The following is a 72,089-nucleotide window of genomic DNA, read 5'->3' as shown; positions in this document are numbered from 1 at the left end:
GGACTGTACTGCTATACGTGCATGCCGTTTGGGTTGCGCAACACAGGCGCGACCTTTCAGCGGCTGACGCACATCACCTTAGGCCGGCAGCTCGAGACGAACGCTGAATCTTACGTCGATGACATTGTGGTGAAGTCTTGTGAGGCAAGAACCCTGATACAGGACCTGGAAGAAACCTTTGCAAGCCTCAACAAAGTGGACCTACGGCTCAACCCGGAGAAGTGCGTGTTTGGAGTCCCCTCGGGCAAGCTCCTGGGTTTCCTCATATCCCACAGGGGCATCGAGGCCAACCCGGAGAAGGTCAAGGCAGTCGAAGACATGAGCCCGCCGAGGACCCTCAGAGAAATGCAGAAGCTCACCGGGCGTGTGACTGCGCTGGGGCGCTTCATCTCCAAGCTGGGGGAACGATCGCTGCCCTTCTTCAAGCTGATGAAGAAAAAGGGGCCCTCCGAATGGACTGAAGAGGCCGACAAGGCATTCCGAGACCTCAAGAGGTACCTTACCAGTCCACCAGTGATGGTAGCTTCGCGTCCTCGGGAGCCCCTGGTGTTCTACCTTGCGGCCAGCCCCTACTCCGCTAGCGCAGCCCTGGTGGCGGTTAGGGAGGAGCGTTGTGCCAAGGCCGCATCGACCGTCCGAACTGAAGCAAAGCAGAGCCAGGAGGGCCTGGCGAAGGCCGCAACCGCAGCCGGAAAGGAACTGCCGCAGCAGGAGAACGCACCCGGAGCAAGAGAGGCCTCTTCAGGCGACCAAGCACTGGGAGCTCCGTCGTCTCAAGAGATGCCTCGACCTCTGGAGGACGCAAGTTGTGCCAGCACCCTCAACCTCGTCGAGCATCCCGTGTACTTTGTCAGCACGGTGCTATGGGACGCAAGGGCACGGTATCCCATGCCTCAAAAACTCCTCCTCGCGCTACTAGTGGCCTTGCGCAAGCTACGCCACTACTTCCAAGGACATCCCATCAAAGTCGTCTCAGCATACCCCTTGGAAAAAAGAGTGCTCAGGAGCCCCAACTCAGCTGGAAGGGTTGCTGAATGGAACATTGAGCTATAGGCATTTCAGCTAGAATTTAGTAGGACCAGAGTCATCAAGGGAGCCGCACTTGCGGATTTCATGGAAGAATGGGCAGAAGCGCTGGGTCTCGAGGCAGGCGAAGAACGATCACTTCCCCCAGGAAGTGAAGCACCGGATGGCTGGGTCATGTACTTTGATGGGGCGTTCTCTCAACACGATGCGGGAGCTGGCGCAGTGCTCGTATCCCCTACCCAGGACAAACTCTACTACGCCGTGCAACTTTGCTTCCAGCATGGAGAAAAGGTCTCCAACAACATAGCGGAGTACGAAGGCCTAATAGAAGGCTTGAAGGCCGCAATTGCCTTAGGGGTGAAGCACCTCATCATCAAGGGCGATTCGCAGCTCCTCGTCAACTTCTCCAGCAAGATATACGAGCCAAAGGACGAGCACATGGAAGCCTACCTCGCTGAGGTTCGCAAGATGGAGAAATAGTTCTAGGGACTGGAGTTGCAGCATGTGCCTCGTGGCACCAATCGGGAGGCTGATGACATTGCCAAGAGGGAATCCAGGCGGCTGCCTCATGAGCCTGGCGTCTTCGAGGAGCAGCTCTTCAAACCCTCAGCGGTGCCATCACTGTCGAGCACGGCACAACCAAGGGAGGAGCTCCCTCAGCCGCCTGCCTCAGGAGCCCCGGTCTGCGGCCCAGCCTCGGGGGCACGCCTACTCCTGACGTTAGAGCCTCAGGAAGGGTGTTGGATCCCAGAGCTCAAGAACTACCTGATGCAAGGGACTCTACCGGAGAATGAGGAGGAAGCGGAGCGTGTGGCGCGGCAGGCCACGACTTATTGCATCAGGGATGGAGAGCTCTACAGGAAGCGACCAAATGACGTGTCCCCACATTGCATCTCCCGAGAGCAAGGGAAGGAGCTACTAGCGGACATACACGGCGGACACTGCGGGCACCACTCGTCGTCACAGACCCTCGTCGGCAAGGCGTTCCGTAGTGGATTCTATTGGCCTACAGCGCTCAACGACGTCGTTGAGCTTGTGAAGGCTTGCAAGGCCTGCCGGTTTCATGCTAAGAAGATCCATCAGCCTGCGGGGGGTCTACAAACTATACCCCTCTCATGGCCGTTCGCAGTTTGGGGGCTAGACATTCCGGGCCCGTTTCCTCGGGCACCAGGGGGCTATCACTACCTCTACGTCGCTGTGGACAAATTCACCAAGTGGGCTGAGGTGGAAGCCGTCCGCACAATCCCGGCAGGCTCAGCGGTCAAATTCATCAAGGGCCTCGTGAGCCGATTTGGGGTGCCCAACGGCATCATCACCGACAACGGTTCGCAATTCACCAGTAATCTCTTCAAAACATACTGTGCTAACCTTGGAACGCAGATATGCTATGCTTTGGTAGCACACCCCCGGAGCAACGGCCAGGCCGAGCGGGCCAATGCGGAGTCCTGAGGGGCCTCAAAGCCAGGACCTTCAAGAAGAAGCTGGAAGCCTGCTGCAGGGGCTGGTACGATGAGCTCCAGTTCGTGCTGTGGTCAATCCGCACAACTGCGACCAAGCCGACTGGTGAGACCCCGTTCTTCCTCGTCTACGGAGCAGAGGCTGTTCTCCCCCACGAGGTCAGGCGTCACTCCGCACGGGTCCTGGTGTTCGATGAGATGCAGCAGGACACCATGCGGGGGGCGGATCTCGTGCTGGGGGAGGAACGCCGTCGAGAAGCCGCGCTGCGAGCGGCAAGGTATCAACAGGCACTGCGACGATACCACTGCCGCAACATCCGCCCCAGAACTCTTGAGGTAGGGGATCTCGTGCTCAGACGGGTTCTCTCCAGGGAGGGATTGCACAAGCTCTCTCCCATGTGGGAGGGCCCATTCAAGGTTGTTCATGTTTCCAGGCCTGGCTCCGAGCGCTTGGAGACCCCGGAGGGGGTACCCGTCCAGAATGCGTGGAACATTCAACATCTCCGGAGGTTCTATCCCTGAGCGAGGCCTAGCGCCTAGGAAAGGCCCAGTGCCTGTGAAGAAGGCGAATGCCTGTGAAGCTGCTGCGTTTTGGGAAACACCCGGTGCCTGTGAAGAAGGCGAATTCCTGTGAAGCTGCTGTGTTTTGGGAAAGGACCGAAGCCTGTGAAGAAGGCAAATGCCTGTGAAGCTCGCCGCCCGTGACACTCTCACGTAATAATGAGTGGGGCTGTACACGCCCCGGAGTCTTCGGAGTGCTTCCCTCGGGCCTCGGGGGCTCCCGCCCACGCCCAGTGGCAGCACTTAGCTCCGCTCTAGTGAGAAGACGTCGAAGACTAGAATAGGTGCCAGACGCGGCTTTCCCATTTGCTTTCTGAAGTTGGCTTGTTTATTCCCGTTTGAAGTTTTATTGGAGTTGTTGATGTTCCTGGCTTGTGACTCTTTATCTTTCTTGCTCGCTTGCCTCATTTTCTCTCACACAAGTCTTGCGAGGGAGGTGCGCGGGCGCCCTCGCGAGTGTTTTCTGCCCCGATCGTTTGGAGCTTTCCTATCCGAGTCCTCTGCGGGAGCACCCCTCCCAGTCCGTGCCCCACAGGCATCATAACATGAGCGCAGGACCTGGGCCGATCACCCCCACAACCAAGACCGTAAGTTACCCCTCCTACTGATCCTTTCAGGGCACGAAGCACACGACGAGGCCACGACCTCGGGAGGCGAGGACCGTGCCAAGCCCCACCGAGCTAAAATAGTTCCCGCACATGGGTGCGCGGCGCGGAAACACAGCGCAGAAATAGCGGAAACAGCGCGATGGTTAAACAGCAGCAGTTCTAACACACCCCCGCGGGGCCCTACATTACTTTCTATTTCTGCACAGGGTAAGAAAGAAAACAAAACGGGCGCGATTCGTCCTGCGCCAACCCACAGCGAAGGCTCGAGCTGCTACTGGGGCTCAGGCGGATCCCTCCTCTCACTTCACCGGGGCACAATGGCGGGCTGACCCGCTACCTTCACCCAGGCGGGCGCAACGGTGCGGGGGCTGGTCGCGGCCACCGCTGGAGGAGCTGCTGCCTGAGAGGGGGTCGCCGAAGCTCAGTGAATCCCGAGCACCGCCGCCTGTATGCCAGTCGCCATTGTCATCCTGGTCAGTGTCAGGGATGGGCAGGCGGCCGCGGTCGTCGTCTTCAGGGTAGCACCCGGTGCGGCGACCATCTTCCCCGAACACCCTCATGTAGAGGGTGGCGTCGCCATCAAACTTGAAGTACAGGGTGCACCACCGGCCCAGGCCACGCGTGCGGGCAAACATTTGCCAGCCGTGTGTCAGAGCCCCATTCCCAGAAACGGAGACCTCCAGCGAAGCCCAGGAGGCCCTGCTGCAGCAGCCGTCTGCCTGGAGCCAGAAGCCGCACTGAGCGTTGGCCGGCAGTTCGTCTATGAAGAAACAGGGGAGCTAGAGCCGGGTGCTGGATGGGTCCACCGACCACACGACGAACTCCGGCAGCACCTCCGCAGAGCGAAGGCGTGGCCTAGGGAGGCGCACACCCATGGCGTGCCCCCCGTCGGCAACCGGGCGCTCACCACCACGCAGGGAACCGCCTCCATGGCCGCGGGAGGCCACCACGGGGACCGTGGTATACTTGTGAGGGCGGCCTCGGCCGCGCTTGGTCGGGGGGGGGGGAGTCAGGCCCTACCTGGGGGCCTTTCCTTTCTCCGCGGCCGAGAATCTCTTTGGGGCCATGGGGACGGCGAGTAGCCAAGAAGAAGAAAAGGAGCAGCAAGAAGGGACTGATACGTCTCCAACGTATCTATAATTTTTGATTGCTCCATGCTATATTATCTACTATTTTGGACTATATTGGGCTTTATTTTCCACTTTTATATTATTTTTGGGACTAACCTATTAACCGGAGGCCCAGCCCATAATTGCTGTTTTTTGCCTATTTCAGTGTTTCGGATAAACAGAATATCAAACGGAGTCCAAACGGAATAAAATCTTCGGAAATGTGATTTTCTCACCGAACGTGATCCAGGAGACTTGGACCCTACTGCAAGGGATCAAAGAGGTGGTCACGAGGGTGGGGGGCGCCCCCCCCCTAGGGCGCGCCCCCTGCCTCGTGGGCCCCTCGGTGCTCCACCGACGTACTCCTTCCTCCTATATATACACACATACCCCCAAACGATCAGAACATGAGTCAAAAACCTAATTCCACCGCCGCAACTTTCTGTATCCACGAGATCCCATCTTGGGGCCTGTTCCGGAGCTCCGCCGGAAGAGGGCCGTCATCACAGAGGGCTTCTACATCATCATAGCCCCTCCGATGAAGTGTGAGTAGTTTACCTCAGACCTTCGGGTCCATAGTTAGTAGCTAGATGGCTTCTTCTCTCTCTTTGAATCTCAATACAAAGTTCTCCCCCTCTCTTGTGGAGATCTATTCGATGTAATCTTCTTTTGCGGTGTGTTTGTTGAGACCGATGAATTGTGGGTTTATGATCAAGTCTATCTATGAATAATATTTGAATCTTCTCTGAATTCTTTTATGCATGATTGGTTATCTTTGCAAGTGTCTTCGAATTATCCGTTTGGTTTGGCCAACTAGATTGGTAGTTCTTGCCATGGGAGAAGTGCTTAGCTTTGGGTTCGATCTTGCGGTGTCCTTACCCAGTGACAGAAGGGGCAGCAAGGCACGTATTGTATCATTGCCATCGAGGATAACAAGATGGGCTTTATTTCATATTGCATGAATTTATCTCTCTACATCATGTCATCTTGGTTAAGGCGTTACTCTGTTTTTAACTTAATACTCTAGATGCATGCTGGATAGCGGTCGATGAGTGGAGTAATAGTAGTAGATGCAGAATCGTTTCGGTCTACTTGTCACGAACGTGATGCCTATATTCATGATCATGCCTAGATATTCTCATAATTATGCTCAATTCTACCAATTGCTCAACAGTAATTTGTTCACCCACCGTAGAATACTTATGCTCTTGAGAGAAGCCACTAGTGAAACCTATGGCCCCTGGGTCTATTCTCATCATATCAATCTCCATCAATTTTATATTGTTTTGCTATTTACTTTGCTTTTACTTTTTACTTTGCATCTTTATATCAAAAATACCAAAAATATTCTATCTATCAGATCTCACTCTCGTAAGTGACCGTGAAGGGCTTGGCAACCCCTAATCGCGTTGGTTGCGAGTAGCTATCGCTTTGTGCGGGTACGAGGGACTTGAGCGTGGGCTCCTACTGGATTGATACCTTGGTTCTCAAAAACTGATGGAAATACTTATGCTACTCTGCTGCATCATCCCTTCCTCTTCAGGGAAAACCAACGCAAGCTCAAGACATAGCAAGAAGGATTTCTGGCGCCGTTGCCGGGGAGTCTACGTAAAAAGTCAATATACCAAGTACCCATCACAATCCATATCTCTCGCATTACATTATTTGCCATTTGCCTCTCGTTTTCCTCTCCCCCCAATTCACCCTTGCTATTTTATTCGCCCTCTCTCTCTATCCTCCCTCTCGGTTTGCCCCTTTTGTCCGCTTGCTTTTTCTTTGCTTGTGTGTTAGATTGCTTGTTTGTCGCGATGGCTCAAGATACTACCAAATTGTGTGACTTCACCAATACCAATAATAATGATTTCCTTAGCACTCCGATTGCTCCTCTTACCGATGCTGAATCTTGTGAAATTAATACTGCTTTGCTGAATCTTGTTATGAAAGATCAATTCGCCGGCCTTCCTAGTGAAGATGCCGCTACTCATCTGAATAGCTTCGTTGATATATGTGATATGCAAAAGAAAAAAGATGTCAATAATGATGTCGTTAAATTGAAGCTATTTCCTTTTTCGCTTAGAGATCATGCTAAAGCTTGGTTTTCGTCTTTGCCTAAGAATAGTATTGATTCATGGAACAAATGCAAAGATGCTTTTATCTCTAAGTATTTTCCTCCCGCTAAGATCATCTCTCTTTGAAACGATATAATGAACTTTAAACAACTTGATCATGAACATGTTGCACAAGCTTGGGAGAGAATGAAATTAATGATACGTAATTGCCCTACTCATGGTTTGAATTTGTGGATGATTATACAAAAAATTTATGCCGGATTGAATTTTGCTTCTAGAAATCTTTTAGATTCGGCCGCGGGAAGCACTTTTATGGAAATCACTTTAGGAGATGCTACTAAACTCCTAGATAATATTATGGTTAATTATTCTCAATGGCATACTGAAAGAACTTCTAATAAAAAAGTGCCTGCGATAGAAGAAATTAATGTTGAGTGAAAAGATGGATGAACTTCTGAAATTATTTGCTACTAAGAGTGTTTCTTATGATCCTAATGATATGCCTTTGTCTACTTTGATTGAGAATAATAATGAATCTATGGATGTGAATTTTGTTGGTAGGAATAATTTTGGTAACAACGCTTATAGAGGGAATTTTAATCCTAGGCCATATCCTAGTAATCCTTCTAATAATTATGGGAATTCCTACAACAACTCTTATGGAAATTATAATAAGATGCTCTCTGATTTTGAATCTAATATTAAAGAATTTATTTCTTTGCAAAATAATTTTAATGCTATGACTGAAGAAAAATTGCTTAAGATTGATGTAAAGAAAGAACCGCTAGGATGCGTGCTTCCAAAGATGCCTTTATTAAAGCGTGTTCTTCCAATTCCTATGAAAATCAAGATGAAGATCTAAAAGTTATTGATGTGTCTCCAATTAAATCTTTATTTTGCAATATGAATCTTTATGAAACTGAATATGATCTTCCTTTACCTAGAAGGCGTTCTAAAAATTCGGAGTGTTTAGATCTTAATGATGAAATTGATGAAAGTGGGATTGAAAGAAATAAAAATCTAGATGTTGCTAAACCCACTATATTGGATTTCAAGGAATTTAATTATGAAAATTGCTCTTTGACTGATTGGATTTCCTTGTTGCAATCCGTGCTAAATTCTCCACATGCTTATAGTCGAAATAAAGCCTTCACCGAACATATTGTTGATGCCTTGATGCAATCTTATGAAGAAAAACTTGAGTTGAAAGTTTCTATCCCTAGAAAACTTTATGATGAGTGGGAACCAACTATTAAAATTAAAATTAAAGATCATGAGTTTTATGCTTTGTGTGATTTGGGTGCTAGTGTCTCTACTATTCCCAAGACTTTGTGTGATTTTCTAGATTTCCGTAATTTTGATGATTGCTCTCTAAACTTGCATCTTGCGGATTCCGCTATTAAGAAACCTATGGGAAGAATTAATGATGTTCTTATTGTTACAAATAGGAATTATGTTCCCGTAGATTTCATTGTTCTTGATATAGATTGCAATCCTTCTTGCCCTATTATTCTTGGTAGACCTTTCCTTAGAACGGTTGGTGCGATTATTGATATGAAGGAAGGGAATATTAGATTTCAATTTCCATTGAAAAAGGGCATGGAACACTTTCCAAGAAAGAAAATAAAATTACCATATGAAACTATCATGAGAGCTACTTATGGATTGCCTACCAAAGATGGCAATACCTAGATCTATTCTTGCTCGTTATGCCTAGCTAGGGGCGTTAAACGATAGCGCTTGTTGGGAGGCAACCCAATTTTATTTTAATCCTTGCTTTTTGCTCCTGTTTAGTAATAAATAAATTATGTAGCCTCTGTTTTGGTTGTGTTTTTTGTGTTTAATTAGTGTTTGTGCCAAGTAGAACCGTTGGGAAGACTTGGGGAAAGTCTTGTTGAACTTGCTATAAAAAACAGAAACTTTAGCGCTCACGAGAACTGCTGCCATTTTTACTTGGAGAGTGATATTTAGTTAATTATTTTTGCATATGATTAATAGATAAATTCCTCATGTCCAGAAATTTATTTTATAATTTTTGGGGTTCCAGATATTGCGCTAGCTACAGATTACTACAGACTGTTCTGTTTTTGACAGATTCTGTTTTTCGTGTGTTGTTTGCTTATTTTGATGAATCTATGGCTAGTAAAATAGTTTATAATCCATAGAGAAGTTGGAATACAGTAGGTTTAACACCAATATAAATAAAGAATGAGTTCATTACAGTACCTTGAAGTGGTCTTTTGTTTTCTTTCGCTAACGGAGCTCACGAGTTTTCTATTTTGAGTTTTGTGTTGTGAAGTTTTCAAGTTTTGGGTGAATTCTTTTGATGGATCATGGAACAAGGAGTGGCAAGATCCTAAGCTTGGGGATGCCCATGGAACCCCCAATATAATCCAAGGACACCAAAAAGTTAAAGCTTGGGGATGCCCCGGAAGGCACCCCCTCTTTCGTCCACTTCCATCGGTAATTTACTTGGAGCTATATTTTTATTCACCAACATGATATGTGTTTTGCTTGGAGCGTCTTGTATTATTTGTGTCTTTGTTCGTTAGTATGCCACAATCATCCTTGCTGTACCCACCTTTTGAGAGAGCCATACACGAATTAAAATTTGATAGGATACTCTATGTGCTTCACTTATATCTTTTGAGCTAGATAATTTTTCTCTATGTGCTTCACTTATATCTTTTGAGCTAGATAATTTTGCTCTATGTGCTTCACTTATATCTTTTGAGCTAGATAATTTTGCTCTATGTGCTTCACTTAGATCTTTTGAGCTAGATAATTTTGCTCTATGTGCTTCACTTAGATCCTTTAGAGCACGATGGTGGATTCATTTTAAAGAAACTATTGATCTCGCATGCTTCACTTAAATTAATTTGAGAGTGTCTTAATAGCATGGTAATTTGCCTAATAATAATATGCTTGGTATTCAAGATTTGTGAAACTTTCTTTTGAGTGTGTTGAATACTAAGAAAAGATTGAAGCATGATAATTGTTTTGAGATATGGAGGTGATAATATTAAAGTCATGCTAGTTGAGTAGTTGTGAATTTAAATAATACTTGTGTTGAAGTTTGTGATTCCCGTAGCATGCACGTATGGTGAACCGTTATGTGATGAAGTCGGAGCATGATTTATTTATTGATTGTCTTCCTTATGAGTGGCGGCCGGGGACGAGCGATGGTCTTTTCCTACCAATCTATCCCCCTAGGAGCATGCGCGTAATACTTTGCTTTGATAACTTCTAAATTTTTCAATAATTATATGAGTTATTTATGACTAATGTTGATTCCATGGATTATACGCACTCTCACCCTTCCACCTTTGCTAGCCTCTCTCATATCGCCCAACTTTCGCCGGTATCATACACCTACCATATACCTTCCTCAAAACAGCCACCATACCTACCTATTATGGCATTTCCATAGCCATTCCGAGATATATTGCCATGCAACTTTCCACCATCTAGTTCATCATGACACATCCATCATTGTCATATTACTTAGCATGATCATGTAGTTGACATAGTATTTGTGGCAAAGCCACCGTTCATAATTCTTTCATACTTGTCACTCGTGATTCATTGCATATCCCGGTACACCGCCGGAGGCACTCATATAGAGTCATACTTTGTTTTAGTATCGAGTTGTAATCATTGAGTTGTAAATAAATAGAAGTGTGATGATCATCATTCAATAGAGCATTATCCCAAAAAAAGAGAGAAGAGAAAGGCCAAAAAAAAAGAAGGCCCAAAAAAATAAGGGGCAATGCTACTATCCTTTTTTTCCACACTTGTGCTTCAAAGTAGCACCATGATATAGCAAGTCTCATATATTGTGCTTCAAAGTTGCACCATGTTCTTCATATAGAGAGTCTCATATGTTGTCACTTTCATATACTTGTGGGAATTTTACGTTATAGAACTTGGCTTGTATATTCCAATGATGGGCTTCCTCAAATTGCCCTAGGTCTTCGTGAGCAAGCAAGTTGGATGCACACCCACTAGTTTCTTTTGTTGAGCTTTCATACATTTATAGCTCTAGTGCATCCATTGCATTGCAATCCCTACTCACTCACATTGATATCTATTGATGGGCATCTTCGTAGCCCGTTGATGCGCCTAGTCGATGTGAGACTATCTTCTCCTTTTGTCTTCTCCACAACCACCATTCTATTCCACCTATAGTGCTATATCCATGGCTCACGCTCATGTATTGCATGAAGATTGAAAAAGTTTTGAGAAAGTTAGAGTATGAAACAATTGCTTGGCTTGTGATCGGGGTTGTGCATGATTTAAATACTTTGTGTGGGGAAGATGGAGCATAGCCGGACTATATGATTTTGTAGGGATAAATTTCTTTGGCCATGTTATTTTGAGAAGACATAATTGCTTTGTTAGTATGCTTGAAGTATTATTATTTTCTATGTCAATATAAACTTTTGTCTTGAATCTTTCTAATCTGAATATTCATACCACAATTAAGAAGATTTGCATTGAAATTATGCCAAGTAGCACTCCGCATCAAAAATTCTCTTTTTATCATTTACCTACTCGAGGACGAGCAGGAATTAAGCTTGGGGATGCCAGATACGTCTCCAATGTATCTATAATTTTTGATTGCTCCATGCTATATTATCTACTGTTTTGGACTATATTGGGCTTTATTTTCCACTTCTATATTATTTTTGGGACTAACCTATTAACCGGAGGCCCAGCCCAGAATTGTTGTTTTTGCCTATTTCAGTGTTTCGGATAAACAGAATATCAAACGGAGTCCAAACGGAATAAAATCTTCGGAAACGTGATTTTCTCACCGAACGTGATCCAGGAGACTTGGACCCTACTGCAAGGGATCAAAGAGGTGGTCACGACGGTGGGGGCGCCCCCCCCCCTAGGGCGCGCCCCCTGCCTCGTGGGCCCCTCGGTGCTCCACCGACGTACTCCTTCCTCCTATATATACACACGTACCCCCAAACGATCAGAACAGGAGCCAAAAACCTAATTCCACCACCGCAACTTTCTGTATCCACGAGATCCCATCTTGGGGCCTGTTCCGGAGCTCCGCCAGAAGAGGGCCGTCATCACGGAGGGCTTCTACATCATCATAGCCCCTCCGATGAAGTGTGAGTAGTTTACCTCAGACCTTCGGGTCCATAGTTAGTAGCTAGATGGCTTCTTCTCTCTCTTTGAATCTCAATACAAAGTTCTCCCCCTCACTTGTGGAGATCTATTCGATGTAATCTTCTTTTTGCGGTGTGTTTGTTGAGACCGATGAATTGTGGGTTTATGATCAAGTCTATCTATGAATAATATTTGAATCTTCTCTGAATTCTTTTATGCATGATTGGTTATCTTTGCAAGTCTCTTCGAATTATCTGTTTGGTTTGGCCAACTAGATTGGTAGTTCTTGCCATGGGAGAAGTGCTTAGCTTTGGGTTCGATCTTGCGGTGTCCTTACCCAGTGACAGAAGGGGCAGCAAGGCATGTATTGTATCGTTGCCATCGAGGATAACAAGATGGCGTTTATTTCATATTGCATGAATTTATCTCTCTACATCATGTCATCTTGCTTAACGTTACTCTGTTTTTAACTTAATACTCTAGATGCATGCTGGATAGCGGTCGATGATTGGAGTAATAGTAGTAGATGCAGAATTGTTTCGGTCTACTTGTCACGGACGTGATGCCTATATTCGTTATCATGCCTAGATATTCTCATAATTATGCTCAATTCTATCAATTGATCAACAGTAATTTGTTCACCCACCGTAGAATACTTATGCTCTTGAGAGAAGCCACTAGTGAAACCTATGGTCCCCGGGTCTATTCTCATCATATCAATCTCCATCACCTTTATATTGTTTTGCTATTTACTTTGCTTTTACTTTTTACTTTGCATCTTTATATCAAAAATACCAAAAATATTCTATCTATCAGATCTCACTCTCGTAAGTGACCGTGAAGGGCTTGATAACCCCTAATCGCGTTGGTTGCGAGTAGCTATCGCTTTGTGCAGGTACGAGGGACTTGAGAGTGGGCTCCTACTAGATTGATACCTTGGTTCTCAAAAACTGAGGGAAATACTTACGCTACTCTGCTGCATCATCCCTTCCTCTTCGGGGAAAACCAATGCAAGCTCAAGACATAGCAGGGACGGGCTGAAGGGGCTCACGCAGCCCCGTACTTATAGCCGGAGTAGACCAACCACCGAGCACCACGATCGCAGGTAATCATGACTGGTCTCTCTGCATGCAGGGACTTGTCAAGTCGTGCGGCCGCCGAGGCGTCATGGGGAAGCACAGACGCCCACATCCAGTCAACCGCCACGTGGCGCCCAAGGCCGCAGGCTATTGGGGCCCGTGGCGCGTCGCGCTTACCCCTTCGCTTCCCCGCCAGGCCATGCCCGGGCGCGCCTTGGGCCCGGGGGCTACTGTCGGTGTTCTGGGAACGGGGGTCCCCAGACTTGCCTGCCTGCGGCCTGCGGTGTGGCTCAAGTGGGGGCCCAGTGCAGCCCATCTTCATCAGCTCAAGCTCAAGACCCTCGTGAGGGGCCAAGCCTCGTGGGCCGGGCGACAGAAAGCTTCCTCAGAGGTAGCCTCATCAGGCAGGCTCGCAAGGAGGCGGAGAGACCAAGGAAGGGGTACCTCGCGAGGAACCTGTGACGCAAGCGATGACGATCGAGACCAGGCGGGCGCCGGCCTGCGCAGTGTCCTTGTTTCCCCTTTGGTGCAAAGGGGGCAAGCGCAGGCCAAGGTATCGGGCAAAGGTTGCCATTCCGGTGCAACGAGACCAAGACCAGCAGAGCGGAAGGACGGAGGTCACCGTGGATCCCAAGACGGCGTCATCACCAGTACTTTTGGCAGCCGAAGACCACCTTTGGTCAGGATAACTTGTACTAGATGTTCCCCTTCAAAATGGCCAATTGTTGGCGCCCTTCCCGCTCATTATTTGGGGAGAGGCCCAGGGCCTCTATAAGTAGAACTAGTCACACAGAGTAGAGGGACATCTAGAAATCTGGCAGAGCCCTAGCAGAGAGAGAGAGGCGAATGAACTCACCCTAGTAGTTCATCGCACCAGCTCAAGAACACCTCTCGCGAGGTTGTTCTTCCCTTGTACTATTCATCATCAGCCCCTGAGGCAATCCACCACACCACACACTGGAGTAGGATATTACACCACAACGGTGGCCCTAACCAGTATAAACCTTGTGTCCCTTGTGTTGTTCGTTGTTTCCAGCTCAAATCACGCGAGGAGATTGGACGCGGATTGGTAGGGGAGAGATCTCCGCGCGCACCCCACTGTTTGAACCTCAAGGGTCTGCCGGAACCCAAAATCCGACAGCACCAATCGTTCTAAGGAAAGGTCTACCAAGAATAACAGGACATGAAGGATTGCAATCTATGTCAAGAACAATAAATCCACGGGCATATAATTCCTATTTGCAATAATAAGAACATCATTAATTCTTCCCATATTTTTCTTAATAGTGGAGACCGCAAGGTGCAAGTTTAAAGAGCAATCATCAAAATCACGGAAACCTAGCAAATCACACAAAATCTTTGGAATCGTGGAAACACTAGCACCCAAATCACACTAATCATAGCATTCATGATCTTTAATCTTAATTTTAATAGTAGGTTCCCACTCATCATAAAGTTTTCTAGGGATAGAAACTTCCAACTTAAGTTTTTCTTCATAAGATTGCATCAAAGCATCAACGATATGTTTGGTAAAGGCTTTATTTTGACTATAAGCATGAGGAGAATTTAGCACGGATTGCAACAAGGAAATCCAATCAGTCAAAGAGGCATTATCATAATTAAATTCCTTTAAATCCAAATTAGTGGGTTCATTAATATTTAAAGATTTGACTTCTTCAATCCCACTTTTAACAATTTTAGCATCAAGATCTAAAGACTCTAAATTTTTGGAACGTCTTCTAGGTAAAGGTGGATCATATTTAGTCCCATCATTATCAAGATACATATTGCAGAACAAAGATTTAATAGGGGACACATCAATAACTTTTATATCTTCATCTTTATTATCATGGAAATTAGAAGAACACGCTTTTATAAAGCAATCTTTCTTAGCACGCATCCTAGCGGTTCTTTCTTTGCACTCACTAATGGAAATTCTCATGGCTTTGAGAGACTCAATGATATCATGCTTAGGAGGAATAGATCTAAGTTTCAAAGAATGAACATCAGGAGAAATTCTATCAACGTTCCTAGCCAACTCATCAATCTTAAGCAATTTTTCTTCAATCAAAGCATTGAAATTCTTTTGCAAGGTAATAAATTCTTTAATATTAGATTCAAATCAGAGGGTATCTTATTAAAATTTCCATAAGAATTGTTGTAGGAATTACCATAATTATTAGAGGAATTACTAGGATACGGCCTAGGATTAAAGTTTCCTCTATACGCGTTGTGACCAAAATTATTCCTACCAACAAAATTCACATCCAAAGATTCATTATTATTATCAATCAAAGTAGACAAAGGCATATCATTAGGATCAGAAGAAGAACTTTTATTAGCAAATAATTTCATAAGTTCATCCATCTTACCACTCAAAACATTAATTTCTTCTATCGCATGCACTTTCTTATTAGCAGATCTTTCAGTGTGCCATTGAGAATAATTAACCATAATATTATCTAGGAGTTTAGTAGCTTCTCCTAAAGTGATTTCCATAAAAGTGCCTCCCGCGGCCGAATCTAAAAGATTTCTAGAAGCAAAATTTAATCCAGCATAAAAAAATTGTGTAATCATCCACAAATTCAAACCATGTGTAGGGCAATTACGTATCATTAATTTCATCCTCTCCCAAGCTTGTGCAACATGTTCATGATCAAGTTGCTTAAAATTCATAATATCATTTCTAAGAGAGATGATCTTAGCGGGAGGAAAATACTTAGAGATAAAAGCATCTTTGCACTTATTCCATGAATCAATACTATTTTTAGGCAAAGACGAAAACCAAGCTTTAGCACGATCTCTAAGCGAAAAAGGAAATAGCTTCAATTTAACAATATCATTGTCGACATCTTTCTTCTTTTGCATATCACACGGATCAACAAAGTTCTTTAGATGGGTAGCGGCATCTTCACTAGGAAGGCCGGAAAACGGATCTTTCATGACAAGATTCAGCAAAGCAACATTTATTTCACAAGATTCAGCATCGGTAAGAGGAGCAATCGGAGTGCTAATAAAATCATTGTTGTTGGTATTGGTAAACTCACACAATTTGGTATTATCTTGAGCCATCGTGACAACCAAGCAATCTGACACACAAGCAAACAAGAAATAGGCAAAAAGAGGCGAATAGAGAAAGAGAGGGAGGATGGAGAGAGAGAGGGCGAATAAAACGGCAAGGGTGAATTGGGGGAGAGGAAAACGAGAGGCAAATGACAAATAATGTAATGCGGGAGATAAGGGTTTGTGATGGGTACTTGGTTTGTTGACTTTTGCGTAGACTCCCCGGCAACGGCGCTAGAAATCCTTCTTGCTACGTCTTGAGCTTGCGTTGGTTTTCCCTTGAAGAGGAAAGGGTGATGGAGCAGAGCAGCGTAAGTATTTCCCTTAGTTTTTGAGAACCAAGGTATCAATCCAGTAGGAGGCCATGCACGAGTCCCTCGCACCTACACAAACAAATAAACTCCTCGCAACCAACGCGATAAAGGGGTTGTCAATCCCTTCACGGTCACCTACGAGAGTGAGATCTGATAGATATGATAAGATAATATTTTTGGTATTTTTATGATAAAGAGAAATAAAATAAATGGCAAATGAAATAACTAAGTATTGGAAGATTAATATGATGGAAAATAGACCCGGGGGCCATAGGTTTCACTAGAGGCTTCTCTCGAGAGCATAAGTATTACGATGGGTGAACAAATTACTGTTGAGCAATTGACAGAATTGAGCATCGTCATGAGAATATCTAGGTATTATCATGTATATAGGCATCACGTCCGAGACAAGTAAACCGACTCCTGCCTGCATCTACTACTATTACTCCACACATCGACCGCTATCCAACATGAATCTAGAGTACTAAGTTCAAGAGAACAAAGTAACGCTTTAAGCAAGATGACATGATGTAGAGGGATAAACTCATGCAATATGATATAAACCCCATCTTGTTATCCTCGATGGCAACAATACAATACGTGCCTTGCTGCCCCTACTGTCACTGGGAAAGGACACCGCAAGATTGAACCCAAAGCTGAGCACTTCTCCCATTGCAAGAAAGATCAATCTAGTAGGCCAAACCAAACTGATAATTCAAAGAGACTTGCAAAGATAACCAATCATACATAAAATAATTCAGAGAAGATTCAAATATTGTTCATAGATAAATTTGATCATAAACCCACAATTCATCGATCTCAACAAACACACCGTAAAAGAAGATTACATCGAATAGATCTCCACAAGAGAGGGGGAGAACTTTGTATTGAGATCCAAAAGGAGAGAATAAGACATCTAGCTAATAACTATGGACCCGTAGGTCTGAAGTAAACTACTCGCACTTCATCGGAGGGGCTATGGTGTTGATGTAGAAGCCCTCCGTGATCGATACCCCCTCCGACGGAGCTCCGGAAAAGGCCCCAAGATGGGATCTCGTGGATACAAAAAGTTACGGCGGTGGAATTAGGGTTTTGGCTCTGTATCTGGTAGTTTGGGGGTACGTATGTATATATAGGAGGAAGGAGTACGTCGGTGGAGCAACATGGGCCCCACGAGGGTGGAGGGCGCGCCTGGGGGGGTAGGCGTGCCCCCCTACCTCGTGCCTTCCTGGCTGATGTCTTGACGTAGGGTCCAAGTCCTCTGGATCACGTTCGTTCCAAAAATCACGTTCCCGAAGGTTTCATTCCGTTTGGACTCCGTTTGATATTCTTTTTCTGTGAAACTCTGAAATAGGCAAAAAAACAGCAATTCTGGGCTGGGCCTCCGGTTAATAGGTTAGTCCCAAAAATAATATAAAAGTGTATAATAAAGCCCAATAATGTCCAAAACAGGATATAATATAGCATGGAACAATCAAAAGTTATAGATACGTTGGAGACGTATCAGGAGACTGAAGGAAATATGCCCTAGAGCAATAATAAAGTTGTTACTTATATTTCCTTGTATCATGATAAATGTTTATTATTCATGCTATAATTGTATTAGCCGGAAACTTAGTACATGTGTGAATACATAGACAAACAGAGTTTCCCTACTATGCCTCTACTAGACTAGCTCGTTAATCAAAGATGGTTAAGTTTCCTGACCATAGACATGTGTTGTCATTTGATAAACGGGATCACATCATTAGAGAATGATGTGATGGACAAGACCCATCCGTTAGCTTAGCATAATGATCATTTAGTTTTATTGCTATTGCTTTCTTCATGACTTATACACGTTCCCCTGACTATGAGATTATGGAACTCCCAAATACCAGAGGACCACCTTGCGTGCTATCAAACATCACAATGTAATTGGGTGATTATAAATATGCTCTACAGGTGTCTCTGATGGTGTTTGTTGAGTTGGCATAGATCGAGATTAGGATTTGTCACTCGGTGTATCGGAGAGGTATCTCTAGGCCCTCTTGGTAATACACATCACTATGAGCCTTGCAAGCAATATGACTAATGAGTTAGTCACGGGATGATGCATTACAGAACGAGTAAAGAGACTTGTCGGTAATGAGATTGAACTAGGTATGGTGATACCGACGATCGAATCTCGGGCAAGTAACATATCGATGACAAAGGGAACAACGTGTGTTGTTATGCGGTTTGATCGATAAAGATCTTTGTAGAATATGTAGGAGCCAATATGAGCATCCAGGTTCTGCTATTGGTTATTGACCAGAGATGTGTCTCGGTCATGTCTACATAGTTCTCGAACCCGTATGGTCCGCACGCTTAACGTTCGATGATGATTTATATTATGAGTTATGTGTCGTAGTGCTTAGGCGAAGCCCTGCGCCGGTAATTTCATCATCACCGTCACCATGCCGTCGTGCTGACGGAACTCTCCCTCGTCCTCAACTGGATCAAGAGATCGAGGGACGTCATCGAGCTGAATGTGTGCTGAACGCGGAGGTGTCGTATGTTCGGCGCTTGGATCGGTTGGATCGCGAAGACGTTCGACTACATCAACCGCGCTACTAAACGCTTCCGCTTTCGGTCTACAAGGGTACGTGGACACACTCTCCCCTCTCATTTCTATGCATCTCCTAGATAGATCTTGTGTGATCGTAGGATTTTTTTGAAATATTGCGTTCCCCAACAGGTAGGTGCAGGCTTAATAGGCATGTGTGCTAGCTAGATTTGGCGGTCATCTTGGCTATGGACTTACCAGAGTTGTCTGCAGTCCTAGCACGCTATGGCGTGGTGATGGTTTTTTGTCCTGATGCGAATCTCTATTGTGTGAGGTTCTGTGATCGATTTTTTCTTCTCTTGATTTATCAAGATTTCAATCTTTGCTACGTGAAGTTACAAGGAGGACCATTGGGAGCAATTCAGCGGCTCCTGTCGAGTGAGACTGCTGAGAGCTCGGCGGCCTCTGACCAGGCTGGCCGGGTGCAATAACGATATTAAGCTGGAATTATCGTGGCCTGCAACAAGCCACATCGGTTAAAGCTCTTATGCATGTCCAGAGATGTAGTAGTTAGGACATGATGTTCTTAATGGAGACCCATCTAGATGACTATCATGCTGAATGTCTACGTCGAAAACTCAAGATGGATCACAAATATGTTGTCCGGAGTGATGGCCGAAGCGGTGGTCTAATTCTATATTGGAAAAAAGAAGTGACATTCACTTTAAGAGATAAGAATGACAATTACATTGATGTATTTGTTGGTAATGGGGTGGAAAACTTCTGGAGGTTTACCGGGATGTATGGAGAACCCAAATGGGCAGATAAACATCAGACTTGGCAGTGGTTGTGAGACCTTCATTCTATTTGCATTATGCATTGGATGGTCACTGGGGATCTGAATGACATTATGTATTCATTTGAAAAGGAGGGAGGTAAACCCATGCCGAGCCATTTCATGTCATCGTTCAAAGATGCACTGGATGATTGCAACTTATCAGATTTGGGTTACTATGGGGACAAGTTCACTTGGCATAGAGGACTAACAAGAGAATGCTTGGACCGAGCTGGGAAATTTTGGGTGATGCTTTGAAAGTGGAAGTACTTAATTCTATCAATACAAAGGTAATTCCAGAGGGATGGAATGATACAATCATCGTCCGTATTCCAATGGTATATGAACCAGAGAGAATTACCCAATATAGGCCAATCTCACTTTGTAATGTTCTTTATAAGGTGATATCCAAGATGATTGCTTTATGGCTAAAATGTTTGCTTGATGATATTATATCGCCATTACAAAGTGCCTTTGTCCATGGTAGGATTATCACATATAATATTTTGTTAGCATATGAGACTCTACATACCAAAGAATAAGAAGAAAGCAAAAGTTGGTTACTATGCGGTTAAGCTAGACATGCATAAAGCCTCTGACCGGGTTGAGTGAAAAAATTTGGAGTGTATGATGATTCATTTGGGTTTTCACACTGAGGTGGTCCAATTTCTTATGGCTTCTGTTAGCTCTGTCAAGTACAAAGTGACATACAATGATCAAGAGACTACGGGTTTCACTCATACTAAGGGCCTCCGTCAGGGACAACCCTTATCTCCGTATTTGTTTTTGATTTGTGCGGAGGGTTTATCGAGTGCTTTGGGTCAAAAGAGAAGGTTCATGACACACATTGAAGGTGTTCGGGTGTGCAGAAATGTACCATCAATTTCTAATTTACTATGTTGATTGCCTTATCCTTATGAGAGCGGATTTGATTAATGCAACCTCATTGAGACAGGTGTTAGATGAATATTGTGCAAGTTCTGGACAGATGGTGAGTTATGGGAAGAATAGTGTTTATTTTAGTCCTAATGTTGATGTTGATGTGAAAGCTTAGATATGCATGAACTAAACATAATGACATAAGCTATTTCAGATAAGTACTTGGGCCTTCCTGCTATGATAGGTCTTGATGAAAGTGAAAGTTTTGAGTATTTGGATGGAAGGATTCTTAATCGCTGAAAGGATGGAAAGAAAAATTATTGTCATTGGGTGGTAAGGAAATACTATTGAAGACAATAATCCAGTCTATCCCGGTGTTTGCCATGGAGGTATTTAAGATCCCCAAAAAGGTATGCGAGGAAATTACTGATGGAACGGTAGCTTTTTGGTGGGGAGATTCTAAGGAGCAACAAAAGATGCATTGGTTTGCATGGTGGTGAATGTGTCTGCCAAGTGTAAGGGAGGCATGGGTTTTAGAGATTTACATGCTTTTATTCTTGCTATGCTTGCTAAAAAGAGTTGGATATTAATTACACATCCTGATACTTTGGGTGACGGGTATTACGAGCCAAATACTACCCACATGGAAATGTTCTGAAAGCTAGGTCAAAGAAAGGCTCGTCCTTCACATGGCAAAGTATTGCTATTGGACTCCATACCTCTAAAAGGGGCCATATTTGGAGGGTTGGAACATGCACACATATAAGTATTTGGGACGATCATTGGGTACCTAAAAATCCTTCGAGGGAAGTTATAACGCAAAGAGGTAATGCTTTGCTGACTACTATTGACGAGTTGATCGATCCATTAACATGATACTGGGATGAAATATTATTAAGACAAGTTTTTGTGCCTTTGGATACAAAGAGGTCCTCAAAATTTATTTTCAGAATATCTCACCGAGGATTTCATATCTGGGCACAAAACGAAAACACATCAATTTTTTGTGAGGTCGGCATACTATTTAGAATAGGAGCATCAGTTTGGTATAAAGTTGAGAAGAGATCTAGGTGAAACATCTACCACTAATCCGGTCTGGGAGATTCTATGGAAACTACAAATCCCAAGAAAAATAAAAATATTTGCATGGCGTGTATCGTGGAATTGTCACCGCGGATGTCCTTAGTGTCAGGACTTAGTCACGAGGCCAACACATCTATGTGGTAGCTTGAGAGGGGTTGAACGGGACGAGAGACGCGAGGTTTTACCCAGGTTCGGCCCCTCACGGTGGAGGTAAAAGCCCACGTCCTGCTTCATTGATATTGATGATGATGATCACGATTACAAGGGAGCTCTATCTCGAGAGCTATTGATTTGTCTGTCTAAACCTAACTTGTCAAAAACCTCTCCTCTTGGGGTGCCCTGCCCCTCCTTATATAAGTTAGAGGGGCAGGTTACATGTGGAGTCCTATTAGGATTAGGACTAGTCTACCTTCTAATACAAACCGGATACAAGTCCGGGTCTTAACTCCTTGTAAGGTAAATATTCCTCGCGCCTTTCCTCTTAAACCGGCCCACCATTAACATAAACCGGCCTTCTGGGTCTTGGTCCTTGTCATCCGTCTGCCCCACCTGCCAGGTTACCAGTGAGTCATAATGTTCAGGCAGGTTGCTTGTAAACCGTCTGGTCAGGGCGGGTCGCCAGTGAATCGCCAAGTGTAAACTGGGTCTCAAGTAAACCGCCAAGTCCGGCCGGGTCATATTTCTGGCCAGGTCATACCGCGGGGTATATCCCCGACATTAGCCCCCAGTTTAGCTTGGATTTATCCATGATAAACTTATGCTGCAAAATAAACACAAGAACAAATTTGACAGGTTGTGCCCCGGGTTAAAAAATTCTTGTAAACCGGCACCTGAACATCCTTAAGTCCTTGTCATTTCCTTCTTCTAGAAAATCCGGGTTAATAGACCAGCTTCATAATCAACTTGCTTGCATAAGAAATATTGTAAATCAAGAATCCATTTGAGTCGGCCTTCAATGCTCTAACTTGACAAAAATATTGGTCTTTGAAATATTCAACTGATATCCGGCCGGCTTGAAGATGTAGAACTTGCCGGTTTATGATTACCACCGTTGCCGGGTTATAAAAACTGATAATTCTGGGTCATGACTGTTATAGACACCGGGTCATGATTGTTACCAACACCGGGTCACACAATTAATCTTCCTGCTTTGCTCAAAACTAAGAATTTGAAGATGTTCCTCCTTTATATGCATATTACCTGTAGCCCCCAAGTCTTAAGAGGAGAACATAGTGATAGCTTAAGAGTTGCTTCAATATAAATGTTGCAACCTTTTAAGAAGTCCAGATCGTTCATCTCAGTCACTAGTCAAAACTGAATATTCCACATATGTAGCCCCCAAGTGTCGGGTTGTCATGCTTGCAGCAGCCTGGGACTTATAATTGCCTTTATGCTCATAAAAACTTCAACCAGTGTAGCCCCCAAGGGCCGGGTCATTATGCAATAATGAGCAGGGACTTTATAAATATGATCATGTAGACCTTAAATTTTTGACAGGAGCAATTGGTAGCCCCCAAGGGTCGGCTCATTTAGAATGTGATGAGTCGGGTCTTCAAAATGTTGAGCAAAAAATGACTTTGCATTAGCCCCCAAGTGCCATGGTGCATGCTGGCAGTGACATGGGACTTGCATATTCGATGTAATCTCAATTTGAATAATGTAGCCCCCAAGTGTCGGATCGTAAGCCTGCAGTGACTCGGGACTATTCCTTCCATTGTAGAATAAATTATATCCATTGATAAAATAATAGCCATTGCGCTGAAGTGACTTTGAAAACCTCCACCATAATACTGGTTATTGATAACCATAATAATAATCCAACCGTGTTGGCTATTCAAGACTTGAATAATATAATCCGGTATGAAAACCTCAATCATTCAATATCATCATGACAAACCAGCCAAGTTTAGCTATTAAAGATTTGGATACCTTATCGGTTGACCAGTAAATCTGGAGTTTAAATACTCAGTGGCTCTTGGACGATAGCGACTTAATATGCATCCATTGTAATCCGTGATGTTTGTAACCCGGCGGCTTATAGACTTTGTGAAAATCAATAATTGATAACCCTTTTGAGACACCCATTTTAATTTTTGATGATGGGCTTGAACTTAATCATTTATGTAAGTCATAGCTCTGCAAATCCCGCATAGAGTTTAAACAACATATGCCCTGGCGACTTAACGTCAAAAGCCAGGGTGGGTAACAACCCAAATATAATATAGTCTTATGCAATTATGGAAAAGACTAGCATTAAGTCCATTCAAGCCTAAACATGCTCGCAACTTTGAAGTTAAAAATCCGGGCGGGTTATCCAACCTCACATATTCATATAACCAGGAAAACATACCTGTAAGATTGATTTATACTGCTGGCTTACATTGCCATCCCAGTGAAGGTAATAATCCAATGATTTATAAGCGCATGATTCCAATGGTGCAATCCAAAAAATACCGGCGACTTAACATCAAAACTAGGGCGGGTTAATAAACACTGGATAATTTATCATCATATTGGCGACTTATAGTCGAAAGACATGCCCGGTTAATAAATGCCGGTTGTCGGTGGATCTAGGGTAGGGGGTCCCGAACTGTGCGTCTAAGGCGGATGGTAACAGGAGGCAGGGAACACGATGTTTTACCCAGGTTTGGGCCCTCTTGATGGAGGTAAAACCCTACGTCCTGCTTGATTTATTCTTGATGATATGGGTATTACAAGAGTTGATCTACCACGAGATCGGAGAGGCTAAACCCTAGAAGCTAGCCTATGGTATGATTGTATGTTGTCCTACGGACTAAAACCCTCCGGTTTATATAGACACCGGAGGGGGCTAGGGTTACACAAGGTCGGTTACAAAGGAGGAGATATACATATCTGTATTGCCTAGCTTGCCTTCCACGCCAAGTAGAGTCCCATCCGGACACGAGAAGAAGTCTTCAATCTTGTATCTACATAGTCCAACAGTCCGGCCAAAGGATATAGTCCGACTGTCCGGAGACCCCCTAATCCAGGACTCCCTCAGTAGCCCCTGAACCAGGCTTCAATGATGATGAGTCTGGCGTGTAGTGTTGTCTTCGGCATTGCAAGGCAGGTTCTTCCTCCAAATACATCACGGAAGAATTTGAATACAAGGATAGTGTCTGACCCTGCAAAATAAGTTCCACATACCACCGTAGAGAGAATAATATTTCCACAAATCTAATTTGCTGACTTGTTTTGGCAACAGGACATTATGTCATGGCCCGGTGATTATTTGAACCGTTTCCTTTAACTAGCCCCGCACATAACGCGAGGCAGTTTTTTGACACGTCTTGTCAAAGCAAAGATTGTGTGCCCTTATCACGGGATTCTCATCAATACGGGCGTGGGTAACCCAACCGCACCATCGATTACAGCGCTTGGGGGATAAGCGAGTTTTACCAGGCTAGTGGGGACGCATAGTTTCGTCCGCCCATATAAAGGGATAAGGATTCACCTTTTCATCCACGCCTTCTTCCTCCTTTGCACATCCATTTTCGCACACTCGAGCTCCAGCGCCCAAGTCCGCATCTCCCACCTCAACCTTCTCCAACCATGTCCGGAGCAGGAGGCAGGTGGATGGTCTCCTCCGTCACGGAGGGACATATCAAGAAGCTGAGGAGAGCTGGATACCTGCCCGACGACATCGCGCACCGGCTCCCAGATGAGGGGCAGCTCATCCCCACCCCCAGGCCCCATGAGAGGGTAGTGTTCCTTACCCATTTCCTCCACGGACTGGGATTCCCTCTCCACCCATTCGTCCGGGGGCTCATGTTCTACTACGGCCTGGATTTCCACGATCTGGCCCCGAACTTCATCCTCAACATCTCGGCGTTTATCGTCGTGTGCGAGGCCTTCCTCCGCATCAAGACCCACTTCGGCTTATGGATGAAGACCGTCAATGTCAAGCCGAAGGTAGTGAGCGGCCGCCAGGCAGAGTGCGGAGGCGCCATGGTGGGCAAGATGCCCAACGTCACATGGCTCGAGGGCTCCTTTGTGGAGACCGTAAAGGGGTGGCAATCGGGGTGGTTCTACATCACCGAGCCACGTGACCCTAAATGGGCAGCAGCCCCCGAGTTCTGATCTGGCATCCCCACGCAGCTCACCTCCTAGCAAGAGAAGGGCCTGTCCTGGGGTAGCTCGGGAGAGCTGACCGGACTCCAAACATGTATTCAAAACATGGTGAACAAGAAGCTTAAACTCGTCAATGTAGTCCAGGTCATGCTCATCCGTCGGATCCTTCCATGCCAACAATGGGCTTTCAACTTGTGGGAGTTCGACGCGGCCCAGCACCGAAATTTAAACAGGCTCTTCGACACAACTCACGAGGATGCCTGGAAGGTGCTATTCAAGGGTGCCAAGGTTCCCCCTCCCACTACCGAGGATCGCGGATTCTGCACGAAGCGCCATGCCAGCGCGGTAAGCTATTTTACCTCTCACAGGATACTTGTTTTTCCATAGTTTGACTCTATGCGGGATCTAAGCTCCCGTACCTTTGACAGGACTGGCAGGAGATGGCTGGACAGATCGACTGTCCGGCTCCTTTGCCCGAAGGCCCAGCAGACGCTCTCCTGACGAAGATGTTGACTCCGGCTCCTTACAAGGTGCCGGAGAAGACCAAGAAGGCCAAGGGAACCCGAAAGAGTTCCCGACGCCAGGCGTCATCGGACTCATTGTCCGATAACTCCGCGACACACTCCTCCCCCGAAGACGAGGAGGAAGAAGAAGATGCTCCCCCTTCAGATGGGGGAGACAAGAAAAGGAAGGCCGCCCCAACTGGGGAGGCCGAAGGGTCCAAGAAGGGAAGGACTCTCCTTCCGGACAGTTCCACCACCGCCGCCGAAGGCGAAGACGACTGGCTGCTTAGGGCCAAGCCCCTGGCGAAGTCGTAAGTATTCGGATACCAGAGTAACTCATAGTATTCCTTTGTCGCACTGCTTCCCCTAACGCCGAATATGATTATGCAGGCTTCCACGAGCCCGTATTGATGTGTCGTCGGACGGCTCCCTGGGCTCGTCGGATATGGATAGCGATCCACTTCCGACCTCCACCTCCCATTGCCCTGCGGACGACACCGAGGTATTGTCTCAAGAGGCACCGGGTCGAGGGGAGACAGTCCTGGAGGCACCTCAAGGCGACCTTCCGGACTCCGGGAGCAGAGGGAACAAGGCCCCTGAGGGCTTCGAGTTCGGCCCTCAGACGAACACCGTGCCGGAACCTCCAGTGGTTCCGGACTCGGGCAGGCGGCCTCCTTCCAAGAGGGGCAAGACGCCTGCGCCGGTGACCTTTGTCCATCCAGAGGCGCCGGACAATCTGCTGGGAGCGCTTCGCAGCGCTTCCATCGACGAGGAGCACCGTACTATTATGAGTGCGGTGGTCCAGAAGGTTCAGTCCACCAAAAGCAGATTGACCGAAGCCTGTGCCAACCTTCTAATAGGCTTTGAGGTAAGTGTTTTAAAATATAGGAAAAATATTACCGCATAGACAGTAGCCCTTGATGCTCTGTTCAGTGTTCACAAACAAAAGCCGAACAAAGGATCAAACAATATCGCCGGAGTCTAATATAAGTATGTCAATTATGCGTATGCAGGCTTCACTGCTGGCATCTTCCGCACTGACTGTGTAGGTCGCCGCACTGAAGCAGGACCTTAAAGGGTCCAAGGACGAGCTCAGCCTTGCCAAGAGGCAGCTTGAGGAGAACAAAGGTAAGTAGTACCTAGTCTATGGATATGTATAAAAAGAATGCGATTGCAAAATGACAGGATCATCATGAATTTGCCAGGGGCCATGACCGAAGTGGCGACCCTAAAGCAAGTGTTGTCCGAGGCCAAAGATAAAGCGGCCAAGGAGCGCACCGAGCGGGAAAGTCAAGAGGCTCGGGTGGGCGAGGTGCAGCAAGAGCTCCAGGCTCTCGTGACGAAGCACGAGGCGTTGGAGCTTGACTCGAAGACACGAGAGTCTGAGCTTGCCGCGGCCCTCGAGAGCGCAAAGAGTGCCAAGGCCGAAGCCCAAAAGGCCCTTCAGGAGATTGACGCGATGAAGAAAATAGCGGCGGGTAAGGCATTCTATATGCAAAGCAAGCATGTGAAAGTAAATTACCTATTACTTACCCGAATCCGGAGCTCTCTAGGAGCATTCGCAGATTTGCCCCGCAGCGTGTCGGATGCCGCACGGTTTTACCAGGCCGAGGAGGGAAGCTCAACGGAGAAGCTGTTCTGGTCTTAGTATACTGGGACCGAACACCCGGTGCCTATGAGCGACCAGCTGAAGCAGCTGGTCGAGCTACACAAGGTGGCCGAACAGGCCATGAAGGGCTTTATAGTCCGGCTGTGGCCTGGCAACGCCCTTCTGAACAGCTACTTTGGCCTGGTGAGGCGGCTTGTAGATGCCTGCCCACGGCTGGAAGTCGTCAAGCGGTCCGTCTGCATCGAAGGTGCACGCCGGGCTTTCGCCCGTGTGAAGGTGCAATGGGCCAAGCTAGACGCCGTGAAGCTGATCAAGGAAGGACCGCCGCAGGGCAAGGAGCATCGCACCCCTGAAATTTATTATGAGGGTGTCCTGAAGGGTGCCCGTCTTGTAGCGAACAAGTGTACGAAAGATGTAATATTTGAATGAATTTGCTCGTGTGATGTTGTATGCTGAAAACCTGTTTCATAGGCGCTATGCAACGCTTGTTTGAATTTAAAATATTACCTTCTGTTCGTCCGTTTATAAAATCTGAGAGATGGCTAGTCCTCGGCTTCTGCCCCCATGCCGCTAGTGCTGGGGTGTTCGGGATAAACCTGAGCACTCTTGTTCCCATTTTTGGGTCCTTCGAGGGAGGTGCTCAGCACAACGAACAAGGCAACCGGACTAATAATGCTTTAGCACTCTCACTTAGCCACAGAATTCTATAATTTTAAATTTTGGCGAAGCCCCTGGTATTCGGAAGGCTGAATTCGGGGCGCAATACACGCCTGTAAATCGGACAGGACTGGTTCCTCGCTCTAAGCGGCATAGGTCTTTAGGGACTCGAAACCTCACCGAACAGCAACCAGTCTCTCGCCTTATCATGACAGTCAGTTTTAGCTTTCTCTACTGAGGTGCTTAGCCCAGCAGAACCGGGGCACAATCGCAGTAGTTCTCCTAGCGCTACCTTAGCCGATAGAGCGAAACGTAAGGTACCAAAACATAGGAGCCGGGCAAACCCAACATTTGACCAAAGACATGATTTGGAGCTGATGCATATAATGCTATAAGTTCGGGGTGCCGCACTTGTGAAAGTGTTCGGACTTCTCACACCATAATGTGGGGTACTGAAGCCCCTGGTGTATTGGCCATACCAAAGTTTACGGTTGCAAGGCGTCATTAATGAACACATATATATAAAACAAGAATGCAATGATAGTCGTAATGTTATGCATTGTTTATTCAAAAAGGTGCGTTAAAGCAGAATGATACAGATAGTGCGATAAGCAAAAAGTAGGACTATGTCCCTTCCAAGGGCAAGCTGCGGAATAGTATTAAAGCAAATATTTCACTCGTTATTGTAATCCACCTGGGAGTTCCGTGGTGTGACGTAGCTTTCTGCCTCCTTGGTTGCTGCATCATGTGTTCGGCAATCATGCTGCCGGACAGGGTTTCCAGAGATTAAAGTCCTGAAAGAGAAAAATAACAAAGCGGGAAGCCCGCGGTTTAAGCCGCGTATTGGGGCGTGCCGTAGTTGTGCCCCCCTCCCCGCCTGTGCCCATGGTATTTTTAATGCATAATTATGTACGTGCGGCATGAATTTCGTCGTTTGGCTGGGACTGGGGTGGGGGCCGCATTACTACGCGAGCTCAGGTCGTGCCAGGCGGTCTAGTTGCCGATTACTCCAAGCGCGCTTGAAGGTGTCCAGGTCTTGAAACGCCGAAATGGTGGATTGCCTTGAGAGGCTGCTTTGCGCTTCTGCTGCGAGCGCCGCAGTGTGCTCCTCCGTGCGGAGAGAGCGCTCTGTGTTTCGATTAACTGTGATGACCCCCCGAGGTCCTGGCATCTTGAGCTTGAGGTATGCATAATGCGGTACCGCATTGAATCTCACAAATGCAGTTCGCCCGAGCAGTGCATGATAGCCACTGCGGAACGGGACTATATCGAAGATTAATTCTTCGCTTCCGAAGTTATCCGGGGATCCGAAGACCACTTCCAGTGTAATTGAGCCTGTGCAATGGGCCTCTACACCTGGAATGACACCTTTAAAGGTCGTTTTTGTGGATTTGATCCTTGAGGGGTCTATACCCATTTTGCGCATTGTGTCCTGATAAAGCAGGTTTGGGCTGCTGCCTCCATCCATAAGGACTCGAGTGAGGTGAAATCCGTCAATGATTGGGTCTAGGACTAGTGCAGCAAATCCTCCATGACGGATACTAGTGGGGTGGTCCCTGCGATCGAAGGTAATCGGACAGGAGGATCATGGGTTGAACTTTGGGTGACTGGCTCCAACGCATATACGTCCCTGAGCCCACGCTTCCACTCCCTCTTGGGGATGTGGGTTGCGTATATCAGTTCACCGTCCGCACTTGTGGGGGGAACCTCTTCTGTCCTCCGGTGTTCGGCTGCCGGGGCTCTTCCTCGTCATCGCTATGTGACCCCTTATCTTTGTTTTCGGCAATTAACTTGTCGGCCTGCTTGAATACCCAACAATCCCTATTGGTGTGGTTGGCTGGATTGTCGGGGGTGCCGTGTATTTGGCACGAGCGATCGATTATGCGGTCCAAACTGGACGGGCCCGGAGTGCTTCTTTTAAATGGCTTTTTCCGCTGACCGGGTTTAGAGCCCTTGAATCCGGCATTGACTACCGTGTCCTCGGTATTGTCGCTGTTAATGCGGCGCTTATGTTTGTTGCGACGTGACCTGCTATTGTCGTCCTTGGTGTCCGAAGTACCATGGTTCTTTGATATGTTATTACTGCGAGCCAGCCAGCTGTCTTCTCCCGCACAAAAGCAGGTCATGAGTGTAGTGAGGGCTGCCATAGATTTCGGCTTCTCCTGACCAAGGTGTCGGGCTAGCCACTCGTCGCGGATGTTGTGTTTGAAAGCTGCTAGGGCCTCTGCATCCGGACAGTCGATGATTTGATTTTTCTTTGTTAGGAACCGAGTCCAGAATTGCCTGGCCGATTCTTCTGGCTGCTGAATTGTGTGGCTCAAGTGATCGGCATCTGGTGGTCGCACATAAGTGCCCTAAAAATTGTCGAGGAATGCGGCCTCCAGATCTTCCCAACAGCTAATGGACTCTGCTGGCAAGCTGTTAAGCCAATGCCGCGCTGGTCCTTTGAGCTTTAGTGGGAGGTATTTGATGGTGTGTAAGTCATCACCGCGGGCCATGTGGATGTGGAGGAGGAAATCCTCAATCCATACCGCAGGATCTGTTGTGCCATCGTATGATTCAATATTTACGGGTTTGAAACCCTCTGGGATTTGATGATCCATTAATTTGTCTGTGAAGCATAGGGGGTGTGCGGCGCCTCTGTATTGGGCTATATCACGACGCAGCTCGAATGGGTCTTGCCCGCTGTGTTCGGCCCGGCCGGATTTACTTTTACTGTATCCGGCGTGACGTTTATCATCTTGCATAGTGGCGCGCCCTCGTGATCCGTAGATCGATCTTGCATGCTTTGCTTTGTCCTCCAATACGTCTCGCAGGTCTGGCGTATTTCCCCATGCCTTTTTATTTGAATGATGTCGGGGTGCAGGCTGAGGTTTTGGCTTGAATGCCTCTCTATCACGGCCACGAGGTGGCCGATCAGCCGCGTCATACGCTTCTTCCTCCAGTCGAGGTAGCAACCTGCATTTTGGGTAACTCTTGGAGGGGCATTCGAGTTTATATTCCTCGGCCGCGAGGACTTCAGTCCATCTGTCAGCTAGCAGATCTTGATCAGCTTGAAGCTGCTGCTGCTTTTTCTTAAGGCTATTTGCCGTGGCTATAAGCCGGCGCTTGAAGTGCTCTTGTTCGACGGGATCCTCTGGCACGGCGAATTCGTCATCTCCGAGGCTTGCCTCGTCTTCGGAGGGGGGCATGTAATTATCATCCTCCGCCTCTCCATCCGCCGCTCTCTCAGGAGGGCTGGCTCTCCATCTTCCTGCTCTAAATCTTGCTGGAGGGGATTGTTGTTGTCTTCGGCACTATCCGGAGTGTTATTATCTCTTGTGCTGGTATCACCACTTTTGCTTTGGTGGGACTTAGAGCGGCGCCGCTGACGTCGGTGCTTGGGTTGCTTCTTGGAGTGGTCATCCTCCGCTGTCTCGTCGCCATTGCCTTCTTTGGGTGTGTCCACCATGTATATATCGTATGATGAGGTGGCTGTCCAGTGCCCTGTGGGCAGTGGTTCCTCTTCATCTCCCACATCGTCGTCCATACCGTCGATGTCTTCGGAGTCGAAGTCGAGCATGTCGGTTAAGTCATCGACAGTGGCTACTAAGTGGGTGGTGGGTGGGCCGCGAATTTCTTCGTCGTCCGCATCCCAATCCTGCCAGACATAGTTCAGCCAGGATCCTCCTGACAAGGAGAGAGACCTTAATGAGTTCAGTATGTCGCCAAAGGGCGAGTGCTGAAAAATATCCGCGAAGGTAAACTCCATGATCGGCGCCCAATCGGATTCGCTAGGAACGGGCGCAGGCGGTTCGGAGTCCGTGGCCGGAGAAGGATCCGGCAGTCTGACAACACGGCTCTCGTGCTGGGTAAGGTCGATGTTCGGCTCGATCGCCGCTAAGGGTAAGGCCTCCGTGGCGGGGTCCATTCACCCGTCCATGGATGGCACAACGGGCTCCAAATTGAGGGTCGGAGCGGCTGCTGGTGCGATCTCCTGAACACTGTCCGATGGTAGAGCTAAATCGTGCTCATCGTGATCGTGTGACGCACAAGGCAAGGGCTCGAATCCGTCGAAGATCAAGTCTCCGCGGATATCGGCCACGTAGTTTAAGCTTCCAAACCTGACCTGGTGGCCAGGGGCGTAACTTTCGATCTGCTCCAGATGGCCAAGCGAATTGGCCCGCAGTGCAAAGCCGCCGAATACAAAAATCTGTCCGGGGAGAAAAGTCTAACCCTGGACTACATCGCTATCGATGATCGTAGGAGCCATCAAGCCTAACGGCGACGACACAGAGGAACTCTCAACGAAAGCACCAATGTCGGTGTCAAAACCGGCGGATCTCGGGTAGGGGGTCCCGAACTGTGCATCTAAGGCGGATGGTAACAGGAGGCAGGGAACACGATGTTTTACCCCGGTTCGGGACCTCTTGATGGAGGTAAAACCCTACGTCCTGCTTGATTTATTCTTGATGATATGGTTATTACAAGAGTTGATCTACCATGAGATCGGAGAGGCTAAACCCTAGAAGCTAGCCTATGGTATGATTGTATGTTTTCCTACGGACTAAAACCCTCTGGTTTATATAGACACCAGAGGGGGCTAGGGTTACACAAGGTCGGTTACAAAGGAGGACATATACATATCCGTATTGCCTAGCTTGCCTTCCACGCCAAGTAGAGTCCCACCCGGACATGGGACGAAGTCTTCAATCTTGTATCTTCATAGTCCAACAGTCCGGCCAAAGGATATAGTCCGGCTGTCCGGAGACCCCCTAATCCAGGACTCCCTCACCGGTGATTTATAACCATGCTTTATTCAACCTGTTTCTGCATACAACAAGTTTAAAGTGTCCTTTGACATTGAATCACATCATTGGTTTACCAACCTTTTGTAGTAAGGGTGATAACCGAAATTTTGAGTACTCATAACTCCTACCATGTCTTGCCGGTTTATAGTAAAACCGTACCGGGTTGTAATAAACACTGGATTATCCATATATAATAATGGTGACTTGTAGTTGAAACCATACCGGGTCAATAAGCACCGGATTATAACTGATCATGTACTGACAACTTGTAGTAGAAAGCCAAGCCGGGTCAATAAACGCCGGTTTATCATAAGATAATATGAACCTCATCAAAGGAGAAAAAACTTGGCAAATAAAAACATAAAAAGAATATGTGAGGCTTTTCATGGGCTGCCAGGCCCAAATCGAGGCTTTTCATGGGCTGCCAGGCCACTGAGTTAAACCATTTTACAAAGCCTTTTAAGATGGACCTCACATTAACCAATCGTCGTTTTAACTTTGACAAGTTCAGGGTCTATGAGATTGACTTGTCAAACGTTCGGCGGGTCATATCAGGATTACCTGGACGAAGTGGCTTACTTAAAAAGGCAGGATAACCCAGGGTTTTAGGTGAATACACCTGGCTTCCAAGCCTGGCTTGATAGCCTATTACAAGGGTGTAGACTATTTGTTCTTTGAGAAGCAAAGAGCCCCCGAGCAATATTTTGAGCTGTGCACGGTGGGTGCCTATGTTTGAGTTGTGCTTTTGCAACACCTCTTTGGCCCCCAAGTGATTTCCCTGGTGGCCTTACACCGATCAAGAGGTGTAGCTATGGTTCGAATACGACCAAGCCCCCAAGTGATTTCCCTGGTGGCCTTACGCCGATCAAGAGGTGTAGCTACGGTTCGAATACGACCAAGCCCCCAAGTGATTTTTATGAGAACTCGAACTTTGCGAGAGATATTTCTTCTTGAACCGGATGTTAAACCGGATCTTGAGAGCTTCAAAGCTTTGTGGGACACATCTTTCCCTTGAACCGGTTTTTAAAACGGAATCTTCATTTTCAGCAGGAAATTTTCTGATGGCCTTTAAACTCGAACTTGCGAGAAATTAACTCTTTTGGAACCAGAAATTCTTAAACCGGAATTGATAGCTTTAGAGCCTTGTGGGAGAACAAATTTCCCTTGAACCGGATTTTAAACCGACATTCTTCATTTTGAACCGGAAATTTTTTGACGGCCTTTAAATTTTCATCAATATGGTAGTAGCCTCTGGGACCGGGTTATCTTTCCCTCCAACATCTTGGGGTTCTTAAACTATTTTGAAAACCGGCAACGTTTGTTGAGTCATATCATTGTAGCCCCCAGGTCTCAAGGTGACTCGAGGAGTTGGCTTGAGATTCTCCATATTTGACCGTGATATAAATTGGCATAAGTTGTATATCATTGGTGTTGATAGCACGATGTGAATCCACAGAAGGTTGAGGTGACTGCGGTGGGTTATAAATGATCCCATATGAGCCGTGTCAGCAACTCGGCCAATGGTTCCTTCGAACTGGCTATTTGAAGTTAACCAAACTGTAATGGCGGCGACTTGTGCGCCTGCCCATTGGGCCACCCAGTGCAGACGGCGGTTGATAGTATATGATTATTTGCCTCCATTTTGTTGAAAGAAAACCGGGCTACTCAAGCTGTGACTTGCTCATACTCAATAAACAGCTCATGCAGACAGGTGCGGCCCGGTATGTTGATGTAGACCAGGCCGCGAGAGACCGACGACAAAGACGACCGCGGCATCAGAGGCGGCTCAGACAGATAAGTCGGTCGCGGCATTGTAAGCCGGTGCGCACGGGAGAGTCGGCCGTAGCATTGTAAACCGACATGGACGGGTGAGTTGGCCACAGGGATGGTCCCGGTAAGTTGAAGTAGTCCGGGCCGCAAGGGCGGCGTCTTGTGCACATATTCTTTGATCATTATGGCACGGTCATATGCTAGCACATGACAATAATTGTGCGATTTATATATCCATGATCTGTCCATCGTCTTTGCAGTGACCAATTGCCCTGCATATAAAATACAAAGACCGAAGTAATTGTTCTTTGACAAAAACAATATATGCTAATAAGATAAATTTAAATGAAGGTCACCTGATTTGTTCGGACGACGGATGATCTGTTTCAACACAATAGAAGCGGCTCAGGACAACCACAACCTTGAAGATAGCAGGGAGTGAACGGTGGAGGCGGCTCGGCAGACAGTGGTGGCCGAGGCAAACTACTTGAAGATAGTAGGGAGCGAATGGTGGAGGCGGCTCGGCAGACAGTGGTGGCTCGGGCATGTGGGCACGGCCATTAGCACGCAGCTGGTGTCCACATATGTATGTTTCATCCAACTTACGCAAACTGATCTCCCAAAAAATTAACTCAATACGAAGTACCAGCACTAATCGTCTTATGGAAAAATGATCCCTCATATTCTGCAGTTGCAGCCGTGTAAGACCAACAAATGCATCTTTAGCTTGCGAACAGTGATTCTGACTGCTTCTGGATGCCTCACCAGCTTGAAAAAAACAACCAGGAAGCAGAGGCAATCATCTTGTTTCTGGCAATCACGTGGCCAGGTTGGATGCTTCACATTTTCTTTCATAATCATGCCTTGGGGCACGTGTCATACTAATTGGAGCCTTGCCATAACTACCGTACTACTAGTAGTAGGTGGTGTTTGTTTCTCTAGTCCTAGGACTTTTTCTAGTCCCTAGGACTTTTTGAAAAAGACTCTCGAGGAGGTGCTTCTAAGGACTTTTAGCAAAAAGTCTCAAAAAAGTCCCACCCTGTTTGGTTTGCTAGGGACTTTTTCTAGTCCCAACACAAAAAAGTCCCTAAAACCAAACACCTCCGTAGTACTATCAGCCGCCATAATGTAGTCTTGACTGATGATTTTGACTGACATTTGATCTCTTTGTTTTCATTGCCTCTGACTCGAACAACTGTTCTTGGAGCACCACGGCGACTCGGCAGAAACAACAAGATAAACGCGGCAGAAATCTTGTTGGCGATGAGCGATCTCAGCTTCTACAGCGACTCACCCAAAATCGACCTGGCTTAGGACGGCTTCAGGGGCGGCTTGACATAGAGAGATGAGCTGGCGACGAAGGTGTGTCGGTGAAGCACAACAGTGGCAGCGGATTGACACGAAGACGGGGCCAGTCAAGGCGCGGGCAGCTCGGCGAGGGACCACGACGGCAGCTCACAGTGGGTGTGACGCCTGAGCGGCTGTTTGTGGTGGCAGCAAATCCGGCGAAGCGGGGTGGCGGTTCAACACGGGGAGGCTCTCCGATAGCGGCTCAAAGCGGGACAGCCCACACGCAGCGAGGGCAGCTCAGGGCCGGCCACAGCGGAGTAAACGGCTCGTTCAGGCAAGCGCCGTGGAGGCGGATTGATATGAACCATGACAGAAGCTCATCGGCGACGGGAACGGGTCGGTGATGGCGACTTAGGGGAGGGGAGGCACAGCCATCACTCGGACAGGAGACGAAGTCCAGACCAGCCACGGGTCGTGGACGTCTTAGTCCTGGTCATGGACGTGGTTGCCTTTTGTTTTGTTTCGATCCATCAGACGTATAATCAATTCCTATACCGTATCCAAACCCTCGTCTGATCAGATAACTCGACCGGGACTTTGCCTTGTCCGTGTTGGCGACTTGCACCTACTGGACTCGATGAATCCTTGTTGAATCAAACGAAAACTTTCACCCTTCGGGATCTTCTTGGATCATCTTGCCAAACAAACTGATGAACGTCATCGATAAAATTTTCTAATTTTGATCTGGTGAACTCAACATTGATATAGATCCTTCCAACAATCAGCTTTTCTTCATCTAAAAGATTATGAACTTCTCGAAACCCTGGGACAGATCCCTCCAAGAACTCATCACCACCGTGCGTCAAGCCCCACGATGGGCGCCAACTGTCGTGGAATTGTCACGGCAGATGTCCTTAGTGTCAGGACTTAGTCGCGAGGCCAACGCATCTATGTGGTAGCTTGAGAGGGGTTGAACGGGACGAGAGACGCGAGGTTTTACCCAAGTTCGGCCCCTCACGATGGAGGTAAAAGCCTACGTCCTGCTTCATTGATATTGATGATGATGATAACGATTACAAGGGAGCTCTATCTCGAGAGCTATTGAGTTGTTTGTCTAAACCTAACTTGTCAAAAACCTCTCCTCTTGGGGTGCCCTGCCCCTCCGTATATAAGTTAGAGGGGCGGGTTACATGTGGAGTCCTATTAGGATTAGGACTAGTCTACCTTCTAATACAAACCGGATACAAGTCCTGGTCTTAACTCCTTGTAAGGTAAATATTCCTCGCGCCTTTCCTCTTAAACCGACCCACCATTAACATAAACCAGCCTTCTGGGTCTTGGGCCTTGTCATCCGTCTGCCCCGCCTGCCAGGTTACCAGTGAGTCATAATGTTCAGGCAGATTGCTTGTAAACCGTCTGGTCAGGGCGGGTCGCCAGTGAATCGCCAAGTGTAAACCGGATCTCAAGTAAACCGCCAAGTCCGGCCGGGTCATATTTCTGGCTTGGTCATACCGCGGGGTATATCCCCGACAGCGGTGTTGCATGGGTGATGGCCTACATGTGCACAGGGTTTAGTTGTACCCTTTTTGAAGTAAGAGTATCGATCCCACAAGGAGCACAAGAATCAGATGATACCTCTTGTAGCTAATTATGGATTTGTTCCTGCAAGTGATTGTAGACTCTAGAAAAGTGAGGACGGAAATAAATTGTTGTTGTTGTGCGGAGCTAACTTTAAAGTAAATAACATAAAAGTAATAATAAAACAATAGCTTGAATAACTGATGAACTAGCACAGGAGTAAAGCGCTCTTAGGGAATCCGGAATCCCCATTGGTATGTTTATAACACAACCTATACGTGGACATAGTATGGTAAGGATACTTGAGCCACTCTTGATGATTATGCTGGGCAGAGTTGGGTACAGAACACGTTCTACTCGAGGTAGACTTTGTGCAACGCATGCCACCACCATAGTCTCCCTAGAGGGTTATAACTTTGATAATTAATGTTTACCCTGTGGACACGACCTCTCTAAGGGTTATCCACAATTCCCCTATCAATTGCAAAAGCTAGGAGTAAAGGCTTTTACCGTCACCTTGAATTGCGTTCACATCCTATTCTTTACAACGACGGTGATATACTTCATGGCCATGAGGCGGTAATGCTGAGTGGGTGTCCTTCACAACATTCACGAAGTTATTAAATTAACCATTCAAGAGAGGATGTCATATCCCAAAATAACGATTCACATCCTGTACATACCATGGTTCATCCATATCCCTGAGAACTAGGGGTCTACTCATACTTGGAGACAACTAACATCATAATAATAGCGGTGGTGAACATGGATCAGTAAAAAATGTAGCACACAAGACAATCCACTAGGGTTCTTGATGTTACAATGAGATGGATGTGGATGATGATGATGATCATGACGATGGTGGATATGATGATGATGATGACGGTGATGATGATGTTGTAGCCCCCTTGTGCTTGGTGGAGAAGATGACGATCTCCTCTTTCGGATGATCTCCGGAGGATAGGGTTCTCCCTTCTAGACGAGTTTCTGGTCTTTCTGGGCATCTGATTCTTGATCCGATTTCACAGGGTGAAAATAGTTGACGAGGTGGCGGCGCTGGCACTCCATACGACCGCCCATACGAGCGATCGCGCTCGTATGATGCGTCGTCTTCTGCTCTATATGCTCCGCAGCAGCTCCTCCTTTGGCCCTTTGGCTTATTCTTTTATGGTAGTTGATTATCACATTGAATACGTGATTTCACTACCATTTCCTGGGTTTTCTTCCATAAAAGTACTATTTGGTCCAAAAAGCATTACCTGAGGAATATCAACAAAAAGAGGTGCATGAACGCAGTAAAATTCCACAAAGCCTGCCATGTAGGCACAAAATAGCGATCAAAAGCATCACATAAATCGGACTCATCAATGGGATAGTTCCTGGGTTGTGTGCGTAGTAATAGACACATCAAAGTTTCCCTCGGTGTCCAATTTATTGAGCTGGGCCTGAAGTTATTCTCCATATGTTATTCACTTGCCATCGAGCCAGAGAAGTTTGAAAGTCCTTAGGATTTGTGGATACTATTGATAAGGCTCTATGTGTTGATCAATCTGGCTCTGTTGTTCTCGAGGAAATTCTACGGAGTGTGACGAGGAAATTGTTAGTACTTGGACAACTTGGGCTACAGAAAATGATGGTTGTGGGTATATCATATATCCGGTGGGAAGATAGACAACTAGTGAGAGGATATTGAGTTAAAACTGCACCAAGATCAATGTTCGCTATTCAGGCAAGCAAAGTGAATCATGCAGTTCGCACCACTGCTTCGTTGTCGAAGTAAGATGGTAGAAACATTAGACAGTTATTAGAAGCTAAATATAGATGCATCCTTCTTCAAGGATGGAAGTGGAGTGGTCACAGTTATCCTTCAAAACTCTCTGAGAAGGTTGTAGCTAGGGTTCCGGAGCAATTATGCATATTATGAACGCACCTATTGAAGAAGCGTTCACATTACGACGGGGCCTGAAGATGTTGTACGATGCGACTTGTACCAAAGTTCAGGTGGAATTAGATTGTCTGGAGCTCATTAAGGCTTGCAACAGAAATTTAGATATTTTGAGCCCCTACGTGTCGGTGTTGGCTGATTGGTTCCACTTAACTCACGTCATTCCTTCTATCTCCTATCCGTTCTGTTCTAGGGAAGCCAATGGCTTGGCACACTTTCTTGCTAGGTATAGCTATGATCATCAGACTAAGTATGAGTGGGTAGATGTTGCACCTAGTTTCTTGCTATCTCCTATACTACTTGATGTAACGTTGCCACTGAGTTAATAAAGTGTCATGAGGCGTTGCCTTCAAAAATTCAGAAACTGAACATCGATTTAGCATGCCACCATTAATGCTTAAAAACTGTTCTGATTTTCTCTTGTCAAATCCATGCCTTGCACCGAGCTACATGTGTACTCCCTCCGTCTACCAAAGGGTGCGCATCTGGCTACTTCAAGACAAATTAAGGATTTTTGCATAAAACCCCTTCCTCTCCTCATTTAAGAAGCCAGCAACGGTTGTGTTGCTTCGATTGAAGTGTACAGTTAACGCAAACAAGAAAAAAGCAATCCAACCACTAGAAATGACTTCCCGCCAGCAAGTTTACCTCCAACTTTCACTGTTCCCGCCAGTTATACTAGTAAAACAACAAAGGTACTTGGCACCACAAATATTAGAAGACCAAGCGTCTAATCCTAGCTACAAAGATAGCTTACATGGACCAAACAGTAGACCAGACACACACACACACACTATCCATGGCCATCGACTTGAACTTAGCAGCACCAGATGAGGGAGAGGAAGAAGCTAGCAGGTTTCCTGATCTGAACTGGCACCATGTTCTCAATTGCCAACCTATAAAGGAAGAAGATGAAGCTGCCTTGGATGAGCAGCATGTACAGGAAGAAGATGGAGCTGCCTTGGATTAGCATCCTGTATAGGAAAAAGCTAGAGCTGCCTTGCATGAAGAACTCCAGCCCGAACATCACTTCGATCTAAACATGGACCCATGTACTCCTTGCTAATATTTCAATTCTTCTTGTCCAATCCTTCTTCTTGTTCACTTTGATCTAAACATGTTTCTTGAGGTAGAAGATGAACACGAGGCCAGTGTTGCCCATGGAGAAGAGGGCCTGCATGAACCAGATGAATCAGATTAGTAAAATAAATTTATGTTGAAACTACATTAACAATGTACAAGCGACAAGACAAATAATTTTCAAAGAGCATGTTATGCAAAGCCAAGCCAAAGAAAATATTATTTATATCATTGCCTCATGAAGATTTACTTATAGATGCAACTAATATTCCTAAATGAAACAATTCATTATTTCTATTTTAGAAGTTAAGTTGGAATCTTTTATGGGCAGAAATTCACAACATAATTCGAAAAACTAAAAATAATAAATTTGGTACTATTCAGATTTGAATTTGTCAAAAAGAAAGCTTGACCTGTGTTATGACTTTTGATTTTCAAAGTCGTGTATGAAGAACTCCAACCCGCACGTCACTTCAATCTAAACATGGGTCGATCTCTTCAGGTAGAAGATGAACATGAGGCTGATGTTGTCCGTGGAGAAGAGCACTTGCATGAATCAATGAATCAGGTTAGTAAGATAAATTTATGTTTAATTATAATCTTATTCAACTACTCACATGACCTCATCTTGTAGATGATGAACTTGAAGACCAAGGTGGTGTTTTCCAGAGCATGGAAGAGGAAGTGCAAGCAATGGATGAGGCTCTACAGAACCTTCAAGTAGACGAGGAGGACTATGGTGTGTATGTAGGTGATATAGAGATTCAGTTTGAGGAAGAAGAGCTTGATTATTCAGAGTCTGATGAAGCCATGTATGATTCAACACTGGAAGAAGACATGGATGTGGAGCAAGAGCAACAAGATAATGAGCAAGTTCATGATGAAGACAAATACAATAATTTAATAGATTTGCAAAGGACTGGTATTTATGAATAATTGCTAGCAAGAAGTGTCAATCGGAAATTAAAGAAGACCACAACTAGAGAAGTTGAAAACATGTTCCATGTTTCAGTGCACAAGGTCAGACTTGTTTGGAGGAGAGTGGAGGAGTGTCTTCGACAGGACGTACCCATTGATGTAAGATCAAGGAAGCCAAAAAACTATGGGCCCAAAAGGATTGTACTTGACCTCAGTATGGTTGCTGAGATTCCTCGGAGGCAAAGGAGAACTATACATAGCCTCGCAAGAGCTTTGGGTGTGAAGAAGACCACACTACAATCAAGCACACTCAAACCATAGTTGAAGGAGGAAAACAAAAAGGATAGGTTGTAGTTTTGTCTCTCTATATTTGACCTGCAAAGCTTGCAAAATAGGTCCATGTTCAGGGATATGCAGAACATAATCCATATAGATGAAAAGTGGTTTAACACCACTCAGAAGACCATGAAATTCTACAAGCTACCATCAGACGAAGACCCACATAGGACTATGCAAAAGTAGAACTTCATTGGAAAAATCATATTTTTGGTTGCTATAGCCAGGCCTAGATACAATGCAGAAGGTATTTGCATAAGATAGGCATTTGGCCCTTTATCAAGAAGGTGAATTTCAACCTTTACTTATTTTATTTATTATGCACATCAGTACTTAATCTAACTTGAGTCTCAGTGCCAAGGAAAAGTGATTAGTGTCCCTCGGAAAAGTGATTACCGTCCAAGAGGGACACTAATCACAAAAACAATCTCTGTTAAGAGAGAAACGTCGAGGGAGTTTTTGATTCAAAAGTTACTACCAGCTATTCAAGCAGTTTGGCCTCAAGAGCTCGCAGGTGAGACCATATGGATCCAGCAAGACAATGTGCCTACACATGTCCCAGGTAATGACCTAGGTTTCCTTAATGTTGTTGCCCAAATTGGGCTTGATATTCGCCTCATGCAACAACCCTCGAACTCACTAGATATGAATATCCTAGACCTTGGCCTATTCCCTTCACTACATTCCATGTTTGATATGCTGGTGTCTAACAGTTTAGATGAGCTAATGAACAGTGTGCAACATGAATATGATGCATATGATGCCGATAAGATAAACAAAATTTTCCTAACACTACAAAGTTTCTTAATTGAGGTCATGAAGAGAGGTGGAGACAGTGACTACAAGATCCCTCACATGTACAAGGATGGCCTAGAACGAGCAGGAAATCTTCCTAATGTTTTAGACTCTGATCACGAACTATATGAGAGTGTCATGCATGCCTTAGCCGACTAGAAGTTGTAATATTAGATGTGGTGCAATGCTGGACTTTGGGTTAAAATTATTTATCCAATTGTTCATTCACGGTACAGCTTGCATCGCCAAATTTAGAGAGCTACTCGTACTCACGGAGTAGTAGACTTGCTAGTCTTCTCCATGGTGTCCTGGTCGGCCCCAAGACCAGCTTGCACAGCACCTACCGTCACTCCGTTTTGCCCAGCACTTGCCGCCACGCCGTCTTGCCCAGCCGTTCCACCGTAGGTACAGCGGCTATGTGCCCAACACCGGCTTCACCGCCATCCCCTGCTCCCTTGTCCAGCTCAAGGAACCTGGAAATTTTGGCTTCGACACCGCTCCGCCGACACCGAAGGACGTACGAGGGAGGACGAGGGCAGAACCTGGTTGCCTGAGCACGGTGAGGGACTCCAGAACAAGATCTGTCTTGGTCGCGTGTTGCGCCATGTAACACCCACGATGCGGCTATATCTCCCATGTGTCGGAGCACGACTTAGAGGCATAACCGCATAGTAGGCATGTCGCAAGAGGGGTAATCTTTACACATCCCATGTACTGAATAAGAAAGAGATAAAGAGTTGGCTTACAATCGCCACTTCACACAATACATAAAAATAACATTACATCATCCAGAATACAATCGAGGTCCGACTACGGAACCAAATAGAGAAAGACAACCCCTAATGCAAAAGATCCCTGATCGCCCCAATTGGGCTCCACTACTGATCGGCCGGAAAGAAAACATAATAACGTCCTAAATCCTCGTCGAACTCCCACTTGAGTTCGGTCGCGTCCCCTGCACTAGCATTGTCGGCACCTGCATCTAGTTTTGGAAGTAATCTTTGAGTCATGGGGACTCAACAATCTCACACCCTCACGATCAAAACTATTTAAGCTTATGGGTAGGAAAGGGGTAATGAGGTGGAGCTGCAGTAAGCACTAGCATATACGGTGGCTAACATACACAAATAAGAGCGAGAAGAGAAGCAAAGCAACGGTCGTGAACTAGAAGTGATCAAGAAGTGATCCTGAAGCTACTTACGTCCAAGCATAACACAAGAACCGTGTTCACTTCCCGGACTCCGCCGGAAAGAGACCATCACGGCTACACATGCGGTTGATGCATTTTAATTAAGTTAAGTTTCAAGTTTTCTACAACCAGACATTAACAAATTCCCATCTTCCCATAACCGCGGGCACGGCTTTTGAAAGTTCAAACCCTGTAGGAGTGTCCCAACTTAGCCCATCACAAGCTCTCACGGTCAACGAAGGATATTCCTTCTCCCGAGAAGACCCGATCAGACTCAGAATCCCGGTTACAAGACACTTCGACAATGGTAAAACAAGACCAGCAAGACCGCCTGATGCGTCAACATCCCGATAGGAGCTGCACATATCTCGTTCTCAGGGCAACACCAGATGAACACTACGTACAACTAAAACCAACCCTCAAGTTTCCCCGAGGTGGCGCTGCAAGTGGCTCTGTTTCGGACCAACACTTAGAGAAGCACTGGCCTGGGGGGGTTAAATAAAGATGACCCTCGAGAGAGCGACTCCCAAGGGAATAGTAGGTGGTGGTGAGGCAAATGGTAAAACCAAGGTTGGGCCTTGCTGGAGTTTTATTCAAGGCGAACTGTCAAGGGGTCCCCATAACACCCAACCATGTAAGGAACGCAAAATCAAGGAACATAATACCGGTATGACGGAAACTAGGGCGACATGAGTGGAACAAAACACCAGGCATAAGGCCGATCCTTCCACCCTTTACCAAGTATATAGATGCATTAATTAAAATAAGAGATATCGTGATATCCCAACAAATCCATGTTCCAACATGGAACAAACTTCATCTTCACCTGCAACTAGCAACGCTATAAGAGGGGCTGAGCAAAGCGGTAACATAGCCAAACAACGGTTTGCTAGGAAAGGTGGGTTAGAGGCTTGACATGGCAATATGGGAGGCATGATAAAGCAAGTGGTAGGTATTTTGGCATAGCAATAGAGCGAGCAACTAGCAAGCAAAGATAGAAGTGATTTCGAGGGTATGGTCATCTTGCCTGAGATCGCGCAAGGAAGAAGAACGAGTCCATGAATAAGACACACGGACGTAGTCAAACGAATCCTCACAAATGCGACGTTATCGGAACCAACCCAAAGAAGCAACACCGGAAAGAAGCAAACAACATGGTAAACAACCATCACATAAACATGGCATGATGCACAACCAAGTATGATGCATGTCCGGTTTAATGAGGCATGGCATGGCAAAATGCACAAACAATCCTACAAATTAAGTGGAGCTCAATATGCAACGAATTGCATATTGACGGAACACCACATGACTTATTTACTTCTCTCTTAGTTATGTACCAAACAATATTAAATGTTGTTAAACATGGCAAGAGGGTGAAGCATAAGTAAACTAACTATCTAGTCAAGTTTAAATGAGGCCAGAAACAACAAACAACAATTCCGGAAAATCCCCATACGCATATTTATGGATTTTGTACTGTTCTGAACTAAACCATATTTTAGAGTTGTTAAACATGCAAAACAAGTACACCATGTCAAACTAGGCATTTTTCTACCCCATTTACATATCAAGTTTATTTAAAATGGAGCTACGGTTATTAAGTTATGAAATAAATCATTTTAGCATGGCAATTAAGCAAATAAAGCAAACAATAAGTTTAAACATTTTAGACATGCATGAAAGTTGGATATTATGAAACTAGATGAAATTTTAGTCATATTTCATATATAAAGTCTTTACATATGATGCATTATTCATAAGTTATTATATGCATGAAGACTAGGGGGTTTTCTGTAAAACCGATGTCTCTGGAAAATTTAGCAAAAATCGCATATGCAAAAAAAACTTACATGGGATGAATCTGCTGGCCCGACAGCAGGGAAAAGAAAAAAATAGGAGGCGCTGGGAGCTTCTCACCCATGGGCTTTGGCCCAAGGCGGTGGAGAGGGAGTAGAAGGGCCAGCCCAGGGGACGGAGAACGCTGTTGGGCCTCACTGGAGAGGTCAATGCACAGCGCAGCGTTCATCGTCTCGTTCCAGGAGATCGAGCAAGGCAGGGAAAGGAGCGAGACTTGGCGATGGCCTCGTCCTCGTGTGCTCGCACGACCGAAGCAGGGGACGGGTCGACGCGAGCAGTGAGACAACGAGTGAACGGCTCCTGGCGATGCTGGTCCAACCGCAGTTCGGCAGGGCTTTGAACGCGGGGAGCCAACGGCGTCATCTTCGAGCTCGCTGACGGCGATGACAGCACAGGATGTGTGAGGACGGAGGAGATCCGGGGCGGCACGGTCTTGGGCGTTCGGATCCACCGGCCAAGACGAGGCAAGGGCGGGGTTCTCGTCGAGGCGCTGGCCTGATGTACAGGAAGCAGACGGGAAGGAGAAGCTGCAAGCAGGGCGAGGCCGTGACTGGAGTTGGAGACAAGGTGGAGCGGCGCTGGGGACCTGCTGGAGCTTGTCGGCACAATGGAGTCTAGCGGGAGGCGGAGGTCTCGGGCGGACGACGACAGGCTTGAGCTCCTGCAATTCCATGGCGTTCTCCTACGAAGAACAGAGAGGGCGGGAGATACTTGAGTGAGAACGAAAAGAGGATACAGGGAGGAAGGGGACATGAGGAGAAGGGAGGCGAGGCCGGCCTGGCGGTGCTGGTCGCCGGCGGCGACGTCCGGTTGAGAGAGAGGCGACGGGATTGAGGCGCGGGCGCAGTAGCTCGATGGTTGGGTGTTGAGCATGGGCTTGAGGTCCCGCGGGTGCTGGTGCGGTGAGGTGCTCAGGCAGGAGAAGCAACATCCATGGGGATCGGGAGGAGGCGCGGGGGTTGGTCAGGCACAGAAACTTAGGAGGTGGGTGGCGATGGATCTGGGTGATGGGATGGAGTGTGGTGGCGGCGGCTGGGAGGATCCCAAGGAAATAGGGTTAGGTCCAAAATAGACTAGGGGTAGACTATATATACGGGAAAAGAGGGAAGTTGGATCATTCGATTAGAATAGGGCGGTTCAGAATCTATAGGTTAGAAAGACCAAACAAGGAAACAGTGATGTTTTATAGACGTTTGGGGATGATCCGGACCCAACGGTGACGACTGCCCGGGTCGGGTTCGGGACAACTTTTAGACGTGCGCGAGGGGCCGATGCACTGCGCAAGGAGGGGGTTTCGGGGCCTGGCGGTTGGTAGTGGGCCGTGTAGATGGTCTAGGGAGGAAAGAGAGGGAAAGCCCGGCAACAGGTTCCGGAGATTGAAAACGTCCGATGATAGACCGACTACTATTGCGGCTATAGTTTAACGGTTGGGCTATCAAACGAACTCCGAATGCGATGAAACTTGGCACGCGGCCTACCTACAACATAACAACACCGCATGCCAACTTTCAACCCATTCCGAGAACATTTTCTAGCCACTTATAAAAATACTATTTCGGACGTGCCGCGGGCGCGTGCAAGTGTGTCTGGGCTTAGAACAGACAACGAAAGGAATTGGGAGACCGGGACAGATGCAAGTTTTAAAACATGATGATGCAATGCCCATGATGACATGATAAGATGCAACACGCAAGCAAATGACATGGCAACGTCGACGAATAACTGGAAGACACCTGGCACGTCGGTCTCGGGGCGTCAAAACACTCCACCACTACGAGAGGATCTTGTCCCGAGATCTAGGATGGCACCGGAGAAAAAACGGAAGAGGAAGATAAAAGGTAAAACTAAGTTTCTTCTTTGACAAATGAGTGAAACCAAAGAACCATGCGAGGTTGAACAAATTGAAATAAAGAATACAACTAAGATGAATGAAGTTGAAAACACTCTGTTAGGAAAGAGGAACAAGGAACATTAAAGGTCAATTACGACAACACTCCGGTTGGAAATGGAAGGTAAAGAATATGAGCTTGGCAAAATGAAAGCACTTGGATGAGAGTCCGGTTAGAAGAGGAATGATAGACACAACACTCCGGTTAAACAAGATAGAGAAGGAATAAGAATGATATGATTTGGACAGCACCCCGACCGTAAATGGAAGGAATTGAAGATGAGCTTTACAAGATGAGAAGATACTTGATGAAATCAACAACACACTGCCTCCGGAATGATTGAAATAATGGCACAAGGGTAAGAAAGATTTCATACAGCACTCCGGTTGAGAAGAGATGCAAGACTTGATAGAATGGGAAGAACTTGAAAAGAGGGCACGACACTCCGGTTAAAAGGACCAGAAAGGAAAAGAATATGATCATGATATGACAAAATGACGGTTCGAAGAGAGCAATGTGACAAAGCCTCCGATGAAAGAATGGAATATAGATCAATGAAAGAAAATGAACGGAGAAGAAAATGACAACTTCTCCCATAATTGAATTAGAAAGAGCATCCTTACAAAGATGGATTGAACAGAGTTGTTGGAAGAATCAACAACGAAAAGAATAAACTTGATGTGGGCTTATGGAAAACATCTCAAAACTTGAGGTGAAATTCTGCCACTAACTTAAACAATTGATTTGATTGAGAGCACCAAAGAGATGAATTTTTTTCCACCAAGATGATAAAAAAGATAACTTGGAACATTGATAAGCACCACAATAGCAACATTCCCAATGGAAGGCTTTAGGTGAAATCTATACCAACATAACTCGAATGAAGAGATTGATGGATTGAGAAAAGCTCATGCTCGAAGAAATAGATGGGTTTAACTACCTCATTCTTGACAACTGTTGAATCATGAGACACGAAAGAAATTGTCAAGAATGACATAACACCACCTCAAAAGATAAGGTAGAAAGAATTGCACTTCGGAATGCAAGAAGAAGAATGCTTGAACTCCTCAAAACAAGACATGTGTTGAACACCATGTTTATTTGAGAGTATAGCTTGGCGGATCTTAACTTCGAGAGAAATCTTGAGGACAATTGAAGAATGAAAGGAATCCTTGACGAACCACCATGTAGAGCCTCCATGAAGAACTCCGATAACAAAATGATGATAAAAATAAAGAGAAGTTGAAAACACAAGGTGAAGCCTTGTAATGATTTAGATGGATCTCCGTGGTGATATAATTGCGAGATCTTGGAACTCCGGGACAAAAGATGAGCAATTGAAACCAAGAATTTTGATGAACCTCTGGAATAAGTAATTGAATTTACTCGATGAAACAAGAATAAGAATTACATTATGCTTATCCTTCACCAATTAAATTGATGATCCACAATGGATTTTGCATACTACTTATTCTTGTAGAAAGGATTAAGAGAGAGATAGCGCAAACTTGGGGAGGTCTTCTACGAACCGCCGGTAGGATTGGAAAGAACGAATGAATTGATATGATAACCAAGGAAGAGAACTCTTGAACGAACCACCGTAAGAATTGAAAAACGAATGAAGTAAAGGGATGAATCATCGGTAAGAATTTGAAAACGAGCAAAGATACTTGGGGAAATTTAGACACAAGAGAATGAACAGATCACGAGCTGATTAGATAATACTTGAATGATGCACCAGTATGATTTGGAGAACGAGAGCTGAAAGCTGGAATGAATAATTCTGAGATGATGGGCTCCGGAGAATCGAACTAAAAAGGCTCCTGAATTGCTCCGGATAGGTGAAAATAATTCTCACAATCGAAAACAATTATGAGAGGATGGCATAATGCTAGAACCATGAATCTTTGAAAGAACGGGTAAAATTTGGAGGAAAACTCTTCTTCGGTCTTCAAATGTTGAGAATGATGATGAGAAACCCCACCATGAATTGTTTAGACACTCTGGGAGAATCAAAAGCGAATAGGTTGAGCCAACGATGGAAAAAATTTGAGAGATCTTAAAGAAAGACATATGACTGATGACAATTCACACTTACGTCATACTTCTGAAAAGAACTTGGGAATCACTCCGGATAAATTAGAAGAGTCAGGTAAGATCCTGGGAAAAGATCTGTGGGTTAGGGCCCACTCAAAAGAAACACCGTAGGAATGATTTAAAAGATAGATTGCACCGGTTGAATTAAATAGCTTGTATGAGGTAACATCCTCGAAAGAGCTTGAATGAAAGCAGAGTGGAAACACGAATCTTCGAGATATCTTGAGCACTCCGGAACAATTGAATAGCGAGAAGTGGATGATTCAGGGGTGCACCGGCATGAGAAAACATTTGAAACGAGGAAAAAGATATGATCAACAAAGCTTGAATTGAATCCACCGGAGAAGAAATAGAACGAAGAATGATGAACTTGAAGCTCCGTTAGAATCTTCCTGAGAATCATCGGATAAGAACATTGACGGAAAATAATGGAGAGGCTTCCCATCAATAAGATGGATACTTGATTAAGGAACCTGAGGCCTTAAAGAAAAAGGATGGGAGGGTGGAAAAACAAAGGCAACTTGGGGACGAATGAAATGAACAACGTTGGGAAAACCGAGAGGTGATCTTGCGGGTGTTGAAATGATCGGATCCACTTGAAGAGGAAAACGCCGGTTGAAAAAGAATTGGCATGACCATCTCGATGATCGAAAAGGATTAGCATTCCCATAGAAATATGAGAACACCATTTAGGAAAAACTATGGATTCGAAGCAACTCGAATACCACAGCTCAAAACAAAACAAAGGATTGGAACAAACATATGATAGAGATTTCGTCCGAAGTTTTCGTGGTGGGGCCCACACGGGCTCGATCGTCCAACACCATCATGTACAAGGCAGTGCACATGACATACGAAGCGTCCCCGAGTCAACATAGCCAAGGACTCTTTAAGACACAACGAGGCCACTGTAAAACCAACTGTGGATAGGCGGACCACTAGACGTCGAACCCCAATTTCATATCATACATCTGTCGGAAAGATATCCTAGGAGCTACTTGAATTCCCACTTATAAACTCCCGAAACTTTCTGGTTATGCAATCAGGTGTTGGGGATACAGGGGAAGCATAATATCTCACCCAAAACTAACAAATCCTACATCTAGCTGTATCCATCCTTCAACACATAACCAAGAAACCTTCAGAAATCATTTACCTCAACCTTCGAAAAGCATCCGTTATACGAGTTATGGCAATACCCCCGAACTCCCGCCCCAGTACTGGGTGGCGTCGAGGTTATCTCACCAACAACTGCATAAAAGAGATTTTCGATGTCGGTGAACTCAGGTATTCCAGAACTGCAAAGATAAAATTGTGACGACAACACCTCGGAGCTCAACTCCCCGGGACACTGCCACAACCCCTAAATGTTAGGAGGCACCAAGAACAATGTTCTCGTCACAAGACTATCGGAACGATTCCAAGATACCCGCGTGATCCTAAAAAAATTCATGAAATTTTAGGAGAGAAGAGTCAAAACTTCTACATCAGAAGGCCTCACCAGAGCGACGAAGGGACTGAGGAGTAAAACGAATCCTACTCACCGATATATATAATCCTAAGACTCAAAACATTTTTCTTCTAGACTCAACAACGTCAGCGATTCGATCAAGCAGGGGGCTCCTAAGTCGGGGATGGCTCTGATTACCAACTTGTAACACCCACGATGCGGCTATATCTCCCACGTGTTGGAGCACGACTTAGAGGCATAAACGCATAGTAGGCATGTCGCAAGAGGGGTAATCTTTACACATCCCATGTACTGAATAAGAAAGAGATAAAGAGTTGGCTTACAATCGCCACTTCACACAATACATAAAAATAACATTACATCATCCAGAATACAATCAAGGTCCGACTACGGAACCAAATAGAGAAAGACAACCCCTAATGCAAAAGATCCCCGATCGCCCCAACTGGGTTCCACTACTGATCGACCGGAAAGGAAACATAATAACGTCCTGAATCCTCGTCGAACTCCCACTTGAGTTCGGTCGTGTCCCCTGCACTGGCATCATCGGCACCTGCATCTAGTTTTCGAAGTAATCTTTGAGTCACGGGGACTCGGCAATCTCACACCCTCGCGATCAAGACTATTTAAGCTTATGGGTAAGAAAGGGGTAATGAGGTGGAGCTGCAGGAAGCACTAGCATATGCGGTGGCTAACATGCGCAAATAAGATCGAGAAGAGAAGCAAAGCAATGGTCGTGAACTAGAAGTGATCCTGAAGCTACTTACGTCCAAGCATAACACAAGAACCGTGTTCACTTCCCGGACTCCGCCGGAAAGAGACCATCACGGCTACACACGCGGTTGACGCATCTTAATTAAGTTAAGTTTCAAGTTTTCTACAATCGGACATTAACAAATTCCCATCTGCCCATAACCACGGGCACGGCTTTCGAAAGTTCAAACCCTGCAGGAGTGTCCTAACTTAGCCCATCACAAGCTCTCACGGTCAACGAAGGATATTCCTTCTCCTGAGAAGACCCGATCAGACTCGGAATCCCAGTTACAAGACATTTCGATAATGGTAAAACAAGACCAGCAAGACCGCCCGGTGCGCCGACATCCCGATAGGAGCTGCACATATCTCGTTCTCAGGGCAACACCGGATGAACACTACGTACAACTAAAACCAATCCTCAAGTTTCCCCGAGGTGGCGCTGCAAGTGGCTCTGTTCCGGACCAACACTTAGAGAAGCACTGGCCCGGGGGGGTTAAATAAAGATGACCCTCGAGAGAGCGACTCCCAAGGGAAAAGTAGGTGGTGGTGAGGCAAATGGTAAAACCAAGGTTGGGCCTTGCTGGAGGAGTTTTATTCAAGGCGAACTGTCAAGGGGTCCCCATAACACCCAACCATGTAAGGAACGCAAAATCAAGGAACATAATACCGGTATGACGGAAACTAGGGCGGCAAGAGTGGAACAAAACACCAGCCATAAGGACGATCCTTCCACCCTTTACCAAGTATATAGATGCATTAATTAAAATAAGAGATATTGTGATATCCCAATAAATCCATGTTCCAACATGGAACAAACTTCATCTTCACCTGCAACTAGCAACGCTATAAGAGGGGCTGAGCAAAGCGGTAACATAGCCAAACAACGGTTTGCTAGGAAAGGTGGGTTAGAGGCTTGACATGGCAAATATGGGAGGCATGATAAAGCAAGTGGTAGGTATTTTGGCATAGCAATAGAGCGAGCAACTAGCAAGCAAAGATAGAAGTGATTTCGAGGGTATGGTCATCTTGCCTGCGATCGCGCAAGGAAGAAGAACGAGTCCATGAATAAGACACACGGACGTAGTCGAACGAATCCTCACAAACGCGACGTTATCGGAACCAACCCGAAGAAGCAACACCGGAAAGAAGCAAACAACATGGTAAACAACCATCACATAAACATGGCATCATGCACAACCAACTATGATGCATGTCCGGTTTAATGAGGCATGGCATGGCAAAATGCACAGACAATCCTACAAATTAAGTGGAGCTCAATATGCAACGAGTTGCATATTGACGGAACACCACATGACTTATTTAGTTCTCTCTCGGTTATGTACCCAACAATATTAAATGTTGTTAAACATGGCAAGAGGGTGAAGCATAAGTAAACTAACTATCTAGTCAAGTTTAAATGAGGCCGGAAACAACAAACAACAATTCCAGAAAATCCCCATATGCATATTTATGGATTTGGTACTGTTCTGAACTAAACCATATTTTAGAGTTGTTAAACATGCAAAACAAGTACACCGTGTTAAACTAGGCATTTTTCTACCCCATTTACATATCAAGTTTATTTAAAATGGAGCTACGGTTATTAAGTTATGAAATAAATCATTTTAGCATGGCAATTAAGCAAATAAAGCAAACAACAAGTTTAAACATTTTAGACATGCATGAAAGTTGGATATTATGAAACTAGATGAAATTCTAGTCACATTTCACATATAAAGTCTTTACATACGATGCATTATTCATAAGTTATTATATGCATGAAGACTAGGGGTTTTCTGTAAAACCGCTGTCTCTGGAAAATTTAGCAAAAATCGCAGATGCAAAAAAACTTACATGGCCGAATCTGCTGGCCCGACAGCAGGGAAATGAAAAAAACAGGAGGCGCTGGGAGCTTCTCACCCATGGGCTTTGGCCCAAGGCGGTGGAGAGGGAGTAGAAGGGCCAGCCCAGGGGACGGAGGACACTGCTGGGCCTCGCTGGAGAGGTCAACGCACAGCGCGGCGTTCGTCGTCTCGTTCGAGGAGATCGAGCGAGGCAGGGAAAGGAGCGAGACTTGGCGTTGGCCTCGTCCTCGTGTGCTCGCACGACCGAAGCAGGGGACGGGTCGACGCGAGCAGCGAGACAACGAGTGAACGGCTCCTGGCGAGGCTGGTCCAACCGCGGTGCGGCAGGGCTTCGAACGCGGGGAGTCAATGACTTCGTCTTCGAGCTTGCTGACGGCGACGACAGCACAGGATGGGTGAGGACGGAGGAGATCCGGGGCGGCACGGTCTTGGGCGTTCGGATCCACCGGCCAAGACGAGGCAAGGGCGGGGTTCTCGTCGAGGCGCTGGCCTGATGTAGAGGAAGCAGACGGGAAGGAGAAGCAGCAAGCGGGGCGAGGCCGTGACTGGAGTTGGAGACAAGGTGGAGCGGCGCTGGGGACCTGCTGGAGCTTGTCGGCACAGTGGAGTCTGACGGGAGGCGGGGGTCGCGGGCGGACGACGACAGGCTTGAGCTCCTGCAATTCCATGGCGTTCTCCTGCGAAGAATAGAGAGGGCGGGAGATACTTGCGTGAGAACGAGAAGAGGAAACAGGGAGGAAGGGGACATGAGGAGAAGGGAGGCGAGGCCGGCCTGGGGGTGCTGGTCGCCGGCGGCGGCGTCCGGTTGAGGGAGAGGCGACGGGATTGAGGCGCCGGTGCAGTAGCTCGATGGTTGGGCGTCGAGCACGGGCTTGAGGTCCCGCGGGTGCTGGTGTGGCGAGGTGCTCAGGCAGGGGAAGCAACATTCATGGAGATCGAGAGGAGGCGCGAGGGTTGGTCAGGCACAGAAACAGAGGAGGTGGATGGCGACGGATCTGGGTGATGGGATGGAGTGTGGTGCCGGCGGCTGGGGAGGATCCCTAGGAAATAGGGTTAGGTCCAAAATAGACTAGGGGTAGACTATATATACGGGAAAAGAGGGAAGTTGGATCATCCGATTAGAATGAGACGGTTGAGAATTTATAGGTTAGAAAGACCAAACAAGGAAATGGTGATGTTTTATAGACGTTTGGGGATGATCCGGACCCAACAGTGACGACTGCCCGGGTCAGGTTCGGGACAACTTTCGGACGCGCGCGAGGGGCCGATGCACTGTGCAAGGAGGGGGTTTTGGGGCCTCGCGGTTGGTAGTGGGCAGTGTAGATGGTCTAGGGAGAAAAGAGAGGGAAAGCCCGGCAACAGGTTCCGGAGACCGAAAACGTCCGACGATAGACCGGCTACTATTGCCGCTATATTTTAACGGTTGGGCTATCAAACGAACTCCGAATGCGATGGAACTTGGCAGGCGGCCTACCTACAACATAACAACACCGCATGCCAACTTTCAATCCATTCCGAGAACATTTTCCGGCCACTTATAAAAATACTATTTCGGACGTGTCGCGCGCGTGCAAGTGTGTCTGGATTCAGAACGGACAACGAAAGGAACTGGGAGACCGGGACAGATGTAAGTTTTAAAACATGATGATGCAATGCCCATGATGACATGATAAGATGCAACACGCAAGCAAATGACATGACAACGTCGGCGAATAACTGGAAGACACCTGGCGTGTCGGTCTCGGGGCGTCACACGCCACCGGCCGTGGCGACGACCTTGCCTCGCTGGCCATCGCCGACTTCTGCTCCTTCGCCCGCTCCACTGCCTACCGCTCCTCTGTCGCCTTCCATGGATCCAGTGTGATGCACACCCTACCGGCAACTTATATGGACCGGCCGCCATTAATCTTTGCATGACCGGCGATGGCCTTGGATTGGATGATTGACTCTCAACAATCTGGAATTGGATCGGGAGGGAGAGAGTTTGGGGGAGAGGAAGAAGATTGGCTTCAATTTGGCAGGTCATCGTTCGTTGTGGTGACGTCGAGGCATAGACCAGGGGGTGAATGCAAAATTACCAACAGCAAAGCCAGACGTATACTTATTTTGGGAAAAATTCAGGAGCCAGACGCACGCTCTTTGGTGGACCGAGGGAGTAGCTAGGTACTAGTTAATTTTGCATGCAATCAATCACAACGCAGTCGACACCACCACGCCCGAGTACAATCGTTCACATGCCACAATTCTTTAGATATTATTTCACGAGAGGGCCATTTTGGCTCTTGGGTGTATATGCTTCATAATGAATAGTAAATTCAAAATAAATAGTAAATAAAATTTAAAAATTCTGAATTTTTACATAGATGTTTTTGTTAGTGTGAAACGGGATGACAATGTTTCGTCGGTGAAAAACCAAAATAAGTGTAACATTTGGAGGTAACATTTGTGGCTCGACTTACTATTTATTTATTTTGCACATATCAAAATACTCAAGCTTTCCTTCTAAAAATTGGCAGGTAGCATTTTAGTGTGACAATAATCACATCTATTTTTAAAAAAGAAAATTATATTAAAAATACATTTTTGATGGGCAAAAGTATATGCTCCCAAAAGCGGAATTGGATATCCTGTCATTTCGCCCTGTAGTAACACGGGTGTATTTAGCTAGTGCATGTAATTGGCGACTTGAATGACCAGTATAGAGGCCGACGTCCCTTATTTTTACGAAAACATTAACGTTCATACGTATGACAACATTGCAACTTGCCTGCACGTCTGGATTATCGTCTAGTTAAATTTGCACGAATCTTGATATACCAAGGCAGTTTTTGCGTATCACGTAGGACAAGGCCGGTGTGTGGGCGTTGGACAGGTCGCTAACACGCCCCACGGCACGCGGTTGCCAGCTACGCTGTGTGGACGAACTAGTTTCTGCCCACACAACCATCACCTAGTCCACGCGCGTGTGGACGAACTGCTTTTCGCTCATATGACAGTCGTATGTTCAACTGCAATTGCGCGTATATGGCAACTAGGCAAACACACGTGGCAACTATGAATCGTTTGCTAGACGGCAACTGCAGTTGCGCGTACATGGCAATCAGATAAACATACATGGGAACTGTGATTAACCACACGTGGCAACTAGGTAAACACACATGTCAACTATTATACATGTGGCAAGTAGTTAATCACACACGACAACTATGGTTTGTTTGCACGCGACAACTATCATAAATTAGACATGGCAACTATAGTTAACCAAAATAGAGAGAGTTGCCATACTTTTACAACCATATTTGTCACCCCGGATAAATACATCCGCCATTCAGGATGACAACTAAATCGTCATTCCGCAGGTACCTAGTGTAGCTGTGCCAGGACGTGTGAGCATATTTGCTTCGTGCCACACGCGCCGAGTGAGGATGAGTAGTACTTGTTGGATGTGTGGCACGAAGTAGCTGCGTCTACATGTGTGGGCAATTTTATTGTTCGTCCACACACAGCTCGTGTGGGCTGTCCCCCTGCTCATGCCACACATAGTATATAAGCGGATGCCTTTTATGCCACATGTGTGATGGATATCGATGTCTCATTTTTACTTTCATGCAACTAACATGTAGGGACATGACCGACGGTAGCATATGTTGAATACGATGATTTACCTTTCATATTACTTGGCACATTAGTTTTGCTTCGGTCAAACTTTGTGAAGTTTAATCAAATTTATTTTAAAAAATAGCATCTAAATACAAAATGAAATATAATATAAAATATATTCCATGACCGATTTGAGGATATCGATTTGATATCATGATGAGTGCTATTTTTTAAATATAAATTTGATCAAATTTTACAAAGTTTGATTTGAACACTACATCAATATGCCGACACGATGATTGAAAGCTGCGTAAGCGTAACCAAAACAAGATTTGATATGAAACGGATGTGGGGTAGTATGTGTGTTGTGTCTCAGTCAAGGAGCTCCAAGTCTGCTGACTCTTGCCCATTACAACACGTGGTGCATGCACGCATGCATGCATGGTTCATACTGTATTTATTCCACAGTGATGTACCCGTCGACTCCTGGTCCGCCTTATTTGAACTATTTGATGAACCATGGTAATGTGCGGTTAGCGTTTGTAAAGATCTCACAACTCCCGAGTCACGAGTCATGAAAATGACATCTCTTGCCCCCCACTGCCCCACATGTCAGTGATACCTCAAGTGTCAAATTCGGGATTTCAACTTCAGTTTATCTTACAAACCAGCAAGAATTGATCAAGGAACCAACAAATCCAATTAACCAACAGGATGTCGCAACGAGCATGTTCCAGTTCCACCATGCACCAATGCAAGTGTGACATGGCAGCTAACTAGAGGTACCTAGAGAGCAGGTAGGCGCTGACGCAGGGCGACCCGCACCACACGCCGGAGTGCATCCTCAGCACGGCCTTCGCCGTCTCCTTCACGTCTCGGTCGCAGTCCGCCTGCAGCACGCAGCAGAGCTTCCCTACTGCGCCCACGCGGGCCATCTCCCGCACCACCTCCGGCGACGCCGCCCTGCCGCAGACCGCCGCCAGCACCCGCACAGCGGACGTGTCGGTCGCCGCGGACACGCGCAGCGCGCGCTTTGCCACCAGTGCGATCCCCGCGGGGTGCGCCACCACAGCCGCCCGCCCCTCCGCGCATGAGCACAGCCGGGCCAGCAGCGCCATGACAAGTTCCGTGACGCGCCTGCTCTTGCCGGCGCTCGGCGACGAGGGCCAGGAGGACAGCTCCAGCTCGATGGCCTCGTGCGCCGCCCCGGCCTCGGCGATGAGGACGCGGTTCTTGCCGTCGCCGCTGGGGCACGCGTTGAGGAGGGCACGCAGCGCCGCGCGCGTCGCGCCAGGGGATACGGTACGGTCGCGCACTACCGCCGTGACGGCGCGGAAGAGCTCCGGACGCAGCCGCTCGAGCAGCACGACGTCAGCCGACTCGATCACGGAGTCTAGGAGCCGCACCGCGCTGTCTCTGGTCGTGTTCCCGCCGCCGCCGGAGTAGGTTCCATTCTCGAGCATCACCAGCACGTGCGTCAGCGCGTCGACGAGGTCGTGGTTGCCGGAAAGGAGAGGCCGGAGCTCGTCGGCGGAGACGTCGAGCGCGTCAAGGAGAGCCAGGCACGCTTGAACGGTGGGCATCACAGCGCGCGAGCTCGTCTTACCGCACGACGAGAACAGACGGAGCACGCGCCACTGAACGCCGGCGCGCACCATGCACCGCCGCGCCGTGATGCTCACAGCGGCAGACGCCGCCGCTTCGCAGAGAACATCGGCCGTTGGGCAAGAAGTCGGGGACATCACCTTCGCGACGAGCACAACGACCTCCGGATCATCGGGCTCCAACGTCGGCGCCACGTCAGGTGCCACCTTCGACGCGGGATGCCAGGAGAGTATGAGGCGGCGGAGGGTGTGGTTTGGGGTGAGGTCGGTGAGGGAGAGCTGCCGGCCGGTGACGGGGCAGGTGGCGTGGCCGTTGGCGAGCCACCGCTCGATGGCGCGTCGGTCGTAGGAGATGCCGGTGGGCGCCGTGACCGGGTCCTGCATGGGCTGCAGTGAGATGGGGCACACGAAGTGGTGCTGCGCTGTGCCGCCACCCGACGTCTCCATGTGTACGCAAGCAAGTGAATGCATTAGCTCACGTCCTCCGAACACAAGCAAGCTATATATACTCAACACAGGCAGTTTACCGACAAAATGGGAAACCAAAGTAGCTTGCCAAAAGAAATACTACTCCGTTCCGAATTATATGATGGTTTAGATATTTCAATATAAACTATATATAGGCTAAAATGAATGAACAAACATACTAATAGACATCTATATACATTCAAATTTTTAAAAATGTTAAAACATCTTATAATTTAAAACGGAGGGAGTATGTTTGTACTTCCTCCGTCCGGAAATACTTGTCTTCAAAATCGATAAAATTGATATATCTATAACTAAAATAAGTTTAGATACAACTATTTTAAGGACAAATATTTCCAAACGGAGGGAGTAATTGCCAGTGGAGAAAAAACTACTCCGACCTAAATAATTTAAAACGGAGGGAGCAGTTCTATAAGAATTTCGACATCCACCCTGATTTCTTTTACACTCATGGTCATTAATTGGCGTTGGACTGAGACATTTTCCCGTTTCTCCATACCATACTACCGCCTATGATCTGGAAACATAATCATGTTTCTAGCCATGATTAGGTGACAACGTTGCTATACATACGACAACTTTCATCCGACGATGTTCAACATCATCCACACGATGGCAGCAAAATGCAGCACGCCGTCGGATTCCAGGTCGTACGAACGTCGAAAGGAAAGTATCGTATGTGCAGTGATTTCCGTGAGATCATGGTTGAGCGAGGTCGCTTTTGTCAAATCCAGAAGTAAATACTGAAGCGACTTCGGAACAAACACCTTAAATGGCCAAGACCGTGATGTACGTTAGCTTTTTGACCAGTTGAGCACTGAGATATTGCTTTGACTGCACATTTGGTTTGACCCGAGGACATCCGTTTTCGCTCGCTTGTTTGACTAGCGGTGCTCGCGAACGGATGTACCTATGGTTTTTGTTCGCATTCGGCCTATATATTGCTTAAAGGGCATCTTCAATGCTTGTTTTTCGCATCCGTCAGTATACAGGGACCAATACACGGATATGGATGTTGAACGCTGTTATTCAATGTTGCTCACATGCATTTCAATACTTTTTGAACTAACCAGACGAAATACATACAAACACGACATATTTCATATAAACCAAACGAAATTCATTACATTTTCAATATTTATTTAACTAAAAATGATACCGGACTAAGATAAAATTAGTCCACGGCCGGTGCCTGTGGATATCCATTTCGACGACATGGATACCTTTGACTAGTCTACGGCCGGCCGCGGGGATCTCCATTGTCTTCCCCATGTCCGGCAACTGCGAGACGCAGAGGTATATGCTTCAGCGCATAGGCGGCTCGCTTCCGCACCACTCATTGGAGTGGAACTGTCGGCTAATGCTTCAGCCGAAGGGGAAGGGTGCCCTAAGCTGCACGGATCAGGGTTGGTTTTTGGGCAGGGGTCGACGGTGGCCTGCGACCAGACAAAACGCCGGCTGTGTATGCCGATGTCGCCTCGGTGGTGGCCTTCATGGGACCCAACCGACAGCGGCCTCCCGTGTTCTACTTCTTGATGATTGCGGCGGGCGTGGACGTGCTGGCTGCTGCCTCGTCGATGTCCATGTAGCCGGCTTCTTTCTCTACCGACAGGGCACGGTTACGCGCGCGTTGACGGGGATGGCGCGGTTGCAGGCACGGGAGACGCGGTATGACACGGCGTCGACCACGGCAGCCACGATGCATGTGCCGCCGTGCTCCCCTCCCCAAGTGTCGGCCTGGAGCAACTTGTCGTTCCTCGGCGAGTTGAACCACGCGCCGGCTTGGAGCTTTAGCGTCTGCGAGCTGGCCTGGAGCAACTTGCCGCTCGGTGAGCTGAACCATGCACCGCCTTGGAGCTTCAGTGATGGTGTCCTGGATATGGTGGCACTAACCTATCCGGCCCGTAGTCCTCGGATGGGCCGATGGGCCCTCATTCTCTTCGAGCCGTGACATTCTGGGCCGAACGAAAAAATGGCATGCTTATGACACTTCTATGACGATAGTTGTGACAAAACCCGGTATCATCATAGATGTGGTGGGCTCCTAATTCTATGACAAAAAATCATGACAGAAAATGGGCTCTTTGTCCTGGGCGGACCGGAGACGCAGTTGCATGACATTCTTTGGGCTATCCATGACGGAAAAAACTGTGGTAGAAGCGAGGGTGAGGAAAATATCAGGGAGTTCCCGGTTATGGTGGATGGTCGGGGGCCGAGCGATGCACGTTTCTCTCGTACACATACGCATACGGGTGCGAGGCATTGGGCTCTAACTAAACTCGAGCGAGTCGTTCGCCTACTGAACCCGAGCGATTACACTGCAGGCTATACGTTACTGAACCCGAGCGATCGATCGATCTGGCTGTTAACTGAACCCGATCGAGCGATTCCTTCGCTACTGCTGCTAACTGAACCCGATCGAACCTGCTGCCTCTTGATGAACAGTGAGCGTTGTGGGAGGTCGGATGAATAGTTCCCAGTGGGGGTTGGATGAACAGGGCCCCGTGGTAGTAGAGGTCGTTGCCGCTGGATGAACAGGACCCCGGTCGATCGAGCCGGTTGGGGTGGATGAACAGGATCCCGTGGAGGGCTGGATGAACAGGACCCCGTGGAGGACTGGTTGAACAGTAGTTGGTGGAGGGCTAGATGAACAGTAGCCCGTGGAGGGGTGGTTTAATGATACGTCTCCAACGTATCTATAATTTTTGATTGCTCCATGCTATATTATCTACTGTTTTGGATGTTTATGGGCTTTATTATACACTTTTATATTATTTTTGGGACTAACCTATTAACCCAGAGCCCAGTGCCAGCTTCTGTTTTTACCTTGTTTTAGGGTTTCAAAGAAAAGAAAAATCAAACGGATTCCAAATGACCTGAAACCTCACGGAACTTATTTTTGGATCAGAAGAAGCCCAGAAGACTTGGCGTGCACGTCAGGGGGTCTACGAGGAGGCCACGAGGCAGGGGGGCGAGCCCACCCCCTGGGAGCGCCCTCCACCCTCGTGGGCCCCTCGTGGCCCCCCTGACATACTTCTTCCGCCTATATATCTCCATATACCCTAAAACTTCCGAGGAACACAATAGATCGGGAGTTCCGCCGCCAGAAGCCTCCGTAGCCACTGAAAACCAATCTAGACCCGTTCCGGCACCCCGCCGGAGGGGGAATCCTTCTCCGGTGGCCATCTTCATCATCCTGGTGCTCTCCATGACGAGGAGGGAGTAGTTCTCCCCCGGGGCTGAGGGTATGTACCAGTAGCTATGTGTTTAATCTCTCTCTCGTGTTCTTGAGATGATACGATCTTGATGTATCGCGAGCTTTGCTATTATATTTGGATCCTATGATGTTTCTTCCCCCCTCTACTCTCTTGTAATGAATTGAGTTTCCCCTTTAAAGTTATCTTATCGGATTGAGTCTTTAAAGATTTGAGAACACTTGATGTATGTCTTGCCGTGGATATCTGTGGTGACAATGGGATATCACGTGATTCACTTGATGTATGTTTTGGTGACCAACTTGCGGGTTCCGCCCATGAACCTATGCATAGGGGTTGGCACACGTTTTTGTCGTGATTCTTCGGTAGAAATTTTGGGGCACTCTTTGAGGTCATATGTGTTGGTTGAATAGATGAATCTGAGATTGTGTGATGCATATCGTATAATCATACCCACGGATACTTGAGGTGACATTGGAGTATCTAGGTGACATTAGGGTTTTGGTTGATTTGTGTCTTAAGGTGTTATTCTAGTACGAACTCTAGGGCTGTTTGTGACACTTATAGGAATAGCCCAACAGATTGATTGGAAAGAATAACTTTGAGGTGGTTTCGTACCCTACCATAATCTCTTTGTTCGTTCTCCGCTATTAGTGACTTTGGAGTGACTCTTTGTTGCATGTTGAGGGATAGTTATATGATCCAATTATGTTATTATTGTTGAGAGGACTTGCACTAGTGAAAGTATGAACCCTAGGCCTTGTTTCCTAGCATTGCAATACCGTTTACGCTCACTTTTATCATTAGTTACCTTTCTGTTTTTATAATTTCAGATTACAAATACCTTTATCTACTATCCATATACCACTTGTATCACCATCTCTTTGCCGAACTAGTGCACTTATACAATTTACCATTGTATTGGGTGTGTTGGGGACACAAGAGACTCTTTTTTATTTGGTTGGAGTGTTGCTTGAGAGAGACCATCTTCATCCTACGCCTCCTACGGATTGATAAACCTTAGGTCATCCACTTGAGGGAAATTTGCTACTGTCCTACAAACCTCTGCACTTGGAGGCCCAACAACGTCTACAAGAAGAAGATTGTGTAGTAGACATCAAGCTCTTTTCTGGCGCCGTTGCCGGGGAGGTTAGCGCTTGAAGGTAATTTTTAGATCTTGCAATCGATTCTTTTAGTTTCTTGTTTTGTCACTAGTTTAGTTTATAAAAGAAAACTACAAAAAAATGGAATTAAGTTTGCCTCATACGCTTCATCTTTTTAATATCTTTCATGAGTATGATGGAAAGGATAATTGTGCTCAGGTGCTAGAAGAAAAAATCTATAAAATGTTTGGCACTAAATATTTGAATGATGAGCATGATTGCAATGTTGTTAGTACGAATTCTTTGAATATCCATGATACTAATGATGATTGCACTAGTTATGATGAAATGTCTCCTATAAACATGTCAATTTTTGTGGAGTGCATTGGGTTTGTAAGTAGACACCAAAAAGGGAAGATAGATATTGCAAGAAGCATAAGTACTTAGAAACTAAATTGTTGTAAGAAATACTAGATGATTGTGCTGAAAATTTAAATTTTCTTGGCCGTACTTGTGGACTTTGCAATGAACAAGGTCACTTAGCTATGCGGTGCAAATTGTTCCATGATCTAATCGTGTCCAAAAATTGTGATGACTTGATTTCCCTTGCACATTATAATGAACTTAGTTTTCTTATGGGTTATGAAGAAATGAAATGTTTAACTAATCATCTTCCAGAAATTGCCCGTTACAAACTTCTTGGCTTTGATCTAGAGGAAATTTATATGTATTGTGCGGTGAATTGTATTGAAAATCCTTATATTGCCAACTACATAAAGAAAAGAAAAGAAATAGAAGATAAAGAGAATACTAATGAAAGGGAAGAGACTTCCCAATACCCTCCTATTATTTCTTATGATGAATCAGGTAACGAGGAGGAGCCTCTTATTCAACCAATCTCATTAATAAGGAGCTCCAAAAAGAGGATTGAACCCACACATGATGTGGTGAAGAAGAAGAAAAGAAAAAGGAATAGAGGTAAAAAGATATCTCTCCCAAATAATGCTGCTCCTATTACTATTGTGCCTCATGAAAATATAATTGTGGAAGATAATGATACTTCTTATGATCTTGAAAATCTTTTTGGCACTTGCTTGGAAGAATATTATAATTGCTATACTATTGGTGCTATCCATACTGTTAATGATGAGAGTGATTATGCTTATGATATGAAAAGGCCCAAGCTTGGGGATGCTATGTTTGATGAAGATGATGTTTTTGAGAATATATTTGCTGCAATTAATGTTTGTCCCAAGCTTGGGGATGCTACGTTTAATGAAGATAATATTTTTAGTCTCCCAAGTCTCCCAAGTTTTGATAGCATGCCTCCTACCTATGATGATTATTTTGATGATACTTATGCTATAAAAAGTAGTGATTATATTTATAAAACTTGTCATGATTATGATTACCCCTTCTCTAAACATTACTCTTTTAATGTGGAAACAATTTATAGTATTCGAGTTTCTTATGATACTCCCACTATTCCGAATGAGAAGAATTTTGCTTATGTGGAGAGTAATAAAATTTCTATGCTTATGCACCATGAAAAGAAAGCTTTAGGTGCTGGTTATATTGTTGAATTCATTCATGATGCTACTGAAAATTATTATGAGGGAGGAATATATGCTTGTAGGAATTGCAATAATATCAAGTTTCCTCTCTATGTGCTTAAAGTTTTGAAGTTATGCTTGTTTTACCTTCCTATGCAAGTTGATCCTTGTTCCCACAAGTTGTTTGCTCACAAAATCCCTATGCATAGGAATTGGGTTAGACTTAAATGAAGGAAATATGCCCTAGAGGCAATAATAAAGTTATTATTTATTTCCTTATATCATGATAAATGTTTATTATTCATGCTAGAATTGTATTAACCGGAAACATAATACATGTGTGAATACATAGACAAACAGAGTGTCACTAGTATGCCTCTACTAGACTAGCTCGTTAATCAAAGATGGTTATGTTTCCTAACCATGGACAAAGAGTTGTTATTTGATTAACGGGATCACATCATTAGGTGAATGATCTGATTGACATGACCCATTCCATTAGCTTAGCACCCGATCGTTTAGTATGTTGCTATTGCTTTCTTCATGACTTATACATGTTCCTATGACTATGAGATTATGCAACTCCCGTTTACCGGAGGAACACTTTGTGTGCAACCAAACGTCACAACGTAACTGGGTGATTATAAAGGTGCTCTACAGGTGTCTCCAAAGGTACATGTTGGGTTGGCGTATTTCGAGATTAGGATTTGTCACTCCGATTGTCGGAGAGGTATCTCTGGGCCCTCTCGGTAATGCACATCACATAAAGCCTTGCAAGCATTGCGACTAATGAGTTAGTTGCGGGATGATGGATTACGGAACGAGTAAAGAGACTTGCCGGTAACGAGATTGAACTAGGTATTGGATACCAACGATCGGATCTCGGGCAAGTAACACACCGATGACAAAGGGAACAACGTATGTTGTTATGCGGTCTGACCAATAAAAGATCTTCGTAGAATATGTAGGAGCCAATATGAGCATCCAGGTTCCGCTATTGGTTATTGACCGGAGACGTGTCTCGGTCATGTCTACATTGTTCTCGAACCCGTAGGGTCCGCACGCTTAAGGTTTCGATGACAGTTATATTATGAGTTTATGCATTTTGATGTACCGAAGTTTGTTCGGAGTCTCGGATGTGATCACGGACATGACGAGGAGTCTCGAATGGTCGAGACATAAAGATTGATATATTGGAAGCCTATATTTGGATATCGGAAGTGTTCCGGGTGAAATCGGGATTTTACCGGATTACCGGGAGGTTACCGGAACCCCCCGGGAGGTATATGGGCCTTAATGGGCCTTAGTGGAAGAGAGGAGAGGTGGCTAGGGCTGGGCCGCGCGCCCCTCCCCCCTAGTCCGAATAGGACAAGGAGAGAGGGGGCCGGCGCCCCCCTTCCTTCTCTCTCTCCTCTTTCCCACTTAACGAATCCTATTCCAACTAGGAAAGGGGGGGAATCCTACTCCCGGAGGGAGTAGGACTCCTCCTGGCGCGCCCTATGATGGCCGGCCGCCCCCCCTTTTGATCCTTTATATACGGAGGCAGAGGGCACCCCTTGAGACACAAGTTGATCCACGTGATCATATTCTTAGCCGTGTGCAGTGCCCCCTTCCACCATAGTCCTCGATAATATTATAGCGGTGCTTAGGCGAAGCCCTGCGACGGTAGTACATCAAGATCGTCACCACGCCGTCATGCTGACGGAACTCTTCCCCGACACTCTGCTGGATCGTAGTCCGGGGATCATCATCGAGCTGAACGTGTGCTAGAACTCGGAGGTGCCGTAGTTTCGGTGCTTGATCGGTCGGGCCGTGGAGACGTACGACTACATCAACCTAACGCTTCCGTTGTCGATCTACAAGGGTACGTAGATCACACTCTCCCCTCTCGTTGCTATGCATCACCATGATCTTGCGTGTGCGTAGGAAATTTTTTGAAATTACTACGAAACCCAACAGTGGTATCAGAGCCTAGGTTTTATATGTTGATGTTATATGCACGAGTAGAACACAAGTGAGTTGTGGGCGATATAAGTCATACTGCTTACCAGCATGTCATACTTTGGTTCGGCGGTATTGTTGGACGAAGCGGCCCGGACCGACATTACGCGTACGCTTACGCGAGACCGGTTCTCCCGACGTGCTTTGCACATAGGTGGCTTGCGGGTGACAGTTTCTCCAACTTTAGTTGAACCGAGTGTGGCTACGCCCGGTCCTTGCGAAGGTTAAAACAACACCAACTTGACAAACTATCGTTGTGGTTTTGATACGTAGGTAAGATTGGTTCTTGCTTAAGCCCGTAGCAGCCACGTAAAACTTGCAACAACAAAGTAGAGGACGTCTAACTTGTTTTTGCAGGGCATGTTGTGATGTGATATGGTCAGGACATGATGCTAAATTTTATTGTATGAGATGATCATGTTTTGTAACCGAGTTATCGGCAACTGGCAGGAGCCATATGGTTGTCGCTTTATTGTATGCAATGCAATCGCGCTGTAATGCTTTACTTTATCACTAAGCGGTAGCGATAGTCGTGGAAGCATAAGATTAGCGAGACGACAACGATGCTACGATGGAGATCAAGGTGTCGCGCCGGTGACGATGGTGATCATGACGGTGCTTCAGAGATGGAGATCACAAGCACAAGATGATGATGGCCATATCATATCACTTATATTGATTGCATGTGATGTTTATCTTTTATGCATCTTATCTTGCTTTGATTGACGGTAGCATTATAAGATGATCTCTCACTAATTATCAAGAAGTGTTCTCCCTGAGTATGCACCATTGCGAAAGTTCTTCATGCTGAGACACCACGTGATGATCGGGTGTGATAGGCTCTACGTTCAAATACAACGGGTGCAAAACAGTTGCACACGCGGAATACTCAGGTTATACTTGACGAGCCAAGCATATACAGATATGGCCTCAGAACACGGAGACCGAAAGGTCGAGCGTGAATCATATAGTAGATATGATCAACATAGTGATGTTCACCAATGAAACTACTCCATCTCACGTGATGATCGGACATGGTTTAGTTGATTTGGATCACGTAATCACTTAGAGGATTAGAGGGATGTCTATCTAAGTGGGAGTTCTTTAAGTAATATGATTAATTGAACCTAAATTTATCATGAACTTAGTACCTGATAGTATCTTGCTTGTTTATGTATGATTGTAGATAAATGGCCCGTGCTGTTGTTCCGTTAAATTTTAATGCGTTCCTTGAGAAAGCAAAGTTGAAAGATGATGGTAGCAATTACACGGACTGGGTCCGTAACTTGAGGATTATCCTCATTGCTGCACAGAAGAATTACGTCCTGGAAGCACCGCTGGGTGCCAGGCCTACTGCTGGAGCAACACCAGATGTTATGAACGTTTGGCAGAGCAAAGCTGATGACTACTCGATAGTTCAATGTGCCATGCTTTACGGCTTAGAACCGAGACTTCAACGACGTTTTGAACGTCATGGGGCATATGAGATGTTCCAGGAGTTGAAGTTAATATTTCAAGCATATGCCCGGATTGAGAGATATGAAGTCTCCAATAAGTTCTATAGTTGCAAGATGGAGGAGAATAGTTCTGTCAGTGAGCATATACTCAAGATGTCTGGGTATTGTAATCACTTGATTCAACTGGGAGTTAATCTTCCGGATGATAGCGTCATTGACAGAATTCTCCAATCACTTCCACCAAGCTACAATAGCTTCGTGATGAACTATAATATGCAAGGGATGGATAAGACAATTCCCGAGCTCTTCGCAATGCTAAAGGCTACGGAGGTAGAAATCAAGAAGGAGCATCAAGTGTTGATGGTCAATAAGACCACTAGTTTCAAGAAAAAGGGCAAAGGGAAGAAGAAGGGGAACTTCAAGAAGAACAGCAAGCAAGTTGCTGCTCGAGAAAAGAAACCCAAGTCTGGACCTAAGCCTAAAACTGAGTGCTTCTACTGCAAGCAGACCCGTCACTGGAAGCGGAACTGCCCCAAGTATTTGGCGGATAAGAAGGATGGCAAGGTGAACAAAGGTATATGTGATATACATGTTATTGATGTGTACCTTACTGATGCTCGCAGTAGCACCTGGGTATTTGATACTGGTTCTGTTGCTAATATTTGCAACTCGAAACAGGGACTATGGATTAAGCGAAGATTGGCTAAGGACGAGGTGACGATGCCCGTGGGAAACGGTTCCAAAGTCGATGTGATCGCGGTCGGCACGCTACCTCTACATCTACCTTCGGGATTAATATTAGACCTAAATAATTGTTATTTGGTGCCAACGTTAAGCATAAACATTATATCTGGATCTTGTTTGATGCGAGACGGTTATTCATTTAAATCAGAGAATAATGGTTGTTCTATTTATATGAGTAATATCTTTTATGGTCATGCACCCTTGAAGAATGGTCTATTCTTATTGAATCTCGATAGTAGTGACACACATATTCATAATGTTGAAACCAAAAAGATGCAGAGTTGATAATGATGGTGCAACTTATTTGTGGCACTGCCGTTTTAGGTCATATCGGTATAAAGCGCATGAAGAAACTCCATGCTGATGGACTTTTGGAACCACTTGAATATGAATCACTTGGTACTTGCGAACCGTGCCTCATGGGCAAGATGACTAAAATGCCGTTCTCCGGAACTATGGAGAGAGCAACAGATTTGTTGGAAATCATACATACAGATGTATGTGGTCCGATGAATATTGAGGCTCGTGGCAGATATCGTTATTTTCTCACCTTCACAGATGACTTAAGCAGATATGGGTATATCTACTTAATGAAACACAAGTCTGAAACGTTTGAAAAGTTCAAAGAATTTCAGAGTGAAGTGGAAAATCATCGTAACAAGAAAATAAAATTCCTACGATCTGATCGTGGAGGAGAATATTTGAGTTACGAGTTTGGTGTACATTTGAAACAATGTGGAATAGTTTCGCAACTCACGCCACCCGGAACACCACAGCGTAATGGTGTGTCCAAACGTCGTAATCGTACTTTACTAGATATGGTACGATCTATGATGTGTCTTACTGATTTACCGCTATCGTTTTGGGGATATGCTTTAGAGACGGCCGCATTCACGTTAAATAGGGCACCATCAAAATCCGTTGAGACGACGCCTTATGAACTGTGGTTTGGCAAGAAACCAAAGTTGTCATTTCTGAAAGTTTGGGGCTGCGATGCTTATGTGAAAAAGCTTCAACCTGATAAGCTCAAACCCAAATCGGAGAAATGTTTCTTCATAGGATATCCAAAGGAAACTATTGGATACACCTTCCATCACAGATCCGAAGGCAAGACTTTTGTTGCTAAATTCGGAAACTTTCTGGAGGAGTTTCTCTCGAAAGATATGAGTGGGAGGAAAGTAGAAATTGACGAGGTAACTGTACCTGCTCCCTTATTGGAAGGTAGTACATCACAGAAACCTGTTTCTGCGACACCTACACCAATTAGTGAGGAAGCTAATGATAATGATCATGAAACTTCAGAACAAGACACTACTGAACCTCGTAGATCAACCAGAGTAAGATCCGCGCCAGAGTGGTACGGTAATCCTGTTCTGGAAGTCATGCTACTAGATCATGATGAACCTACGAACTATGAAGAAGCGATGGTGAGCCCAAATTCCGCAAAATGGCTTGAAGCCATGAAATCTGAGATGGGATCCATGTATGAGAACAAAGTATGGACTTTGGTTGACTTGCCCGATGATCGGCAAGCAATTGAGAATAAATGGATCTTCAAGAAGAAGAATGACGCTGACGGTAATATTACTGTCTACAAAGCTCGACTTGTCGCAAAAGGTTTTCGACAAGTTCAAGGGGTTAACTACGATGAGACCTTCTCACCCGTAGCGATGCTTAAGTCTGTCCGAATCATGTTAGCAATTGCCGCATTTTATGATTATGAAATTTGGCAGATGGATGTCAAAACTTCATTCCTGAATGGATTTCTGGAAGAAGAGTTGTATATTATGCAACCGGAAGGTTTTGTCGATCCAAAGGGAGCTAACAAAGTGTGCAAGCTCCAGCGATCCATTTATGGACTGGTGCAAGCCTCTTGGAGTTGGAATAAACGCTTTGATAGTGTGATCAAAGCATTTGGTTTTATAGAGACTTTTGGAGAAGCCTGTATTTACAAGAAAGTGAGTGGGAGCTCTGTAGCATTTCTGATATTATATGTGGATGACATATTACTGATTGGAAATGACATAGAATTTCTGGATAGCATAAAGGGATAGTTGAATAAGAGTTTTTCAATGAAAGACCGCGGTGAAGCTGCTTAC

General features: G+C 46.1%; 1 protein-coding gene and 1 long non-coding RNA gene across 2 annotated transcripts; both read right to left on the bottom strand.

The window, feature by feature from the left end:
* Positions 1 to 40,568: 40,568 nt before the first annotated feature.
* On the bottom strand, positions 40,569 to 55,312 carry LOC125515829 (uncharacterized). The gene is made up of 3 exons (XR_007287141.2): positions 41,666 to 55,312; positions 41,462 to 41,594; positions 40,569 to 41,142 (listed from the first exon to the last, which is right to left on the bottom strand). It is a non-coding gene; the product is annotated as an uncharacterized LOC125515829 (long non-coding RNA).
* Positions 55,313 to 58,452: 3,140 nt separating this feature from the next.
* LOC125515831 (E3 ubiquitin-protein ligase PUB23-like) lies at positions 58,453 to 59,922 on the bottom strand. The gene has a single exon (XM_048681330.2). It carries the CDS (start codon positions 59,897 to 59,899, stop codon positions 58,601 to 58,603), a length of 1,299 nt encoding a protein of 432 aa, XP_048537287.1. The 5' UTR covers positions 59,900 to 59,922; the 3' UTR covers positions 58,453 to 58,600.
* Positions 59,923 to 72,089: the final 12,167 nt, after the last annotated feature.

Source organism: Triticum urartu, chromosome 6A (assembly GCF_056163025.1).
Source record: "Triticum urartu cultivar PI428250 chromosome 6A, HENAU_Tu73, whole genome shotgun sequence".
Lineage (NCBI taxonomy): Eukaryota > Viridiplantae > Streptophyta > Magnoliopsida > Poales > Poaceae > Triticum > Triticum urartu.
Note: the sequence above shows the minus strand (reverse complement) of the source record. Positions and strands in the feature narration are given on the sequence as shown.

Excerpts from the sequence above, each read along its gene's own strand:
- LOC125515831 (XM_048681330.2), bottom strand. The coding sequence starts at position 59,899 with ATGCATTCACTTGCTTGCGTACACATGGAGACGTCGGGTGGCGGCACA.